General features: G+C 44.9%; 1 protein-coding gene across 1 annotated transcript; it reads right to left on the bottom strand.

Annotated features, from left to right (window-relative positions):
- Positions 1-27,047: 27,047 nt before the first annotated feature.
- LOC144510527 (cytoglobin-1-like) lies at positions 27,048-45,703 on the bottom strand. Its single transcript, XM_078240018.1, has 3 exons — positions 45,381-45,703; positions 31,951-32,182; positions 27,048-29,859 (listed from the first exon to the last, which is right to left on the bottom strand). Exons 1-3 carry the CDS (start codon positions 45,476-45,478, stop codon positions 29,677-29,679), a joined length of 513 nt encoding a protein of 170 aa, XP_078096144.1. The 5' UTR covers positions 45,479-45,703; the 3' UTR covers positions 27,048-29,676.
- Between the last annotated feature and the right edge of the window lie 26,386 nt (positions 45,704-72,089).

The raw sequence follows: 72,089 nt of genomic DNA, 5'->3' as shown, positions 1-72,089 counted from the left end.
AAGCGGATGGAATTTAATCCAGACAAATGCGAGGTGATGCATTTTGGAGGATCAAATTTAGGTGTGAATTATTCTGTAAATGGCAGAACCCTTAGAAACATTAACATACAGAGAGATCCGGGCATGCAGGTCCACAGTTCCCTAAAAGTGGCACCATAGGTGGTCAAGGTGAGTAAAAAGGCATATGGCACGCTTGCCTTCATCGACCAGGGCACTGAGTACAAGAGCTGGGAAATCATGTTGCAGCTGTATAAAACCTTGGTTAGGCCGCATTTGGAGTATTATGTGCAGTTCTGGTCTCCACACTTTCAAAAGGATGTGGAGAGAGTGCAAATAAGGTTCACCAGAATGTTGCCTGGTCTCAAGGGTGTTGGCTATGAGGAGAGATTGAATAAACTAGGATTGTTTTCACTGGAAAGACGGAGGCTGAGGGGAGACCTGATAGAGGTCTACAAAACTGTGAGAGGCATAGACAGGGTGGATAGTCAGAGGCTTTTTTGCAGGGCGAGAGTGTCAATTACAAGGGGGCACAGGTTCAAAGTGAATGGGGGGCAAGTTTAAGGGAGATGTGCAGGGGACGTTTTTCACTCAGAGAGTCGTGGGTGCCTGGAACGCCCTGCCAGAGGAGGTGGTGGAAGCAGGCACATTAGCAACATTTAAGAGGCATCCTTGATTTGATTTATTATTGTCACATGTATTAGTATACAGTGAAAAATATTGTTTCTCGAGCGCTATATGGACAAAGCATAGAGTAGGAGAGAGTGCAGAATGTAGTGTTACAGTCATAGTTAGGGTGTAGAGAAAGATCAACTTAATGCAAGGTAGGTCCATTCAAAGGTCTGATGGCAGCAGGGAAGAAGCTGTTCCTGAGTCAGTTGATACGTGTCCTCAGGCTGTAGTATATTTTTCATGGCAGAAGAAGGTGGGGTGCATAGGGTCCTTAGTTATGCTGGCTGCTTTTCCGAGGTAGCAGGAAGTGTAGACAGAGTCAATGGGTGGGAGGTTGGTTTGAGTGATGGACTGGATTTCGTTCACAACACTTTGTAGTTTCTTGTGGTCTTGGGCAGAGCAGGAGCCATACCAAGCTGTGATACAACCAGAAAGAATGCTTTCTATGGTGCATCTGTAAACATTGGTGAGAGTCGTAGCTGACATGCCAAATTTCCTTATTCTTCTGAGAAAGTAGAGGTGTTGGTGATCTGGACATCTAAAAACTTGAAGCTTTCGACAATTTCTACTTTGTCCCCGTTGATGTAGACAGGGGCATGTTCTCCACTATGTTTCCCTAAGTCAATGACAATCTCCTTCGTTTTGTTGACATTGAGGGACAGATTATTGCTGCCGCACCAGTTCACCAGATTCTCTATCTCCTACCTGTATTCTGTCTCATCATTGTTTGAGATCCGACCCACTACAGTGGTGTCATCAGCAAACTTGAAAATTGAGTTGGAGGGGAATTTGGTCACACAGTCACAGGTGTATAAGGCGTAGAGTAAGGGGCAGAGAACACAGCTTTGTGAGGCACCAGTGTTGAGGATGAAGGTGGAGGAGGTGTTGTGGCCTATCCCTACTGATTGTGGTCAGTGGGTTAGAAAGTTCAGAATCCAGTCACAAAGGAAGGTGCCAAGGCCCAGGCCACAGATTTTGGAAGTGAGTTTTGTGGGAATAATGGTGTTGAAGGCTGAGCGGTAGTCGATAAATAGGAGTCTGACATAGGTGTCTTTGTTATCTAGGTGTTCCAGGGTTGAGTATAGGGCCAGGGAGATGGCATCTGCTGTGGACCTGTTGCGATGGTAGGTGAATGATAGTGGATCCAGGCAGTCTGGAAAGCTGGAATTTGTTCGTGCCGTGACTAACCTTTCGAAGCACTTCATAATGATGGATGTCAGAGCCACTGGCTGATAGTCATTAAGGCACGCTGCTTGGTTTTCCTTTGGTACCGGGATAATGGTTGTCTTCTTGAAGCAGATAGGGACCTCAGATTGTTGTAAAGAGAGGTTGAAGATGTCTGCGAATACCCCCGCCAGCTAATCCATGCAGGATCTGAGTGCTCGCTCGGGTACCCCATCCAGGCCAGTCACTTTCCGTGGGTTGACCTTCGAGAAGGCTGCTCTGACATCTGCAATGGTGATCTCAGATACAGGTTTGTCCAGGGCTTCCAGGATGGAGGGCATGCTCTCGCTGACCTCTTGCTCAAAACGGGCATAGAATGCATTGAGCTCATCAGGGAGGGGTGCATTAGAATCAAAAAGTCCTACAGTGCAGAAGGAGGCCATTCGGCCCATTGAGTCTGTACCAACCACAATCCCACCCAGGCCCTATCCGCACAACCCCATGCATTTACCCTAGCTCGTCCCCCTGACACTAAGGAGCAATTTAACATGGCCCATTCACCTAACCCTTTGAACTGTGGGAGGAAACTGGAGCACCCGGAGGAAACCCACACAGACACGGGGAGAATGTGTAGACTCAAGCCGGGAATTGAACCCGGGTCTCTGGCGCTGTGAGGCAGCAGTGCTAACCACTGTGCCACTGTGCCAACCACGGTGTCGGCAATTTCACATGCCTTCATCTTGTAGCTTGTTATGTCTTGCAGACCTTGCCATAGTTGGCGGAGGTCGGTGTGGCTAGCCTGGGACTCTAGCTTGGTCCAGTACTGTCTCTTGGTATCTTTGATGGATCTCCTTAGATCATATCTGGCTTTCTTGGATAGGTCAGTGTCACCTGACTTGAACGCCTCCGACCTGGACTTCAGCAAACCGTGGATATCCCTGTTCATCCATGGTTTCCGGTTGGGAAACACACGGATTTGCTTTTTTGGCACACAGTCTTCTACACACTTACTGATGAAGTCAGTTACTGCAGTGGCGTACTCGTTCAGGCTGGTCGCAGAGTTTTTAAAACTGACCAGTCCACTGACTCCAAGCAACCCCATAGGAGATCATCAGATTCCTTAGACCAACATTGCACGACTTTCTTTATCCCGCTTCAGTTTTTGCTTGTAAGCAGGAGCACAGTCTTGTGGTCTGATTTGCCAAAGTGTGGGCAGGCGATAGAGCGATAGGCATGTTTAATATTTGTGTCGATGATGTGGAGATGCCGGCGTTGGACTGGGGTATGGACTTCTTACTAATATTTGTGTAGCAGTGGTCTAGGATGTTTGGGCCTCTGGTGGAGCAGGAGACTTATTGGTGGTAACTTGGTAGTACACTCTTGAGCTTGGCCTAATTGAAGTCCCCGGCCATGATGAACAAGGCCTCAGGGTGTTTCGTCTCAATCTGGATGGGTACATGAATAGGGAGGGAATAGAGGGATACGGACCAAGTAAGGGTAGAAGGTTATTTTAATTTAGTTAGGGCATCATGATTGGCACGGGCTTGGGAGTGCCAAAGGGTCTGTTCCTGAGCTGTACTTTTCTTTGCTCTTTGTAATGACCTTACTTTGTCTCGGAGTTTCTATTTGGATGGGCTGACTGTTTTCAGCAAAATTCACCTGAAATTGAGCAATCCGGACAAAAGATGGAGAAACCTACACAGCTAGAGTTTCTGTGTATTCATTGAACCGGTCCCACCACAAGACCTAAACTGAGACTGAAGATTGAATTCATCACCATTAGGGAGTGTCCATTTGCTGACCTTCCCAGAGGGTCTTAAAACAAAACTCTTTGTTCAGGGGCAAGAAGACTAATGTTATAAATGTTTTAACATAGAAACATAGAAGATAGGAGCAGGAGGAGGCCTTTTTGCCCTTCGAGCCTGCTCTGCCATTCATAAGAACATAAGAACATAGGAACTAGGGGCAGGAGTCGGCCACCTGGCCCCTCGAGCCTGCTCCGCCATTCAATAAGGTCATGGCTGATCTTTTTGTGGACTCAGCTCCACTTACCCGCTCGCTCAACATAACCCTTAATTCCTTTACAGTTCAAAAATTTATCTATCCTTGCCTTAAAAACATTCAATGAGGTAGCCTCAACTGCTTCACTGGGCAGGGGATTCACAACTCTTTGTGTGAAGAAGTTCCTGTTCAACTCAGTCCTAAATCTGCTTCCCCTTATTTTGAGGTTATGCCCCCTAGTTCTAGTTTCACTCGCCAGTGGAAACAACGTCCCTGCTTCTATCTTATCTATTCCCTTCATAATCTTATGTGTTTCTATAAGATCTCCCCTCATTCTTCTGAATTCCAATGAGTATAGCCCCAGTCTACTCAGTCTCTCCTCATAAGCTAACCCTCTCAACTCCGGAATCAACCAAGTGAATCTCCTCTGCACCCCTTCCAGTGCCAGTATATCCTTTCTCAAGTAAGGAGACCAAAACTGTACACAGTACTCCAGGTGTGGCCTCACCAGCATCTTATGCAGCTGCAACATAATCTCGCTGTTTTTAAACTCCATCCCTCCATTCATCATGATCATGGCTGATTGTCCAACTCAATAGTCTAATCCTGCTCTCTCCCCATAACATTTGATCCCATTCGCCCCAAGTGCTATATCCAGTCACCTCTTGAATACATTCAATGTTTTGGCATCAACTACTTCCTGTGGCAATGAATTCCACAGGCTCACCACTCTTTGGGTGAAGAAATGTCTCCTCATCTCCGTCCTAAATGTTCTACCCCAAATACTCAGACTGTGGCCCCTGGTTCTGGACTCCCCCACCATCGGGAACACCCTCCCTGCATCTACCCTGTCGAGTCCTGTTAGAATTTTATAAGTCTCTATGAGATCCCCCCTCATTCATCTGAACTCCAGCGAAAACAATTCTAACCTAATCAATCTCTCCTCATACATCAGTCCCGCCATCCCTGTTTTATATTTTAAATTTACTAATAAACTGATCACTGTCCATGATTGTAACATGGTAAATGGTTCTGCATAGTCTATTCAAAACATTTTAGGTTATTAGAATCTTGCCCGAAGTCAACGGACCTTTGCATGGTCCACCTTTCCCCTGCCAGTTACGATTCCCGTGGCAGGTGGGATGGGAAAACTCCCCCCATGATTTTATGAAAGGGAAATCACATTTGTCAAGTCTGTGGAGAAAGAATAGAGCTAACGTTTCGATCTGGATGATCCGGCATCATCCAGTCTCGAAACATTAGTTCTGTTGTCTCGCCACAGATGCTGTCAGACTTGCTGAGATCTTCCAGCATTTTCTATCTTTGTTTCAGGGGAAGTGATGGCCTGGTGTATTATCGCTAGACTATTAATCCAGAAACTGAGCTAATGTTCTGGGGACGCCGGGTTCAAATCCCACCACGGCAGTTGGTGGAATTTGAATTCAATAAAAAATATCTAGAATTAAGAATTTACTGATGACCGTGAAACCATTGTCAGAAAAACCCATCTGGTTCACTAATGCCCTTTAGGGAAGGAAATGCCGTCCTTACCTGGTCTGACCTACTTGTGACTCCAGAGCCACAGCAATGTGGTTGACTCTCAGCTGTCCTCGGGCAACTAGGGATGGGCAATAAATGCTGGCCATCCAACGACGCCCGTGTCCCACAAATGAATAAAAGAGAAATCAGATTATTTTTAAAAATGATGAGTAAGATACGAATTAAAAATCTTTATTTTTTGTAACAAACTCATTTTCAGTTGCGTCAATAAATTGCGTCCTCAATTATGTTGAGGAACACTTTAATGTAATTTCTATTAAATTGTGTTCTAAAACATTTGCTGAGTACAGCCTTTCATTGTAGATTGGCAATATGCTATTGGGTTTGATTGAAATTTGAGCAAAACATTAATTGTGAAAACTAGCTCACTTGTGAGGGCAATTTGCCCCAAGATTGTTGATCGTGTCCAGATTGAGGTGTTTACAGAAGGTATGCTTCAACACAGTGATGTTGTGGGGCGGCACGGTGGCACAGCTGTTAGCATTGCTGCCTCACAGGGACCCGGGTTCAATTCCGGCCTTGGGTCACTGTGCAGAGTCTGCACATTTCATCTGGGTGCTCCGGTTTCCTCTCACACTCCAAAGTTGTGTTAAATTGTCCTTCAGTCAGGGTAAACACGTAGGGTTGCGGGGATAGGGCCTGGGTGGGATTGTTGTCGGCGCAGGCACCATGGACCTTCCTTCCGCACTGTAGGAATTCTATGTTGTTACACAATTTGATTAATCCTTAACTACCACATGTCATGGGTTGCTAATTCTCAGCTGATTACAATAAACCGACTTTCACCATTTTTGCAAAGTCATTTCTTGGACACAAGGCTGTAGTTTGATACTTCTAGGAATTAGCCATCAACAAAGCTCCCTCTCAGAATCTGAGCCGCCTATTCACCAAGTGAAAGCAAATACACTTTCCAATGTGACTGCTCTGAAACACACACTGTAGCTTGGTTTCCAAATGGTGATGTGAGCTATCACTTTTCATTATAGGGAGCTGCAAATTCATCTCAGCTTCTGCGTTGTTGTTCTTGTTTTGGAAGCAGGATAGGAATGTTTTCACCTCAGTAAAATAACCTTATCGCTCGTTATAAAAAGAGAGTTTGGAAACAATTACAAAGGACTACCTGATAAGACATTTTAGATCACAGCGACGGTGGCACAGTGGTTAGCACTGCTGCCTCACAGCGCCAGGAAGCCGGGTTCGATTCCCGGCTTGGGTCACTGCCTGTGCGGAGTCTACATATTCTCCCCGTGTCTGCGTGGGTTTCCTCCGGGTGCTCCGGTTTCCTCCCACATTATGAAAGACGTGCTGGTTAGGTGCACTGGCCATGCTAAATTCTCCCTCAGTGTACCCGAACAGGCGCCGGAGTGTGGCGACGAGGGGATTTTCACAGTAACTTCATTGCAGTGTTAATGTAAATCTACTTGTAACTAATAAATAAACTTTACTTTAACTATTGACAGCATTCTGTAAGTTCTGACATCAGAATTCAGTGAAGTTGAAACAAAATCCATGACTATTTTGTCCTTCTGAAAGGGTTTGATAAAGATTAATAAACTTGCATTCGGAAAACAGGGCATAGTTTCAGTTTGTAGATGACACAAGCCCCGGAAATATAATGAACATTGAGGAGGACTGTAGCAGATATCAGAAAGGCAAAGTGAAATGGACTGATTCTCAGTAGATCAAACTTGAAACACAGAAGTATGAAGCCCCGCATGTTGCATCATATATGCTAGTGTGCCAGGGGCCGTGAGGGAGGGCATGTAAGGAGACCCATTGGGTGGGCCCCAATGCCCTGATGCTGACGATCTGTGTCAGGGAGGAGGTGGGGAAATATGCTGTTGATGGGGTGGGGGGTGGGGGGGTGGGTGCGGCGGGATGGGGAGGTGTGGTGGGGGGGGTCGGTGGGAAGTGTCCCGATATCCTGATGGGGAGGGAGGGGGTCTCCCAGTACACTGAGAGATCAGGGCACCCTTTCAAACCGGTGAGCCTGATGGCTTTGCAGCCGGGCTCACCGATGTGTTTACACCCCACACCTCCCAGGATTGGCGTCAATGTGCCACTTTCCCAACAAAAGATGACATGTGGGACGATTGGGGTCTGGCGCGGTTTTCTCACCATGCATTTTTGGGGCAAACCGCAGGCGCGCTGTGGGAAACTGCGCAGAGTGTGAAATGGTCCAGATTCTACAGCAATAATTATCACAGCAGGAACACAGCAGAAAGAAGGCAGAAACTTCCTACCCTGTCCACAACAGGATGGTGGCAGCTGGGTGAACTTCATTTGGTGGCAGGCCAGAATCTCTTTCCTGCCAGCCAGGCGGACTGCTGGAATTTTATGCTCCTGATTTTCAAGGCAGATTAAAGATGAACAATGCTGGGAACTCCATTTGCATTAGTATCTCCTGCAGCCTCATTAAAAGGCCATCCTTTCTGAATCACACTCCCACCCCAGATTCAACTCCCCGCCAGTGGGAAATTACAACGTTCTGCTTTATGATTGTCAGTAAATCACGTGTACCTGACCAGCTACATCTCCTCCACAACTTGGAGTGCCATGGTGGCACGTGGTTAGCACTGCTGTCTCACAGCAGCTTTGAAAAAGGGTCATGTGGACTCAAAATGTCAGCTCTTTTCTCTCCTTACAAATGCTGCCAGACCTGCTGAGATTTTCCAGTGTTTTCTCTTTTGGTCCCAGAGTGGTAGGGTTTGCAGTCATATCAAATTTCCCACAAGTCTTGTTCTGTCGTTTAGAGCAGTCACCAGCATCTCTGCTCAGGAGAGAATAAGATTGGTTATGGAAGGCATACATTTTTTATTCATTTCACAGACGTGGGTGTCGCTGGCTAGATCAGCATTTATTGCCCATCCCTAATTGCCATTGAGAAGGTGGTGGTGAGCTGCCTTCTTGAACCGCTGCAGTCCATGCAGTGTGGGTACACCCACAGTGCTGTTAGGGAGTTCTGGGATATTGCCCCAGTGACAGTGGAGGAACGGCTGATATGTTTCCAAGTCAGCATGGTGAGTGGCTTGGAAAGGAACCTCTAGGTGGTGTGTTCCCGGGTATCTGCTGCCTTTGTCCTTCTAGATGGTAATGGCTGTGGGTTTGGAAGGTGCTGCCTGAAGAACCTTGGTGAGTTCCTGCAGTGCATCTTCTAGGTGGTACGTACTGCTGCCCACTGTGCATCAGTGATGGAGAGAGTGAATGTTTATGGATAGGGTGCTAGTCAAGTGGTCTGCTTTGTCCTGGAAGGTGTCACCTTTCTTGAGTATTGTTGGAGCTGCACCCATCCAAGGAAGTGGGGAGTATTCCATCACACTCCTGACTTGAGTCCTATAGATGGTGGACAGACTTTGGGGAGTCAGGAGGTGAGTTACTTGCTGCAGAATTCATAACCTCTGACCTGCTCTTGTAGTCACAGTATTTATGTAGTTAGTCCAGTTCAGTTTCTGTCAATGGTAACCCCCATGATGTTGAAAGTGGAAGATTCAGCGATGGTAAGGCCTAAATGGAAAGAGCAGTCACCAGCATCTCTGCTCAGGAGAGAACAAGATTGGTTATGGAAGGCATACATTTTTTATTCATTTTTATTTCATTACAACATGCTGCTGTGCAGAGGGACCTGGGGGTCCTTGTGCATGAGACGCAAAAACCCAGTCTGCAGGTGCAACAGGTGATCAAGAAGGCAAATGGGATGTTGGCCTATATCGCAAGGGGGATAGAATATAAAAGCAGAGATGTCTTGTTGCATCTGTACAGGGCATTGGTGAGGCCGCAGCTGGAATACTGTGTGCAGTATTGGTCCCCTTATTTGCGGAAGGATATATTGGCCTTGGAGGGAGTGCAGAGAAGGTTCACCGGGTTGATACCAGAGATGAGGGGTGTTGATTATGAGGAGAGACTGAGCAGATTGGGTTTGTATTCGTTGGAATTTAGAAGGCTGAGGGGGGATCTTATAGAGACCTATAAGATAATGAAGGGGTTGGATAGGGTAGAGATGGAGAGATTCTTTCCACTTAGAAAGGAAACTAGAACTAGAGGGCACAGCCTCAAAATAAAGGGGGGTCAGTTTAGGACAGAGTTGAGGAGGAACTTCTTCTCTCAGAGGGTGGTGAATCTCTGGAATTCTCTGCCCACTGAAGTGGTGGAGGCTACCTCGTTGAATATGTTTAAATCACGGTAGATGGATTCCTGATCGGTAAGGGAATTAGGGGTTATCGGGATCAGGCAGGTAAGTGGAACTGATCCACTTCAGATCAGCCATGATCTTATTGAATGGCGGGGCAGGCTCAAGGGTCTAGATGGCCTACTCCTGCTCCTATTTCTTATGTTCTTATGTTCTTATTAAACATCTAGGGGTGATGGTTAGATTCTCTCTTGTTGGAGATGGTCATTGTTTTACACTTGTGTGGCATGAATGTTACTTACCACTTGACAGTCCAAGAGTGGGTATTGTCCAGGTCTTGCTGTGTTTGGGCATGGACTGCTTCAATATCTGAGGAGTTGTGAATGGTGCAAGCATCAGCGAACATTCCCATTTCTGACCTTCTGATGGAAGGAAGGTCATTGATGAAGAGGGTGGCCATTTCCAAATTTCCAAAAGGAGGACATTGCTCCGGTTCAAATTGAATGACACTGGGCTGAGAGTCGTGCAGTTTTAGCGCATTCCGATTGGTCTAAGTGTTGCGATTGGCTAAGGAAGCTGTCAATCACATGGAGGGGCGTGTGTTGTTAGTAGCACGGTCTGTGATTGGTTACAATTGTGAGCATCATTTTCATTGTATTTTAAATTCAGTCGAATGGAGCTCGTGGATTGGATAAAGTAGCTGTCAGTCAGTGGGCACAGCGTATCCATTGGATAACCATGATGCATCAATTTCCGATTGGTTTTCCCAGCTGCCGGTCACAGCCTTTAGTCAGACCCAAAAAAGGAGGACAAACTAACGTCCGGCACGAGGTGGCACCGGACGGAGGACAGAGTGCTCAAAAGCTGGACTGTCCGGCCTAAAGCCGGACGTCAGGCCTCCCTATTGATGAAGCAACTGAAGGGATCTGGGCCTAGGTCACTACCCATACATCAGCTCGAAGATCTATTTGCCGCTAGGCCTTAGTGGTTTTAGAATCATGCCTATGACCAGATGTCAGATTCTCCAAACCAAAGAGCTGTGTGTTTGTTGTTCGAAACCAGAGATCTCTCAGTAACAGTTCTTTGTCCAATAGGGCACCAACACTTGCTCCCGTGTCCAATTTAAAGTTTGTGAGATGGCCATTTACTGAAATGTCTGCATTCCAACATGGGTTGATCTAACCCAAGAAGCATGGTGTGTGTCCTGTTGATGCGCAGACTCAACCTCACGAATCATCTTTGGGTCGTCTGTGCATTTAGATGTTTTGACAGTGCACAGTTTGCCAATGTATACAATTCTGTTATGATGAAAGCATTGGGCTGAAGCTGCAAGACATTAATCTTGCCTGTGGAGACGCTTTATCCACTGTGCTGGCATGTTTGCTTTACTGGTAGATTAGGTTTCTGCTTTCCCTAGCTTGGAGTGTCCCTGTTTCCATGCTGTTTGTCTAACTGGGCTGTGGAGTTTCCTTTGAACCATGGCTCTCTCTCTCTCTCTCCCCACAGCACAGTGGTTAGCACTGCTGTCTCACAGCACCAGTGTCCCAGGTTCAATTCCGGCCTTGGGTCACTGTCTGTGTGGAGTCTGCACGTTCTCCCTGTGTCTGCGTGGGTTTCCTCCGGGTACTCTGGTTTCCTCCCACGCTCCAAAGATGTGCGAATTAGGTTTATTAGCCATGTTGAATTGCCCCTTAGTGTCAGGCGGACTAGCAGGATAACTATGTGGGGTTACGGGGATAGGGCCTGGGTGGGATTGTTGTCAGTGCAGGCTGGATGGACTCAATGGCCTCCTACTGACATAGAACATAGAAACCCTACAGTGCAGAAGGAGGCCATTCGGCCCATCGAGTCTGCACCGACCACAATCCCACCCAGGCCCTACCCCCACATATTTTACCCGCTAATCCCTCTAACCTACGCATCCCAGGACTCTAAGGGACAATTTTTAACCTGGCCAATCAACCTAACCCGCACATCTTTGGACTGTGGGAGGAAACCGGAGCACCCGGAGGAAACCCACGCAGACACGAGGAGAATGTGCAAACTCCACACAGACAGTGACCCGAGCCGGGAATCGAACCCGAGACCCTGGAGCTGTGAAACAGCAGTGCTAACCACTGTGCTACCGTGCCGCCCTACTGCACAGTAGGGATTCTATGATTCAGTGGTTAAAGTAGACCTGTGCTGCCTAAGTTCAGGCTGCCTAACAGTCTGGATAACTTGCCCAAGGGTTAGATCTACCGTCACTTATGATATTTCTGGGAGTGCGCCATCCACTATTCCTACAACTGTTCTATTGCTGCTCAGTTCAGATTTTAAGTCTGAATACTTGCATCCTACACAGATCATTAACGAATTAGTTGACACGTTTTCCTGCCTGCTGGATATGTTTTTAAATTTAGCCTTTACAAGGATTTAGCGTTGCCCAGAAGCACAGTGGTTAGCACTGTTGCTTCACACACCAGTGACCCGGGTTCGATTCCCGGCTCGGCTCTATGTGGAGTTTGCACGTTCTCCCCGTGTCCGGGTGCTCTGGTTTCCTCCCATATTCGGAAAGACGTGCTGGTTAGGTGCATTGACCCAAACAGGTGCTGGACTGTGGCGATTAGGGGAAGTTCACAGTAACTTCATTGCAGTGTTAATGTAAGTCTTACTTGTGACTAATAAATAAACTTTAACTTTTATTTTGTTGCCTTTTAGGTTAAAATGAACATTGATGACTTCAGTACTTTAGCATTGATTTGTTGATTCCTTGCCTCGCAATAATGCCATCCACTATTGGGCCGACTGAATAAAGCAGCGTGTTAACTTGTTCAGTTCTGCTTTTATATACAGACCTCAGGCAATTATTTATGCAAGGAATCTTTTTCTCCCAAGACCCCAATTATGTGATTATGCGGGCCTTGGAAAATTCCGAATTGATCTGAAAGAGTGGATTTGTGCCCCATGGTTAACATTTTTTAAGATGTAGTTTCAGCTTTAAGAAGTTACAGAAATGCAGGATGATGCCGCGATTCATTTGAAGACAAAGGGTTTAGCCACGCATGGTGACTTGGGCGGGCGTCTGCTGCAGTGGGGCTTGCGTTCAGCCTTGGAAATATTGTGAACAATAGTTGTTTGGACTGATTAGCCACAGGCTTCTCCATTTCAGCGCATTGCTTTAGGTTCATGATAGGGCCAAATCTTGACTTCTGTTGCTCTTTGAAACTGGCTCTTTTCTCACAATTCTTCTGAATTAAGTATTTATTTTTTCCCTTTTCGGAGTGAGCTCGTATTCTGGCACTGAAATCCAGGTTTTCTGACAGAGCAACAGCCATACCAAGCTGTGATACAACCGGAAAGGATGCTTTCCGGTTGTATCACAGAAGTTGTAGAAGTTGGTGAACTGGTGAATTCAGAAAGTTTATTAACCATTAAAAAGGTATCAAGGCAGAAAGATAAAAAGCAAAGTGTCAATTGACAGTAAGAGGAGAAAGCCTAATTTTAACCATTGAACAGACTTCTCACCACCTTTCTCAGATCAGGACAGGAAGTGATGGTTCCAAATGGATAAAACCACGATTCTCAGGCTGTTCACGCCCCGCCACCGCTGCAAGTGAGAATGGAGAATTTGGCGCTCAGCCAAATCTCTGTTCACTGCAACGGGACTGGAGAATCCCGCTGGCGTGAATGGCTGGAGAATCCCGCCCAACATATTAAAACACCCAAAATATCTTTTTGAGGCCCTTCTTTCATACCTTAAAGATGTTGAAAGTCCATCTTAGTCAATTGTTGGAAAATAGCCAACTGGTTTATAATTTGTCAATAATGAATTAAGATTTAACCCATTGGATTTAGCTAATTACACATGTTGCCTGGACCATGGCTTCTCTTAAGCAATATCTTTTATCTTAAATTAGCATAAGTGTCAATCAATAATTGGTTAACATAACTATCAAAGAACAAAGAAAATTACAGCACAGGAACAGGCCCTTCAGCCCTCCAAGCCTGCACCGACCATGCTGCCTGACTTAACTAAAATCCCCTACGCTTCCAGGGACCATATCCCTCTAATCCCATCTCATTCATGTACTTGTCAAGACGCCCCTTAAAAGTCACTACCGCATCCGCTTCCACTACCTCCCCCGGCAATGGGTTCCAGGCACCCACTACTCTCTGTGTAAAAAACCTGCCTCGTACATCTCTTTTAAAACTTGCCCCTCGCACCTTAAACCTATGCCCCCTAGTAATTGACTCTTCCACCCTGGGAAAAAGCTTCTGACTATCCACTCTGTCCATGCCTCTCATAATCTCGTAGACTTCTATCAGGTCGCCCCTCAACCTCCGTCGGTCCAGTCAGAACAAACCAAGTTTCTCCAACCTCTCCTCATAGCTAATGCCCTCCATACCAGGCAACATCCTGGTAAATCTTTTCTGTACCCTCTCCAGAGCCTCCACATCTTTCTGGTAGTGTGGCGACCAGAATTGAACACTATATTCCAAGTGCGGCCTCACTAAGGTTCCATAAAGCGTCAACATGACTTGCCAATTTTTAAACTCAATACCCTGGCCGATGAAGGCAAGCATGGCGTATGCCTTCTTGACTACCTTCTCCACCTACATTGCCACTTTCAGTGACCTGTGTACCTATACACCCAGATCCCTTTGCCTATCCATACTCCTAAGGGTTCTGCCATTTACTGTATATTTCCTATCTGTATTAGACCTTCCAAAATACATTACCTCACATTTGTCCAGATTAAACTCCATCTGGCACCTCTCCGCCCAAGTCTCCAACTGATCTATATCCTGCTGTATCCTCTGATGGTCCTCATCGCAATCCGCAAATCCACCAACTTTTGTTATCCTTCAATTTATAATTGCGGCAGCTTGAATACTGAATGATACATTCAATCAAGCTTGACAAAAGATCGAACAAGTTAAAGAATAAGTAATTCATTAATAGATGTATCAGTAAGGCTGGTAATATAATCTGGGATACAATGAGCAGAATTTTCCTGTCCCGTCCACCACGGGAATCGTAGCAGGCGGGGGGCAGACTATGCAGGGGGCCGTAAATCTCGGGCAGAATTTTCCGGTCTTGGGGTGAGCACAGAAAATCCCGCCCAATGTGTTTTGTCATCATTCCAGTCTGCCTGGGAAGGCAGAACTTCATAATAATCAAATGTTAAGTGTTTATAATTATAAAAGATGTAATTCTTTGGGCTCCAGATTATGTTACCAGCCTTACTAATGCATCTATTAATTATTCTTTTATTGTCTCACAATTAACACTGTCTATTTAACTAATCTGCCTGGTCTCCAATAATACTGGCTTAGATTTTAAAATCCAAAGATGTGCGGGTTAGGTGGATTGGCCATGCTAAATTTCCCCTTAATGTCAGGGGAACCAGCTAGGGTAAATGCATGGGGTTATGGGGATAGGGCCTGGGTGGGATTGTGCAGACTCGATGGGCTGAATGGCCTGCCTCTGCACTGTAGGATTCTATGGTTCTATGATTCTATGAAAATGGCTTTTGTCAATTTAGCAAAAAATGCTAAACAAATAACATGTTAATTCACACAAACTATTGAACTGAAACTACCAACACGATGCCAAATTCAACAGCGCATCGGTCACATAAGCACTCACCACTTATTCTAGAAATGTGCATGAAATATCTGATGCATTCCATAACCATTATTTTTGCCTCAGTGAGGCAATCTTTACAGTGGTAGCATCTTTAGATGCTACCACTGTCTCAGTCACTGGGACAGTTGTAACAGAATGTCACCCTGCTTGGCCAGGTCCCCAAGCTAAAACATCAATCCAAATCTTCTCACCAGACACAACACTATAATTCCATCTGATTTCCAGATTTTCATTTGTCCATCTAACATAATACCTGTCATCTAACTGTTTATGAATTCAATTCAAGTAAAAATAATCTCCATTCGTGCCACTTTTGCGATCTGTTGTTCGTAATTATGATTAGAACATATAACCTTGAACAGTACAAGAGGCCTTTCGGCACACAATGCTGTGTCGAACATGATACCAAATGAAACACATTCCTTCTGCCTGCCCTTGGTCCATATCTCTCTATTCCTTGCATATTCATGTGCTTATCTAAAAGCCCCTTAAATACCTCTACCTTATCTGCCTCCACCACCATCCCTGGAAGCATGTTCAGACACCTACCACTCTGTGAAAAAATTTGCCCCTCACATCTCCCTTGAACTTTACCCCTCTCACCTTAAGTGCATGCACCTTAGATTAGTTACTGATCCCTGTTTTCCTATGTATTTTTCCTATGGGGCATAGATAGGGTGAACAGTTGGAAGCTTTTTTCCCAGGACGGAAATGACAATTACAAGGGGGCACAAGTTCAAGGTAAGGGGGGTTCAGTGGAGATGTGCGGGGAAGAATTTTACACAGAGGGAGGTGGGGCCTGGAATGCACTGGCAAGTGAGGTGGTTGAGGCAGACATGTTAGCGACATTTAAGACTTATTGGGATAGACCCGTGAACAGGTGGGGAATAGAGGGAAACCGGCGGTTGGTCTAGATAGGACAACGTGATCGGCGCAGGCTTGGTGGACGAAAGGGCCTGTTCCTGTGCTCTACTGTTCTTTGTTCTCTTTGTATTTCTTTAACCTAAACTCTTTAATTACTTGCGCATTTTCTTGGACCAAGATTACATTTTACTGACATACAATTAAAGAAATAGAAAGGTAAAGTTAAATGACAAGAAAATTTAAGAGATTAAGAAACACTTGAATTGGAAATTGCAATTGGTTCATTATTTGATTCTTCGACCATTGATTCAGCCTGGTTCAATTTAATTTTGTTATCTTTAGGATCTCGCCTTTATCCTTTAAAATGATTCCGCAGTTCCAACTATTACTACAAATGATAAATATTAATTTATTCACCTATCCCTCCCCACCTTCCCCCCCCACAACCCCTGCCCTCACTCCTGCCTTGATCGACTAACAGCTAAAATCAGAGAATGTGGAACTAGGGAAAAAGTGACTAAGTGGATTGCTCTCTGGAGCCAGGAGAGAGTGGGAGTGAAGAGAGTTATTCAGGATGACAGAGCGGGAAGTGATGTTCCACAAGGATCAGTTCAGGGATCATTGCTGCTCACAATTCACATTAATGATTTGGGCTGGAATTCTCCGACCTCGCCCACGGCTGGGATTATCCGGTCCCGCTGCAGTGAATGGAGTTTCGACTGAACGCCAAATTGTCCGTCCTCACTGATGGCAGTGTTGGGGCATACGAGATTGGAGAATTCCAGACTTGATCTTTGGAAGCAAAAACATAATTTCTAAGTTTGCGGATGACTCCAAATTGTGAGAGGTGCGTGCTAGGATAGTCAATCCTGAGGATAACTGCAATAAATTATACAACGCCATTCACAGACTTGCAGAATGGGAAATTAATTGGCAACATAAGTGTGAGGTCATGCATTTTGGAAGGCAGAATAGGGAGGTCACTAATTACTTGGAAGGTGCAAGTCGAGATTGGGTAGCATAGAGTCACAGAGTCATAGAGGTTTACAGCATGGAAACAGGCCCTTCGGCCCAACTTCTCCATGCTGCCCTTTTTTTTAAACCCCTACATTAATCCCAATTGCCCGCATTTGGCCCATATCCCTCTATACCATCTTCCCCCATCTAACTGTCTAAATGCTTTTTAAAAGACAAAATTGTACCCACCTCTACTACTACCTCTGGCAGCTTGTTCCAGACACTCACCACCCTCTGTGTGATAAAATTGCCCCTCTGGACACATTTGTATCTCTCCCCTCTCATCTTAAACCTATGCCCTCTAGTTTTAGACTCCCCTATCTTTGGGAAAAGATATTGACTATCTAGCTGATCTATGCTCCTCATTGTTTTATGGATCTCTATAAGATCACCCCTCAGCCTTCTACGCTCCAGAGAAAAAAGTCCCAGTCTATCCAGCCTCTCCTTATAACTCAAACCATCAAGTCCCGGTAGCATCCTAGTAAATCTTTTCTGCACTCTTTCTAGTTTAATAATCTCCTTTCTATAATAGGGGACCAGAGTTGCACACAGTATTCCAAGTGTGGCCTTACCAATGTCTTGTACAACTTCAACAAGACATCCCAACTCCTGTATTCAATGTTCTGACCAATGAAACTAAGCATGCTGAATGCCTTCTTAACTACTCTGTCCACCTGTGACTCCACTTTCAAGGAGCTATGAACATGTACCCCCAGATCTCTTTGTTCTGTAACTCTCCCCATTGCCCTACCATTAACTGAGTAAGTCCTGCCCTGGTTCAATCTACCAAAATGCATCACCTCGCACTTATCTAAATTAAACTCCATCTGCCATTCGTCAGCCCACTGGCCCAGCAGATCTGAAGAGTCTAAATACAATGAATCATTTAAAGTTGCACCACAGATTAGCAAGACCATAAAATGCAAGCACTAGGCTTATATTCATTGGAGTTTGGAAAAGAGTAAGGGGTGACCTGATTGAAGTCTATAAGATCCTGGATGGTCTTGACAAGGTGGATGTGGAAAGGATGTTCCCTCTTGTGGGTGAGAAGGGGCATGGTTTTAAAATTAAGGGTCACCCTTATAGGACAGAACTGAGGAGAATTATTTTCTCTCAGAGGGATGTGTGACTTTGGAACTCTCTGCCTCAAAAGGCGGTGGAGGTGGAGGGTCAGATAGATTCTTGTTTGGTAATGGAATCAAATTTTTTTGGGGGGTAGATGGGGAATGAGCAATTCAAAACACAAGCAGGTTAGCCAGGATCTTATCGAATGGCAGAGCAGGCTCAAGGGGCCGAATGGCCTACTCCTGCCACTATTTCAAATGTTCATAGACATTAGAATTCAAATAACTCTCAACCAAATGATGAACTGAAAAGGGAAATCCTCTCATTGGTCCACAAGGAAAAGGTTTAGTTAGAAAAGTTTGGTTTATTACTCACTGAGGCAGCTGGGAGGTATTTTGCAGCTGCTTTCTCACAATCTGATATGGCTTTATAATGTTAATAGACATTTGTTCTTTTAAAGAAATTTCCCCACCTCAGAAGAATTTATTCCACAGGAATGCTCATTTCAACTCCAGCTGCTACTTAAATAATCAACGTAGTTTCGACCCAGATTTTTCAGTCTCTGGATAGTTGGAGGTTGGACGTACTGCCCGAGATGTGCCCGGGGCCCTTGAATGTCCTGTCACGCTGTCTCCATGGGAATTGCCTAAGAAGTTTGACTTTCTGATTCCTCTGCTCTCTGGGACCCTCCAAGAAGGTCTCCAACTCTGAGGTTGAGTCGGAGCTGGACTTCAAGCGGCTTAATACTAAATGGCTACCCCAGGAAGTGTTAGAAAAATCCTAATATAACTCCTGGGCAAGAATACACTGACACCCCCTGACCCAACTAACCCTCATCGCCCGACTTTCTCCACTTGACTCCCCCAATTTCCACAGTTTCTGTAAAGTTGCTGGGTTGTATTGAAGTGATGACAAAGGAAGTTCTTATATGTGTGGGCCATGCTGGTGAGAACTCCTACGGGGAGGCGATGGCCCAGTGGTATTATCGTTAGACTATTAATCCAGAAATTCAGCGAATGTTCTGGGGACCTGGGTTCGAATCCTGCCATGGCAGATGGTGGAATTTGAATTCAATAAAAAAAATTCTAGAATTAAGAATCTACCGATGACCATTGTCAATTGTCCAAAAATAAACCCATCTGGTTCACTAACGTCCTTTAGGGAAGGAAATCTGCCCTCCTTACTTGGTCTGACCTACATGTGACTCCAGAGCCACAGCAATGTGGTTGACTCTCAACTGCCTCGGGCAACTAGAGATGGGCAATAAAAATGTTGGCCAGACAGTGATGCCCATGTCCCATGAATAAATAAAAAAAAGACACATCACTCCCTGTGTACATCTCATCAATATACACACAGTCAACAGTTTCCAAATCTGAGTGGAGATCATTCAACAATATAATATGGCAAATAGAAGTAAAGAGTCACTCCTTCAACTGAGATGTTGGTGCTGGGGAACCATCCAGCACAATAACTATTTTCAGACCTGTCACTAGCTCTAAGTCAGAAAATGTTTAAAATGTTTAATTCTCCAAAATTGCTTTTTACAAATAAATTCTGCCTGCATCCAAACAGTAATAATGTCAATTAGTCAAAATAAATCCACGCTGCATGCTTTAACCTAAAGATTTCACAACCAAGCACTTTTCTTGAAAACACGAAGGCTTACTTAAATCTCTTATTTCTCAGTCCCGTTTCATGATCTTAAATAACAATCAACGTAGTAGGATGCAGTGTGTTTAATAACTCTATTCACATGTTTACAACAGCTCCAGCTACTTTTGGTGATACAGAACTTGGGGGGTATTGTCAAAAAAAGGCATTTTGTCGAAGTTTTTCATCTTGCACTCATCAGGACATTGCGCCCATTTCAGCTAAACAAAATAAGTGGTGGTCATTTCCTGATGAATGCAAGACAAAAAGCTTTGACAAAATGTTTTTTTTCCACATTAATCACGTTTATCCATTCAAGCTTTTTGAATTCATCCACCTTAAAATATTAAATTTATGTAACAATCCCAGGTTATACTCACATTAGTATCAACATGGTTTATATATTTGGTGGCCAGTGATAAGTGTAATAAGTCCAGTTCACCAGTTAGATAAATAGCAACTGCAATGTCTATTTGCAGATAGCTATAATACAGAGGCTTGCAGCCTCATGCTTGCCAGTCAGCTCTCAGGAAGGTTCTGGAACCCGAGATCACCAGGGCGATACCCAATCCTGCTCCCAGATGTGACCCTTACTCTGCCGATGGGTCCTGAAAGGAACAGTCACCACGGGTAGCCAGTCCCAGGAAACCGGTGTTCATAATTTAATCACCTAGTCAAACATTCAATCTGGTATTTTCTGTTTTCAAGTCCAAAACCAGAAGAACGCACCATACTTGTAAAAAATACATAGAGAAAACAATTTACAAGTGTGGGCACATGCTGGTAGGAAAGAATGATCAAAAGTGTGTTGGTACAAATAGGACTACAAAGGGTTAAATTACTTCCAGTTCTCTGAAATGCTGCAGCATTTAACAGCAGAAAGAGGAACCATTGCAACTTCCTTCTGTTCCTGGTTCAGTTCTCACACTTTACACGTCTGTCATAGTGCTCCAGTCTTTCTGTGCTACAAAAGCCTTATTTCTCTGTTGCACTCTCAGTTTTGAGATAGTTCCTTTTTTACAAATGCTTTGCACCTCAAGTCACCACCATTTAATTGTTGCTCAGTTGTCTTACTGGTAAATATCTGAATTTCCGTCTGCACTTCTATTTCTAATATTTACAGTGTATTCTTTCTTTTGACATTATTATCATAGAACCCCTACAGCACAGAAAGAGACCACTTGGCCCATCGAGCCTGCACTGACAACAATCCCACCCAGGCCCGATTCCCGTAACCCCACATATTTACCCTGCTAATCCCCCTGACACTAAGGGACAATTTTGCATGGCCAATCAACCTGGCCCACACATCTTTGGAGTGTGGGAGAAAACTGGAGCACCCGGAGGAAACCCACGCAGACACGGGGAGAACGTGCAAACTCCGCACAGACAATGACCTGAGGCCGGAATTGAATCCAGGTCCCTGGTGTTGTGAGTTGCAGTGCTAACCACTGTGCCACCGTGCCGCCCCAGTGGTCTCTGTATGGGGAGAGGTATCAATAGGGGATATGGAGGGAAGCATTGCTACTCCTCTGGACCAGTGAGGTAAAGTTCCTCCCTGAATCTGCCCTTGCCTTCCTTCAGTGTGGAATCCTGAGAAACATATTTGTCTACTGTTTAACGTACAAAGCATTTCGACTCTCAGTAGAACATGAAAATTGCCCAGTGCCCGCTTCCTGACAGCTGGATTAATGCCCAAGCCTTGTCTCAACATAGTAAACTTGCAATTGGATACTGTGCCACACAACAAAGAAAAGTTATAGCTTGGAATAAAAGGGACAGTAACAACATGGATAGAAAATTCTCTGAGTAATAGGAGACAGAGTGTAACGGCCGATGAATATTTTTCAGGCTGGAGGATGGAGGAAGGTTGTAGTGGTGTTTTCCAGGGGTCAGTTTCGGGACCCTTGCTTTTCCTAATATATATTAATAGAGTAAGAAGTCTCACAACACCAGGTTAAAGTCCAGCAGGTTTATTTGGAATCACAAGCTTTTGGAGCGCTGCTCCTTCATTAGATAAGTGGACGTAGGTTCACAGACATGGTATATATAGACAGAGACACAATTGCAAGATAATTCCAGATTGGAATGTGAAGAATGAACAAAGAACAAAGAACAAAGAACAATACAGCACAGGAACAGGCCCTTCGGCCCTCCAAGCCCGCGCCGCTCCCTGGTCAAATTAGACCATTCTTTTGTATCCCTCCATTCCCACTCCGTTCATGTGGCTATCTAGATAAGTCTTAAACGTTCCCAGTGTGTCCGCCTCCACCACCTTGCCCAGCAGTGCATTCCAGGCCCCCACCACCCTCTGCGTAAAATACATCCTTCTGATATCCGTGTTAAACCTCCCCCCCCTCACCTTGAACCTATGACCCCTCGTGAACGTCACCACCGACCTGGGAAAAAGCTTCCCACCGTTCACCCTATCTATGCCTTTCATAATTTTATACACCTCTATTAGGTCACCCCTCATCCTCCGTCTTTTCAGTGAGAACAACCCCAGTTTACCCAATCTCTCCTCATAACTAAGCCGTTCCATACCAGGCAACATCCTGGTAAACCTCCTCTGCACTCTCTCTAAAGCCTCCATGTCCTTCTGGTAGGTTGGTGACCAGAACTGGGTGCAGTATTCCAAATGCGGCTGAACCAACGTTCTATACAACTGCAACATCAGACCCCAACTTTTATACTCTATGCCCCGTCCTATAAAGGCAAGCATGCCATATGCCTTATTCACTACCTTCTCCACCTGTGACGTCACCTTCAAGGATCTGTGGACTTGCACACCCAGGTCCCTCTGCGTATCTACACCCTTTATGGTTCTGCCATTTACGTTAGTTCTACCAAAATGCATCACTTTGCATTCATCTGGATTGAACTCCATCTGCCATTTCTTTGCCCAAATTTCCAGACTATCTATATCCTTCTGTAGCCTCTGACAATGTTCCTCACTATCTGCAAGTCCAGCCATTTTCGTGTCGTCCGCAAACTTACTGATCACCCCAGTTACACCTTCTACCAGACCGTTTATATAAATCACAAACAGCAGAGGTCCCAATACAGAGCCCTGCGGAACACCACTAGTAAGAAGTCTCACAACACCAGGTTAAAGTCCAATAGGTTTATTTGGTAGCAAATACCATAAGCTTTCGGAGCACTGCTCCTTCGTCATGCATCTCCACACCACTAGTCACAGGCATCCAGCCGGAAAAAGACCCTTCCACTATCACCCTCTGTCTTCTGCGACCAAGCCAGTTCTTCACCCATCTAGCCACCTCCCCCTTTATCCCATGAGATCCAACCTTTTGCACCAACCTACCATGAGGGACTTTGTCAAACGCTTTACTAAAGTCCATATAGACGACATCCACGACCCTTCCCTCGTCAACCATTTTAGTCACTTCTTCAAAAAACTCCACCAGGTTAGTGAGGCATGACCTCCCTCTCACAAAACCATGCTGACTATCGTTAATGAGTTTATTCCTTTCTAAATGCACATACATCCTATCTCTAAGAATCCTCTCCAACAACTTCCCTACCACAGACGGACAAGCTCACCGACCTATAATTTCCTGGGTTATCCTTCCTACCCTTCTTAAATAACGGGACCACATTAGCTATCCTCCAATCCTCTGGGTCGGAATGCGAGTCTTTACAGGTACAGACACTGCGAGTGGAGAGAGGGATAATCACAGTTTAAAGAGGTGTGAATTGTCTCAAGCCAGGACAGTTAGTAGGATTTTGCAAGCCCAGGCCAAATGGTGGGGGTTACATGTAGTGTGACATGAACCCAAGATCCCGGTTGAGGCCGTCTTCATGCGTGCGGAACTTGGCTATCAGTTTCTGCTCGGCGATTCTGCGTTGTCATGTGTCTTGGAGGCCGCATTTCCAAGATGATTATTTGAATAGAAACAATGTGCAGGGGTACAGGGAGAAGACAGGGGAATGGCATGATGTTCCTTTGGAGAGCTGGTGCAAATACGACGGGCCGAATGGCCTCCTCCCGCATTCTGTAATTCTGCGAATGACAATGGTTTCCAGGTGAGTTGGTTTGGTCGGGGTTCCGGTTCTAGAGTAGACGTGGCCCAAATGGCAAGGACCTTGGACAGAGTGTTTCAGCAATGTGATGAATCACCAGTTTATAATTTCCTCCCTCTCCCGCTTCCAGGTAAATTAATGACGTCTTTCATAGAATCATAGAATCCCTACAGTGCAGGCCATTCAGCCCATCGAGTCTGCACTGACTCTCTGAGTGTATCTTATCCAGGCCCTCTCCCCCACTCTATCCCCATAACCCCACAGATTTACTATGGCGAATCTACCTAATATACGCACCTTTGGAGTTTGGGGAGCACCCGGGGGAAAGCCACGCAGGCACCGGGGAATGCGCAAACTCCACATAGTCACCCAAGGCTGGAATTGAACCCGGGTCCCTGGCACTGTGAGGCAGCAGGGCTAACCACTGTGCCACCCTGCCACCCTAATGGTTGCAGCCATCATCCCTTTAATTTCCTGAGGTGAGGCACTGAAACCCCTTCAAAGGAGAACGAACAACCACGGTGAACAACATGGTGGCACAGTGGTTAGCACTGCTGCCTCACAGCGCCAGGGACCCGGGTTCAATTCTAGTCTCGATCACTGTCGGGTTTGCATGTTCTCCCCATGTCTGCATGGGTTTCCTCCAGGTGCTCCGATTTCCTCCCGCAGACCAAAGATGTGTGGGTTAGGCGGATTGGCCATGCTAAATTCTCCCTTAGTGTCAGGGGGATTAGCAGGGTAAATACATGGGGTTACAGGAATAGGGCCTGTGTAGGTTTGTGGTTGGTACAGACTTGATGGGCCGAATGGCCTCCTTCTGCACTGTAGTGATTATATAAACCACAGGAACGTCCAATCCCAAAGGGCAAAAAGCCGAAGCCTTCACTGAAAACCGCAAAACGTTAATAAACCCCCCCTAAAAAACCCCACAAACCTGTAGACATGAGGGGAGGATCAGGGTAATGGCCTCTTCCCTGCCTTAGTGTGGATCAGGGAGTTCATACCTGCGTCATCAGCCTGGACCAGGAGAAGGCCTTTGACAGGATATTGTACACCTACATCTTGAACGTGCTCTTCAAAATGGCATCCGGAGCAGCCCCAGCAAGAGAGCTGTGGCACAGCTGAGGCAGGTGGGGACTCACTGCTCTAAACATCATAGAGTCATAGAGTTTTACAATATTCCAAGTGTACAGTTCTGGTCACCCTGTTATAGAAAGGGTATTATTAAACTAGAAAGAGTGCAGAAAAGATTTAGTAGGATGCTACCAGGACTTGATGGTTTGAGTTATAAGGAGAGGCTGGATAGACTGGGACTTTTTTCTCTGGAGCGGAGGAGGCTGAGGGGTGATCTGATCGAGGACTATAAAATAATGAGAGGCCTTGATCAGCTAGATAGTCAATATCTTTTCCCAAATGTAGGGGAATGTCTTGTACAATTCAACAAGTTGTCCCAACTCCTGTATTCAATGTTCTGACCAATGAAACCAAGCATGCTGAATGCCTTCTTCACCACTCTGTCCACCTGTGATTCCACTTTCAAGGAGCTATGAAACCTGTACCCCGAGATCTCTTTGTTCTGTAACTCTCCCCAGTGCCCTATCATTAACTGAGTAAGTCCTGCCCTGGTTCAATCTACCAAAATGCATCACCTTGCATTTGTCTAAATTAAACTCCATCCACCATTCGTCAACCCACTGGCCCAATTGATCAAGATCCCGTTGCAATCTGAGGTAACCTTCTTCACTGTACACTATGCCACCAATCTTGGTGTCATCTGCAAACTTACTAACCATGCCTCCTATATTCTCATCCAAATCATTAATATAAATGACAAATAACAGTGGGCCCAGCACCAATCCCTGAGGCACACCGCTGGTCACAGGCCTCCAGTTTGAAAAACAACCCTCTACAACCACCCTCTGGCTGCTGTCATCAAGCCAATTTTGTATCCATTCAGATACCTCACCCTGGATCCCGTGAGATTTAACCTTATGCAACAACCTACCATGCGGTACCTTGTCAAAGGCCTTGCTAAAGTCCATGTAGACAACATCAACTGCACTGCCCTCATCTACCTTCTTGGTTACCCCTTCAAAAAACTCAATCAAATTTGTGAGACATGATTTTCCACTCACAAAGCCATGCTAACAGTGCTTAATCAGTCCTTGCGTCTCTAAATGCCCGCAGATCCTGTCTCTCAAAATACCTTCCAACAACTTACCCACCACAGATGTGAGGCTCACCGGCCTGTAGTTCCCAGGCTTTTCCCTGCAGCCCTTTTTAAACAAAGGCACAACATTTGCCACTCTCCAATCTTCAGGCACCTCACCTGTGACTATCGATGATTCAAATATCTCTGCTAGGGGACCCGCAATTTCCTCCCCAGCCTCCCACAATGTCCTGGGATACACTTCATCAGGTCCCGGGGATTTATTTACCTTGATGCGCAAGTCAACAAGTAAACAGGATCTCGAGCAGCAGGTACACAGGACTGGAGGGGAGGCCTGCATTGGTGCTGACTCAGCCACAGTTGCAGCTTTTCATGCCTGCGGCCCTATTATTGGAGAATGGAGTTTCTGGCTCCAAAGACCCTCCCACGAGTGACACAGTGGCTGCCTCCAATGAGGCAGGAATCTGCTCTACCAGTGACAAGATGCTGGCAAGGCTGCAAGTCAGCTTAATCGGTGCCGACCTCCACAGTCGGGAAATCTGATAGTCCGCACATCCCTGGGAAATGTTGCTAGCGGCAGCGTTGCACCATGGATCCATCCCCACATTCCTGTCCCCCAGACCCCGCCATTTTCCTAGCCCACTCCTATCCTACTTCGAGGAGGGTCGGCCCCGTGTGTGCTCTCTAGCTTCTATTCACACTGAGGAAGTTGTTAACTCTCTCTTCCTCAAATGCTCTGACACAAGATTGTGTGACGTTGGGAATTATCGAGTTAAAAGCTGCATCCAAGCACTCTGTAACACAGACTAAGGGCGAACAGTAAACATCTGGATACTAGCACCCTGTCCCACTGGCTCCAACTTATACCAAAGTGAAATATCGTGCGAGTATCTCAGTTTAGTTCCACAACATCTTATCGAATGTGAGTGCAGGTTTACCATCACCATCTGCTAGTTGTGAAACATTGACATATTGAGCAGATGTCCGACTTATCTTATTTACCATTGAGACAATTTTATTAGCAGGCTTTATGGCTGCCAATCTTTTAGAACACCACAAAGAATTTTAAAATGTAAATCTGATGATAAACATTATGAGCAACACATTTTATTGTACAGAAGAAGAAAATACAAGATTGCTAAAAGTTTGGTTACAGCAACTGGGGTTTTGGAACTATCATATTACAAGCTGAATTCAGCTGATGATAAAATAGTTTGATGTTGCGCTAATGCTGCTAAATGTGTATTCAAAAATATGCGATACAGATTTCAAAAGTGTTCATGTTTTTGGAATTGTGCACAGAGATATCTATTCATCATCTGTATTGTTGGATGATATGTAAGAAATAACTTGTGGATAATTTGAGAGGCTAACATGATATAAATTTGAATTAATGGTAGGAAATAGGTTTTAAAAGTAGCATACACATAAACTTGCAATTTTATACAAGGGGGGGATCTAATTGAAACTACAGAATACTAGAATCCTACAGTGCAGAAGGAGGCCATTCGGCCCATCGAGTCTGCACCGGCCACAATCCCACCCAGGCTCTATCCCCATAACCCCATGCATTTACCCGAGCTAGTCCCCCTGACACTAAGGGGCAATTTAGCATGGCTGATCCATCTAACCCGCACGTCTTTCGGACTGTGGGAGGAAACCGGAGCACCCGGAGGAAACCCATGCAGACACGAGGAGAATGTGCAAACTCCGCACAGGCAGTGGCTAAGCTGGGAATTGAACCCGGGTCTCTGGCGCTGTGAGGCAGTAGTGCTAACCACTGTGCCTCCATGCCGCCCCCTGAGAGGCCGAGATAGAGTGAATGTGGAGAGGCTGTTTCCACTAGTCGGAGAGACTAGAACGGGAGGGCACAACCTCAGAGTGAAGGGACACTCCATTAAATCTGAGACGAGGAGGAATTTCTTCAGCCAGAGGGTGGTGAATCTGTGGAACTCATTGCCAGGTCATTGACTGTCTTTAAGACAGAGATAGATAAGTTCTTGATCAATAAGAGGATCAGGGGTTATGGGGAGAAGGCAGGAGAATGGGGATGAGAATATATCAGCCATGATTGAATGGCGGAGCAGACCCGATGGGACAAATGGCCTAATTCTGCTCCTATATCATATGGTCTTATGGAATCGCACTTGCACAAGTGACTCGTTCCTCAAAACATTGGCGTGAACGTGATTTACACATGGAGCCACTATTCCAGACATCATTCCACCCTTTTCATTCTGTAATATTTTACTTTGTCATGTACAAAAGGATTCTGTAAGTAGCAACACAAGCTTTACCTTTTGATTCTTTAGTGCATCTCCCTGGAAATGGGTTTAGCTAACAGTTCAAAGATCTATCCCAAATTGCAGAACAGAAAGGAGAAATGAAAGGGGTTCCTAATGATGGCTCACAGTCTAAAAGCTTGATGTCCCAAATTACTATCCGTCCATGTGTAGACAAAGATGGGACAGAAACTGACTCTAAACAGTGCAAACAGCACTCAAAAATGTGAACCAGTGATTTTTACAGTGTGTGGTTCTGTCTGAGACCTCAACATTTTGCTAACTTCAACAATATTATCACAGCATAAAAATAAAATAGCAGCGGGGAGTAAGATAGTGGTTGTCAGCCAGACAAAGCTGGTGCTGTACATGCTGGGATGGTCTGAAACCAGGCTAACAGGGCCCAGAGCTGCTCCAGGTCACCCTGCAAGGCCGACTGTAGTCCTGTCCATTGAATCATAGAATCCAACAGTGCAGAAGGAGGCCATTTGGCCCATCAAGTCTGCACCAACCACAACCCCACCTAGGCCCTATCCCCATAACCCCATGCATTTACCCAAGCTAGTCCCCCTGACACTAAGGGTCAATTTAGCACGGCCAATCCACATAAACTGCACATCTTTGGACTGTGGAAGGAAACTGGAGCATCTGGAGGAAACCCACGCAGACACAGAGAGAACATGCAAACTCCACACAGACAGTAACCCGGGCCAGGAATTGAACCCGGGTCCCTGGCGTTGTGAGGCAGCAGTGCTGACCGCTGTGCCACCGTGCCGCCCTGGTGAAAAGCTGGTGAATGTCACCAGCTTTTCAGCAGCTATGCTGCAGCCACTGGGGCAACACCATGAGGGAGCAATAGGACAGGAAAAGGCAGGCGCTAAGAGAATGCAGAGGGGTTAAGTCAATATTTGAATGCAAAATGGCAGGCTTTGGCTTATAAATTTGTTGCTCGCCAGTGCTACAATATAGATATAAACCTTGTGAGAGGTAGGTCAAGTTAGAAGGATATTGGATTATTACTGGAGGGAGTCCCAGCAGATGGGTAACTGCATTTAATGGGATTTGGAACATGTCATGAAAAGGGGTTTTAAAAGTAATTATATGTTTAAAATGGGGCATAACTCCCCATCAGATGTGTCCAGTGACATAAAATGTACCCTGTCTTGCTACTGATTTAAATGTTTGAATAAAAGTGATGCTGAGAACTCAAATAATGCAGAACATATCTCTTACTTAATCTAATTTAACAGCACAGATGAGCAATGGATATCAGCATTTTAATTTATTTCATAGCTGCTAATTTCCATAGTCCTTTATTTCCTCATTGTCAGTTTCAAAACATTATAGTTGTCGAACAACTGTATTCAAATGCCGACCAGGTTAGTCGTTGCACTGTGGCATCGTTTGGGTGATGCTATAATGAAGCAATACATTAATCAGTTGTCGGAGCGGTAATTGTGAGCAGTGAGGCTGCATCAGCTCCAAGGTTCTTGTAGCAGCTTTCGAGATAACTGTAAATGATGTTGAAGATCTTCACCCACGATTCGCGGATCTGTGGTGTAAAGGTGCTGCCCAATGATTCTTCCAGGATCTTCACGATAATATTAAATATAATCTGCAATAACAAAAAGCAGAAAAAATTGCACTAAACTTCAGTGGTACATATTTGATTTGGCGTAATAAGTCTTCGGAGGCAGAAGTCCCTTCACCAAAATCCCTTTATTTACAACCCCAACAGCAGTACACAGAGTGCTATCAGTCAGCAGTCTTCCTTCGGGAGTGCCAGAGGAACTGACACTCCCGGTTAAATCCAAGGAAAGACTCCCTGATTGGCCCATCAATTGGCTCCTTAATGAGGGAGTTCATATTCCAATAGGCCAACCTCAATGGCCTGATTGAAGTCATTACACTTAGGAAAACAGCAACAGAAGATGGCCCCATTCGGCCCTTCGCATCTCTTCCACTACTCAATAAGATCATGGCTATTCTGGTTGTAGTCTTAACTCCACTTTGCTGTCTGCCTCCCATAACTCTTGACTTCCGTGTCTACCAAAAATCTGTCTAACTCTGCCTTGAATAAATTCAAAGACCCAGCGTCCACTGCTTTCTGAGGAAGAGAATTACACACACCAATGACCTTTTGGAAGAAGAAGTTTCTCCCCATTTCTGTCTTATTTTATATCTTCCTAGTTTTAGTCTCCCCACAAGACAAAATATCCTCTGGGTAGCCACTCTATCAAATCCCCTCTGACTTAAAGATTGAAAGACAACTAAAAATATTAGCTTATTCAATCAGAGCCAGGTTTTGGTAGTTTGTACCAAGTGGTTGGGACTCAATCATCTCCTGGACAGTATTAGTCTGCAGGTTGGAAAACTTGGAGCAGAGATCTCCTGAGGAGCCAAGGTCAGTGACAGTCTGAACATCAAACCATTGTCTCCAGCAGGGCAGTGGAGAAAGGACCAGACAATGGGCCGAACTGATAGCCAGTGAAGGCTCAATGGGATGGCTTCTTTCAGTGCTGTAAGATTCACTGTCATAGCTGTGCTGAAACAGCTTGGATGGGGAAGCAAGTGGCTCTGGCTCTTTGGTCTTCAGTAATCCAGCTGGGAAGTTGGAAGAGTCATTGCCTGTGCCACAGTTAACCACTTACTGGAGCCACATGGAGCAAACAGAAACAGCCAGACACTGACATGTGTGATGATGGAGACACTTGAAGAGGTCGGGTAAGATCATTTACTCAGCACTTTGGACAGGTGACACATGCAAATATTTCAGTTTATTGTCTTTGCAATTTTCAGGTAGTGCTCCATGTTGTATATATGGATATTGATGGAAACTACTGCTATTGATTGGCGTATGTGGAAAAGGTACAACATTTTGCTCTAATCCATTGTGCGGCTGAGCCCTCTTAATGTCATGGAATCCCTACAGCACAGAAGGAGGCCATTCAGCCCATCGAGTCTGCACCGACAACTATCCCACCCAGGCCTTATTCCTGCAACCCTACATATTTACCCTGCTAATCCCTCCGACACTAGGGTCAATTTAGCATGGCCAATCAACCTAACCCACACATCTTTGAACTGTGGGAGGAAACCAGAGCACCCGGAGGAAACCCACGCAGACACAGAGAGAACGTGCAGACTCCGCACTGACAGTGGCCCAAGCCGGGAATCGAACCCAGGTCCCTGGCGCTGTGAGGCAGGAGTGCTAACCACTGTGCCGCTGCGTCTGTCACGGTGATTTGGCATTAATTACATTTTTCAGCCACCATAAAATATTTGGACTTTGCATTCTCCATTTAGATACCAAAGTCAACTGATGCAATCATCACTAGGCATCAGTTACACTCTATTGAGTTATTAATGATATTTTTTAGTTTATCTGCAAATTGGGACTATTAATTTTTTCGAGTGCTGCCAAGTTGTGATGGAAAGTCAACATATTCAAATTACAACAATCATTTACCAAAGAAGATCTGAAAATATTTTTAGGCAGATTTATCTAAGGTTTCGAATTAAACATTGACAAGCTTTACCCTACTCTGGCTCGTAAGTGTACACTGTAATTTTCAAACATTATCGCAACTCAAAGATCAGCATTATCCAATTCAAATCCACAATGAGTCAGCTTTTTATCCTCAAATTATGTAAGATTTCACTGTGAATTCAAAGGAACAATATGGTACGTAAAGCCGAGACTTACCCGAAAGTTGTGCACATTTATTTTGTGCACATAGACATGACGTTCTGCCATGGTATTCAGAATGGCACAAGCGGCATCCCAATCGTCCAACTGCTCAAAGATGTCGTTGAGCTTGTTCATCACCTGTTTGCCGTGCCTTTTGATCTGAGCGGACTTTTGCATTTCTTCGGGGCTTGAAATGTTCTTAAAATTCTTGAAGTACTTCTTTGTTTCGGGATAATCCGTGAATAATCTGCATAAGAAGAAGATTTTTAAAAAATATTGGCAATGTTTATTTTATTTATGTTGATCTGTTTATTAGTCACAAGTACGCTCACATTGACACTGCAATGAATCCCCTAGTTGCCACACTCCGGTGCCTGTTCGGGTACACTGAGGGAGAATTCAGCATGGCCAATGCACCTAACCAGCACGTCTTTCGGACTGTGGGCGGAAACCCATGCAGACATGGGGAGAACATGCAGACTCCGCACAGTCAGTGACCCAAGCCAGGAATTGAACCTGGGTCCCTGACGCCGTGAGGTAGCAGTGCTAATCACTGTACCACCGTGCGTCCTATATATATAAAATATATGTATATATATATATATATATATATATGTATAGGACGGGATTTTCCAGCCATTCATGCTGCCACTGCCAGTGAGGATGGAGAACTTGGTGCTCAGCCAAATCTCCGCTCACTGCAGCGGGACCGGAGAATCGCGCCGGTGTGAATTCCGGCCATATTGTCTGGGAGTTTCCGGCTGTTCTTGCCAGGATCTTCGGTCCCGGTGGCGGATGTTGCACAGAACAGGGAATCCCGTTAACAGTGGCAGGCTTGGCCAATGGCAGGGTGCGTCCACCGCTATGAAACATGCCATGGGAGGCGGGGGGGGGGGGGGGTGGGGGGGGGGGGCATGGAAAATCCTGCCTATTAATCACCTAAACTTGAATGTACAGAGCACTCTTTCAAAATTTGTGGCTGACATTTGGAGGTATTGCGAATTGTGAAGAGAATTGTGACAATCCACATCGATGTTAATGTCTTGTCAATTACACTGTTAAGTTTGAGAGAAAAGGTGATGGCTACTAATGATCTTTAAGCACATATCGCTCAGGGATTGACACAGCAAGGGCTGTCACTCCTGTCATTTATTGATTATTGGTTTTATAAAAATAATATAAATAGGGCTACCCTCGCTCCCAATTTGTTCAATTTATTGATGATTTGTTTTACTTTAATTAGAGGATATGTCCCACTAGGGACTGCCACCCCTCCCCCCTTTAAAAAGCTTATTTTATTGATAACTGACTTATACCTATAAGAACAGATAAATAGGGGATTGCCTCACCAAGGGCTGTCACCCGCTTCATTTTTGTTCAATTCACTGATTTCCATTCTAATCAAATAGTGGATAGCTGGGACACTGATTTGAGTGGGAGGAGCGCTGTCAATAAACTCTCTCAATCAGGAAGAGTTCTGTGCCTTGGTTACTGCTTCACCAACCAGCTTGGATCCCGTTACCAATAAACAGGATGGTGGGATAGGTAGACACATGACAAATGAAAGGTAATGCAGACAACTGTGTGAGCGAGTCATACTGGTAGGAAGAAAATACAAAATAAAGTGTGCAATTCTTAGTGGGGTACAGGAGCCGAAGGGCCTGGGGGTGTATGTGTACAAGTCATGTATTGGGGAAAGAAAAAAGCCTAGTAGGTTAGCAAAGATTTAAGTATTTAAGACGCTAACAGAATACCAGCATTGAGTTAAATGTCTCCAAATCAGACTTACAAGCTAACAAGGAACAGTTTCCACACACCTGAATGCAATAAGAGATTTAAAACAAGTGATTATGATTTCAACGCATATTAGATTTTTCAACTGTATTTAATAAAAGTAATTATGCACTTTAGCCAAGAGCAGATTGCTGCGAGGCATGATGGTATAGGGGCATGCAGACAGAACCACATTCTTAGGGAACAATAAAACCTCAGAATGTGCAAGTTCTTATCAACAAGAATTGCGAGCAGTAAGGTTTTCAGGGCTGCTTATGAATAGAATTATTCACTATCCAGATAAGACAATGCCTTCTCAGGCAGGAGAATGCGCCTTAGTCTGATGCGGCCGATGATGTGGAGGAAAATGGTGGGAAGACCATTTTGACCAAGTGTAGTGTGTCAAAATTCGCAGATGACACTAAGATGAGTGACAGAGCAAAGTGTGCAGAGGACACTGAAAGACTGCAAAAGGATATAGGTAGTCTGAATGAGTGGGCAAGGGTCTGGCAGATGGAGTACAATGTTGGTAAATGTGAGGTCATCCATTTTGGTAGGAATAACAGCAAATTGGACTATTATTTAAATGGTAAAAAAAATTGCAGCTTGCTGCTGTGCAGAGGGACCTGGGTGTCCTTGTGCATGAATCACAAAAAGTTGATTTGCAGGTGCAGCAGGTAATTAAGAAGGCAAATGGAATTTTGTCCTTTTTTAAAAAGTTTACTTATTAGTCACAAGTAGGCTTACATTAACACTGCAATGAAGTTACTGTGAAATTCCCCTAGTCGCGACACTCCGGTGCCTGTTTGGGTCAATGCACCTAACCAGCACCTCTTTTGTACTATGGGAGGAAACCAGAGCACCTGGAGGAAACCCACGCAGACACGGGGAGAACATGCAAACTCCACACAGACAGTGACCCAAGCCAGGAATCGAGCCCGGGTCCCTGGCACTGTGAAGCAGCAGTTTTAACCATTGTGCTACTGTGCCACCTTGCCAAATGGAATTTTGTCCTTCATCGCTAGAGGGATGGAGTTTAAAAACAGGGAGGTTATGTTGCAGCTGTATAAGGTGCTGGTGAGGCCACAGGCCACAGATGCGTAGGTTAGAGGGATTAGTGGATAAATATGTAGGGATATGGGGGTACGGCTTGGGTGGGATTGTGGTTGGTGCAGACTCGATGGGCCAAATGGCCTCTTTCTGCACTGTAGGGTTTCTATGATTTCTATGATTTCTACCTGGAGTACTGTGTACAGTTTTGATCTCCTTACTTGAGAAACGATATACTGGCACTGGAGAGGGTGCAGAGAAGATTCACTAGGTTGATTCCAGAGTTGAGAGGGTTGGACTACTGAGTAAACTGGGACTATACTCATTGGAATTCAGAAGAATAAGGGAAGATCTTATAGAAACATGTAAGATTATGAATGGAATAGATAAGATAGAAACAGGGAGGTTGTTTCCACTGGCAGGTGAAACTAGAACTATGGGGCATGGCGTCAAAATAAGGAGGAGCAGATTTGGGACTGAGTTGGGGAGGACCTTCTTCACCCAAAGAGTTGTGAATCTGTGAAATTCCCTGCCCAGTGAAGCAGTTGAGGCTACCTCACTGAATGTTTTTAAGACAAGGATAGCTAAATTTTTGAACGTAAAGGAATAAAGGGTTATGGTGAGTGGGCAGTTAAGTGGAGCTGAGTCCACGAAAAGATCAGCCATGATCTTACTGAATGGCGGAGCAGGCTCGAGGGGCCAGATGGTCTACTCCTGCTCCTAGTTCTTATGTTCTTATGTTCTTATTGTCTGGGTTGCTAAGCAATAGAGAAAGTTGAGTCAGCAATAGGGGGAGGAAGCATCCAGATTCCACGGACCAATGAAATCCCATTATGTCAAAGGGTAAAATGCAGTTGGCTAAAGTATGCTACAGATGTTATTAATGATTTATGTGTATTGATTCAAAGCTAATGGAAGGCTGGAGAATTTGATAAGAGAAATGTAGAATTGATCTATCTTACTTTAGCGGCACGGTAGCACAGTGGTTAGCACTGCTGCTTCACAGCTCCAGGGTCCCGGGTTCGATTCCCGGCTCGGGTCACTGTCTGTGTGGAGTTTGCACATTCTCCTCGTGTCTGCGTGGGTTTCCTCCGGGTGCTCCGGTTTCCTCCCACAGTCCAAAGATGTGCGGGTTAGGTTGATTGGCCAGGTTTAAAAATTGCCCCTTAGAGTCCTGGGATGTGTAGGTTAGAGGGATTAGCGGGTAAAATATGTGGGGGTAGGGCCTGGGTGGGATTGTGGTCGGTGCAGACTCGATGGGCCGAATGGCCTCCTTCTGCACTGTAGGGTTTCTATGATTTCTATGATAAACATTGTACGCCAGAGTTTATTGGAGATGTCAGGTTGCTCTATGTCTGGAGGGGCCTAGGACTCTTGGGTAATCTCTCCCTGCGACTCGCTGGTCAAGTAAAACATAGGTCTTCAAACTGGGATACTGCCGTTTATGAGTCTTTGTATTGGCTGAAGTTTCGGCGATACCTGGCCACCTCGCAAACCCCGCTAACATCGTGGAAAGCAGCAGACAGATTAAGAAAGTGGTTAATTAATAGTAGAGCATAAAAACAAGAAAGTTATAATAAACTTCTGTAAAACACTGGTTCAGCCTTAACCTGAGTACTGTGTCCAATTCTGGGCAATGCATTTTCAGAAGGGTTTAAACACATTTGAGGGGTGCAGGAAAGATTCACAGATATGGCTCTGGGAACAAAGAACTTCAGTTTAGTGGAGAGGTCAGAAAAGCTGGGGTTGTTCTCCTTGTTGAAGAGAACTAAGAAGAGATTTGATCGAAATATTCAAAATCATGTAGTCTTAGCAGAGGTAAGGCAGAAGCAGAGGTAGATAGATTCTTGTTAAGGAAGGGAATCAAATGTTATCAGGGGTAGATAGGAATGAGGAACTTGAAACACAAACAGATCAACTATGATCTTATAGAATGGCAGAGCAGGCTCGAGGGGTCAAATGGCCTATTCTGTTCCTATTTTGTACATTCACATAATAGATAAGAAGAAACAATTCCTATTCATGGTAAGATTTCGAACCAGAGAACAGTGATTTATGATAACATTGTTATACAGCAAGTGATTAGGATCTGGTATGTACTGCCTGAGACTGTGGCGGGACAGATAGAATGTACTGTGTGAGAGTGTGGTGGAGACAGATTCACACAGCGAGTGGTTAGGATCTGGAATGTACTGTGTGAGAGTGTGGTGGAGACAGATTCACACAGCGAGTGGTTAGGATCTGGAATGTACTGTGTGAGAGTGTGGTGGAGACAGATTCACACAGTGAGTGGTTAGGATCTGGAATGTACTGTGTGAGAGTGTGGTGGAGACAGATTCACACAGTGAGTGATTAAGATCTGAACTGTGCCATCAGAGACTATGGTGAAGGCTTTCAAAAGGGAATTGGATAATTACTTGAAGAGCACTTCCAAGGGTGCAGAGGCGATTCACCAGGATGTTAGCTAAAAGCAAATTACTGCGGATGCTGGAATCTGAGTCACCTGGACTCGAAATGTCAGCTCTTTTCTCTCCTTACAAATGCTGCCGGACCTGCTGAGATTTTCCACCATTTTCTCTTATGCTTTCACCAGGATGCTGCCTGGGATGGAACATCTGAGCTATGAAGAGTGACTGAAGAGGCTTAAGTTGGTTTCCTTGGGAAATGCTGAAGGGGGGACATGATTGAGGTGTATCAGATTATGAGGGGTATGGAGAGGTTGGAAAGGAAGCAGCAGTTCCGTTTAGTTGAAGGTTTAATAACGAGGGGGCAAATTTTTAAGGTGAGGGGCTGGAAGTTTAGAGGAGATTTGAGGAAAGGTTTTTCACCCAGAGGGTGGTGGGAGTGTGGAATGTGCTGCCTGGGAGGGTAGTCGAGGCGGGAAACCTCACAACCTTTAAAAGTTACATGGATGAGCACTTGAAATGTCATAACATTCAAGGCTATGGGCCAAGCTTTAGTGTAGTTTTGCCAGTGCAGACTCGATGGGCTGAAGGGCCTCTTCTGTACTAATGACTCTATGAAAGGAATTGCTGGGATATGGGGAAAGGTCACGGGAGTGGGGCTAGCAGAGTTGCTGGTGCAGGGAACCTGCACAGTTACAATGGACTGACACTCCTCTGTGCACTGTAACCATTCTATGATTTTCAGTACAAAGCTTTCAGGTTTTATTTTGACTGAAATAGAATATTTTCTTACTTTAAACCCAACCTAAAAAGCAAAAATCAATAAAACGTTCAGAAATAGTTTCCAAAATCTCAATCGAATAGAATTGCAATGATAATCCATTACCAAGGACGGAAGGAGTAGCTGAAAACTCTTGCTCCATCTCCACATAAAGGAATAAGGGAAGTGGCAGATGGAGACAACCTGAAAATAGGATCAATAGGTGAGAGGTGACAGAAGGGTTAACAATGGATCCTTTGGATATCTCAGTGATGAATATGAGTCAGGTTTCCTGAGCTCTGTCTTCAGCTTTCTCTCACAGAACTGTATTAAAAGGGAAAATCTATACATGGAAAATGAAGATCTGCAAAGGGACAGTTTCCTTTGGAAAATGCCCTTGCTTAGTGAGAAAGCACACAATCGATCAAAAGTCACTGTTACAGCAAACAGCCAGTTAGTAATTTACAGATAGCATTTGTGGGCTCAAGACTTTTCATTAAGCAATTCACAATGTAACACCTCGACTCAAAATGTCCAGAAAGCCACAGATGAATAAAGTGTCAGAAATTTAGGTCAGAAATCATAACCTACAGAGCAGAAAGAGGCCATTCGGTCCAATGAGTCTATGCCAACCACAATCTCACCCAGGCCCTATTCCCGTAACCCCACACATTTACCCTGCTAATCCCACTGACACGAGGGTCAATTTAGCATGGCCAATCAACCTAACCCGCACATCTTTGGACTGTGGGAGGAAACCGGAGCACCCGGAGGAAACCCACGCAGACACGGGGAGAACGTGCAGACTCCGCACAGACAGTAGCACGAGGCTGGAACTGAATCCGGGTCCCTGGCGCTGTGAGGCAGCAGTGCTAACCACTGTGCCACCGTGCTCTATGACTCTCTAATAGTTATCCTGTGGATATAATCTGAAAAGATATAGGAAAAATGGGTGGAACTGGTGGCTTTTTATCGTGGACTTGCAGGGAGGTTAGAAGAAGCAAATACCCTGCAATCAGTTAAGAACCAATTTGTTGCTGCAATGGTGTGGCTGAATGGTTGAACTAAATTAATGGCTTTGATTGTCTATAATTGTCTGCTGATCTTTGTAAGCTCTGTACGGGGTCAATGCCTACAGAATGGTGGATAGAGAATTTTCCTAGTGTTCATTAATGATGCTTTAATTATTTATTAGCAGCTTGTGTGCACCGCCTGCTCAGAAACATTACATGGGATCAATTCCCATCCAGCCATAAGAAGTATTTAACATAGATTTAAAAGCTAAAAAAAAATGATTTTACAGCAATCTACTACATTTATTTAACTAAACCTGAATAATACAATTACAACATTTAAAAGACATTTGGACAGGTACATGGATGGGCAAGGTTTAGGGGGATATGGGCCAAACGCAGACAAATGGGACGAGTTCAGTTTAGGAAACACTGGGCGAGTTCATCTGAAGGGCCTGTTTCTGTGCTGCATATCAGTCTAAGTTTATTTATTCATGTCACAAGTAGACTGACATTAACACTGCAATGAAGTTACTGTGAAAATCCCCTAGTCGCCACACTCCAGCACCTGTTCGGGTACACTGAGGGAGAATTTAGCATGGCCAATGCACCTAACCAGCACATCTTTCGGACTGTTAAAGGAAACCGGAGCACCCGGAGGAAACCCACACAGACACGGGGAGAACGTACAGACTCCACACAGACAGTGACCCAAGCCGGGAATTGAACCTGGGTCCCTGGCGCTGTGAGGCAGCGTTGCTAAACACTGTGCCATCATGCTCTATGGCTCTATAATAGCTATCCTGTGGATATAATTTACTATTTAATTTCAAAGGGATTTTGACAAAGTTCCAATATATAAGATTTATAGAGTTCATTAAGGTTTATTGGAGATTGTGGTTGATTGAAAAGAGCTTTATCTAAGATTAGTGGGAAGACTATTCTTAATTTGCTTCTGTTTGTGATTATAGAGAAGGATAATTATAATAAGGTTCCAAATATGTGGAGGTTATAACTAGATAACAGATTGATAGCATTTGACTTAATGGATGGGCTACAAAACAGGAAGAGTGTAGATAAAGGTAGTTACACATATAGTAACAGGAAACATGTAGCATCTCTACACAATGAAGAGGTGTCAATAGCAAGGTTTGATGAAGCAATGGCAGCTAGGTGTACTGAATATCTCATCAAAGTTACTGTCTTTGTGATGGTGCAAAGTAACGTGTTGGAAACTCACTACCTCTCTCACGTTTGGGACTGATCTCCCTTCAGTGTGTTGTGAATCTTACAGTCTTATCAATGAAACCATCCAAGTCATTTGCTTTCACTTGAGAATGTTTTCATACAAGTCGAAATGAATCCTTATCATCCTGAGAATTAAATCTTTGGTGCAGTCAGATTTCTATGGTAGTTCTGGACTCACCTTGGGTGAAATATTATGGTCAAGTGGGGTAAAAGGCAGGGAGGGGCTGTTGGGTGGATGGGAGCTCCTAATATGCAGTGAGTGACCTACACACCCAGCCTGACCTGTTGCCCATTTTAAGGTGCAGGCTTGGGCAGCCCACCTGCCCTTGGGCATGGCCAATTAGTGGTGAATTAAGTGCTCATTCTGCCCCTGCCGTTATTTTACCTGCAACAGGGGAAGGCTCACACCGGGTGGGTAGCGAGCTGCTATCAAGCAAGGGAGGGGTTGATCTCCTTTGAGGGTCCATCAGAGGCAGCCCATCTCCTCCACAAGATCAAAACCCCCTCTTTAACTCTGGGCCGCTCAAAAATACCCCATCCTCTGTCCCCCTCTCATTGAGGCTCTGCCAACATCCCAGACTTACCTGAAGTACAACCTCCATTTGCTCCACTTCTCTGGAGGCTGCCTATAGTCCCAGCACTGGCCACCACTAGGGCTGTTGGGACTGCAGAGTTGCAGAGTTGCCAGCCAATAGGATTGGCCAGCTGCTCTCTAAGGAAGGACATCCTTCCCAGATGGGGCAGAATCTCGCTCGGCCTTAGACAATTAACTCTCCGTGGAAGGGTATTGGGGCTGGGGGTGGTGGGGGGGTGGGGGGGGTGGGGGGGGGGGGGGGGGTGAGGGGGGGTGGTGGGGGGTGAGGGTTAGGTGGCCGTGAGGCAACTGGGATTGGCGGGGATGAATTCCCCATTGACCCCTCGGGCAGAGGGCTGGAAACGCCACCACCTGCAAAAATTCTGCCCCCGTCTTCAAAAGTGCAAAGTTAACACTGCAGAAGTTAAGTGAGGATGAACTCAGGTGAGCTAGACTCACAGGTCTGCATTTGTTTTAATTGGTAAAAAGAAGATCGACAGGAGACATGACACAATTCTTTAAAACACGACAAAAAATAATGGCACAGACTGGCCATTTAATTTTCAGTACATCAGAGGTGAATAAAATTCAGTTCTTCACTCACTTGTGGGTATAATGGAACAGGTGAGATTACAAGAATAGTTTTATATCTTCTTAGTTCAAAGTACTATGAGAGTTGAACTTCTATCACCATTCCAACTGAGATTCCATTCTTCAACACTCTATAAGTGTGTATGAGCAATCACTTATTGAATATTGGAATGATGCAGCACTGAAGGAAGGTCATTGGGTGCATCACAGCTGTGTCAGAATATGGAATTCTAAAGAAATGAGTCTATTTCCTCTACTGTCAGACTGCAATTTTAAATGGATCCTATTATTATCCTATTTATTAGTCACAAGTAGGCTTACATTAACACTGCAATGAAGTTACTATGAAAATCCCCTAGTCGCCACACTCCGGCGCCTGTTCGGCTACACTGAAGGAGAATTTAACATGGCCAATGCACCTAACCAGCGCGTCTTTCAGACTGTGGGAGGAAACCGGAGCACCCGGAGGAAACCCACGCAGACACAGGGAGAACGTGCAGACTCTGCACAGACAGTGACCCAAGCCAGGAATCAAACCCGGGACCCTGGTACTGTGAGACAGCAGTGCTAATCACTGTGCCACTGTGCTGCCCTATCTTTAACTTAGTCAGAGCCCCCTTCCCTTCAAAAGCACCATCATCGCCCCACGTGTAAAACACAATCCTTTCCAGCCACTGCCCTTTCTTTGAACATGTTGTCATCATCCAACTCTATGGTTCCATCTCCCACAAAAATCCTTTCTAAATCTTCATAGAATCATAGAATCCATACTGTGCAGATGGAGGCCATTTGGCCCATCAAACCTGCACCGACAACAATCCCACTCTGGCCCTATCACCGTAATCCCATGTATTTACCCTACTAATCCCCCTGACACTAAGGTGCAATTTAGCATGCCAAACAACCGAACCTGCACATTTTTGGACTGTGGGAGGAAACCGGAGCACCCGGAGGGAACTCATGCTGACACGGGGTAATGTGCAAACTCTACACAGTCATCCAAGCTGGGAATTGAACCAGGGTCCCTGGCACTGTGAGGCAGCAGTGCTAACCACTGTGCCACCGTGCTGCCCCTGTTTCCAGCTTACCTAGAGCACCACGGTCACTGCAGACAGTCACTCATGGTGCCATCCACCATGATAAGAACTGCAAGAGACATGGAGCAAAGACAGGTAAACAGGTTGGAAGTATAAATTAGCCAAGTTCTAATTGAATGGCTGAATATACTCATAGGGCTGAGTTGTCCACCTGTGTAACTATATTCCTATGATGAATGTCACAGTGCAAAATTATAGCATTGAGTTGAGTGAGCAGATTAAATGAGAAAGAATGAAGTATAAAAAATAAAGCAACTACTGTTTTTGATACAGACAATACAAGACAGAACTCAACAGTTTCCTATTCCCAAGGTTAGCACTGCTGCCTCACAGCGCCAAGGACCCGGGTTCGATTCCCAGCTTGGGTCACTGTCTGTGTGGAGTCTGCATGTTCTCCCCGTGTCCGTGTGGGTTTCCTCCGGGTGCTCCGGTTTCCTCCCACAGTCCGAAAGACATGCTGGTTAGGTGCATTGGCCATGCTAAATTCTCCCTCAGTGTACCCGAACAGGGGTGTGATGACTAGGGTATTTTCACAGTAACTTAATTGCAATGTTAATGTAAGCCTACTTGTGACACTAATAAATATACTTCAAACTTTAAATCAAGAGGCATGATTTTGACCATCTCAATAACTGCACAGATGTTTATCAGTTTTGGATTCCAAAGTCTTTGGCAACCTATGAAATTAAGTCAGAACACTTTACAAATCTGTCATTCTTTATAAGAACCTTTCTGCGGGAAAGGAAGGGAGGGCACAGGTGGGCACCTTGTAAAGGCGACAGTACTGGTGTGACATTGTATCAGCTGATTTACTTGATATGCTCCTGTAACTGTGGGTTATTGGCCATAGAGAAGAACATATTGGTCATATTGTGGAGTCTGTAGAGGGTATGGTTCCTAGGGAATTAATCTGATTACAGAAGACAGAGTGGAATAGCATCGACGTAGTAAGAATAGATTAAAAAATGAGATTAGGAAAACTATAAAAGTCAAGAAGTGTGAGAAGCCAATAAGATGAATATGAAAGTTTTTTTTTAAAGTTTATTTATTATTGTCACAAGTTGGCTTACATTAAACTGCAATGAAGTTATTGTGAAAATACCCTAGTTGCCACACTCCGGCGCCTGTTCGGGTACACTGAAAGAGAATTTATCATGGCCAATGCACCTAACCAGCACGTCTTTGGACTGTGGGAGGAAACCGGAGCACCCGGAGGAAACCCACGCAGCTACGGGGTGAATGTACAGAATCCGCACAGACAGTGACCCAAACCGGGAATCGAACCTGGGACCCTGACGCTGTGATTATTAAGTGGTAAGTGGAAAGCAATGATAGGTTAATACCTACTGGGTAAGAGAGAAAGACTAAGATATTCGGAAATGAAATGTGAGGAAAATATGTGGACATCATCAGAAAAATGGAAGGAATGAACACTAACCACAGAATGATAACAGAATGTTAATTGGGATGAAGTATCTGTGGGAGGAGAATTCTCAAAACTGTTAGTAATAAATTAGTAGCAAGATTGAAATTCTTGCAGATCACTGAAGCCTCATTGCTCCCAGGCCAATATCAGGAGGTATAAGAGGGCCAAACATAAAGTTGCTGAAGTACGTCTGTTCTAACACTGCAAATATTTAGAATACATTCTTACCTGTTCAATTACCCAGCCTGACATTTGATTGCACAATTGCATTTAGTTTATTTAATCACAGATACCTTCCCAGTATTGAAGGATAAATATAGCAAAACAATTGCCTGAACACAATCAGAACCGGATTCAAAAGGTCACCTCCACATTCTTAGCTCCTGTGGCCCATAATTAACTATAATATCTGGGAGGTCTGTTAACCCAAATCGTTCAAAGCTTGCCTGATTCCAGAGAACAAATACAATGGACATTTAAGAATTTCCCTGCAAGGCAGTTGTCCTTTATGGTGGTAAGTCATTAACATTGCTTTACAGCCAGGAACGACTGAACCCTTCGTTCCCACTCTAGATGCTTTTAACAAAAAGTCAATGTTATTTAACATTACACAGAAGCACACTTGTAGCTCCAGGTATTTGTGATTTAATGAGTATTTTCAACAAAGCAATTATTTGTTTCACAGTCCGATGAGTACTACAGTGCATCTCAGATTAAATGGTTTTAGATAAGTGTAGCTACTTTATATAAGAAAAAGAGGAAATGTTTTAAGTTTATTTATTAGTGTCACGAGTAGGCTTACATTAACACTGCAATGAAGTTACTGTGAAAATCCCCTTCTGGAAATCTTAGAAATACTCAACAGGTCAGACAGCATCTGTGGAGAGCAAACTGAATTCCAATACCGACGAAAGACAGTGGGCACAATCTTACCTGTTGATCACGCTCCCGCTGCAGTGAGGTCAGAGCAATGACGGCCAGCCAAATCTCCGCTGGGAAAATCCCGCCAACGGTTAGGTTCCAGCCACAGAAACATCGAAAATAGGGGCAGGAGTAGGCCACTCAGCCCTTCCAGCCTGCCTCCCGCAATTCATTACGGTTGATCATCCAACTCAATAGCCTGATCCCACGATCCCCCCAAGAACTGGATCATGAAAACAATATTACAGCCTCAATAAAGGGCGACTCAGTCATTCAACCATTCACTCCATTGCATAGAATTGAAATTTGATCTGGCTGCTTTTCCTCTCTCCACAGACCCAGTGCCAATATGTTTTTGTTTCAGATTCCCAGCACCTGCAGTATTTTATTTGTACTCCTGTAGCTAGTTTACACCCTGACTGAGATTACAATACAAGCATCTCTTTCACACAACAGTGTCTAAAAATAGATCTTGTTAGGGGAATGTACTCTGCCGAGTCAGTGAGAGAGATGCTAAAGGAATGCTATTAATGCCCTGACAGATTAAGACAACATGCAGTGACTGAAAGCAGCTGATCCTCTCTCACCTCAGTACAACTGCTCTGCCGTTTCCCTCGGGATCCGCTGCTAGTTTCTCCCAGATGCCGCGGATATGGGCTTTGTCAGCCTCGGTCATGTCACTCATGGTGGCAGCGATCAGTGTGTGTGTGGCTGCAGGGAAACCTGTATGTGTGTGTGTGTGTGTGTGTCACTGAGTGAGTGAGTGTCTGCTGCAAGCACAGAACCGACACTCACTTTTAACTAGTTTCAGGGTTCCTGCCACATCACGTGGCGAGTGAAAGTGCCGCCCGCGGGAGTTCGCAACCGATGGTGGCAGCAATCACTCAAGATTATTCCTCTCTCCCTGTGTGAACAGGAACTTTGCAACGGTCCACATTCCACACAACCAGTGGCAATCTGCAAAACCCGCCCCAAATCCCCGGGAATCAATGTGAAACTGACACAGAGAAAGAAATTTCTAAACTCCTGCCAATCTGGCACTGTTAGATCAGTGGTCATTGCCTCTTTTATAAAGTTCAACACGTTTTGCTTTATTATACACAAACGATTGTGACAGTCCGAAAATTAATTTTTTTATTGTGTCACAAGTAGGCTTACGTTAACACTGCAATGAAGTTACTGTGAAAATCCCCTAGTCGCCACACTCCGGTGCCTGTTCAGATACACTGAGGGAGAATTTAGCATGGCCAATGCACCTAACCCGCACGTCTTTCAGACTGTGGGAGGAAACCCACGCAGACACAGGGAAAACGTGCAGACTCCACACAGAGAGTGACCCGAGCCGGGAATTGAACCCAGCACTGTGAGGAAGCAGTGCTAACCACTGCGCCACCGGTTGACAATGACAAGTCTTGTATGATATTAACTGTGTAATTGGCTCAGGTGTAAGGTGAGTGAATTTAACATTGAGATGTGTATAGCCTTATACCCCTCTCCTCCATAACAGAAGTCATCGATCTGGTGGTGCCCTTGTCATTTTCTCAGCATGAAGGACTCCTTTTCTTTCCCCTGGAGTGTAGGAGGATGAGAGGCGACCTTATAGAGGTTTATAAACTCATGAGAGGCATAGATCAGGTGAATGGCCAAGGTCTTTTCCCCCAGGGTACGGGAATCCAAAACTAGAGGCATAGGTTTAAGGTGAGAGGGGAAAGATTTAAAAGGGCCCTAAGGGGTAACTTTTTCACACAGAGGCTGGTGTGTATCTGGAATGAGCTGCCAGAGGGGGTGGTAGAGGCAGGCACAATTACAACATTTAAAATACATTTGGACAGGTACATGGATAGGAAATGTTTAGGGGGATATGGACCAAACGCAAGCAAATGAGACCAGTTCAGTTTAGGAAACCTGGTTGGCATGGAGGAGTTGGGCCGAAGGGCCTGTTTCCATGTTGGATATGTCTATGACTCTATGCAGGTAAAGTCACCTGTGGACCAGTTGGTCAGGGTGCTGCCTCGGAGTCATAAGGCTTTTAAGTTGAAGCCCCACTCTGGGACTTGTGCACTAGGCTGACACTGCAGTGCAATACTGAGGGAGTGCTGTCTTCCGGATCATTCAAGCCCCAGCTGCCTGCTTGGATTGATTGTAAAAGATCCCATGGTACTGTTTCAAAGAAAAGTAATCATCCTGGTGTCCTGTCCAATATCAATCATTCAAATCATCAGCATGAAAATCAGTTAATAAAACATTATGGGATCTTGCTGTGCATAAATTCTTCATACATCCAGGATTTGGTACCTAAGCCTTTTCAGAGTCAACTTTGAAGAAGTGCAGATGTCATGACAAACAGATATCCTTCCACCAACACCACAAAAATCAGAGTAGACAGTTTTCCAACTGTTATTGCTGAGATCTTCCTCTGTACAAGCAGTATGCTGCATTTGTTTACAGAAATAGTTGTGAAATATTTCGGGACATCTGAGCATGTGAAAGGCAAGTTGTTTCTTGGTTCACTGATATCATGGATAAAGAGAGGAGATATCACCAAGTAAATAAAAGCTACAGGCAGAGATTTCTCAGCTGTTACAGAGGGGAGAGAAAGGCAAACTGAACTGCTTCATTGTTCTAGTTGTCTGTGCGTTAGCAGAGCTGGTTTAATATTTGAAATAGGCTATTTCTCAAAGCCCTCTGTTTGTGAAATTTATTTTGAAGTGGCTCACAACAAACTATGGCTGCCACAGGTCACATGATTTGCAAGTTGGCTACAGTTCTGAAATCGTCCAACAATAATTATAGGACAAAACACTCATCCTTGTGCCTGTCAATGCGTGGATCCGTTACAATCAAGGGAGCATCAGACAGTCTGCCTCCCCAATTTGGATTTGTAACACAGAGAGAACATCAAAGTTTTGTTATACCTACATAAGCGTTGATAGCCACCATCGATCTCCTAAAGTGTACAGTGGATTTTTATCAGAGGCATGGTAACTGATCGTTATGCTGAAACCTCATACAACCTGAGCTATCTGGACTTCAAGTAGTTTTAATGTTACATTCCTGGACTCCAAAGTCAGTCTGCTGTTAAATATCCAGCCTATCAACACCAAAGCAGGACACCAGGCTGATAATAAAGACTATCTCTAGTCTAAGCTCCCTCAAGGCCTTGAAGATTGCTGTCATTTTCTCTAGAACTGTGCTAAGTCCCTATAGACCAACCGCATCTTGCTACATCATCACCAACTTTAAAGGAATTCTGAAACTCTTGCTTTCAGCTAGCTGAACTAGCCTCAACTTTAACTTGCATGTGAAGGGACACTCACTGGAGTTAAATCAGAAGTATAGTTTATTCAGATATTCAAACCTGAAGGATGGTCACAACTTCATTTGCATACAAGCACTCAAGAAGGAATTAGGAAAAAGATGAAATTTACAGCTCAGAATAACTTTTTAAAAACCCAAAATATGGATACTAATCCATGTTAATGTCAAAGTCGTGTGAGGGTCCCTTCACGTACAAGTTAAAGTTGAGGCTGGTTCGGCTAGCTGAAATGGTATAAGGATCAAACTAAAAGTAAAGTTTATTTATTAGTCACAAGTAAGGCTGGCATTAACACTGCAATGAAGTTACTGTGAAATTCCCCACACTCCGGCACCTGTTTGGGTCAATACACCTAACCAGCACGACTTTCAGACTGTGGGAGGAAACCAGAACACCCGGAGGAAACCCACACAGACACGGGGAGAATGTGCAAACTCCGCACAGACAGTGATCCAAGCCGGGAATCGAACCCGGGTCCCAGCCTCTGTGAGGCAGCAGTGCTAACCACTGTGCCAGCATACCGCCCATGGAAGCTCAAATAACACCATTTCATCACGGTAGCACAGTGGTTAGCACTGCTGCTTCACAGCTCCAGGGTCCCGGGTTCAATTCCCGGCTCGGGTCACTGTCTGTGTGGAGTTTGCACATTCTCCTCGTGTCTGCGTGGGTTTCCTCCGGGTGCTCCGGTTTCCTCCCACAGTCCAAAGATGTGCAGGTTAGGTTGATTGGCCAGGTTAAAAATTGCCCCTTAGAGTCCTGAGATGCGTAGGTTAGAGGGATTAGCGGGTAAATATGTGGGGGTAGGGCCTGGGTGGGATTGTGGTCGGTGCAGACTCGATGGGCCGAATGGCCTCCTTCTGCACTGTAGGGTTTCTATGTTTCTATCAGGCAATTTACACCTGCCAGGCTTCACACTGAGTTTACAGATCATATTACAGATCATAAACTCTGCTCCCATTTGCTGGACCCTTCTTTTGTTGCTTCTCTTGTCCAATTACCACCTCCATTTGCTTTGCACCATCATCTGTTTTGTTGTTATTCCTGCTCTCTGTCACACAGACCTTCCTTTTGTTCTTCCCCCTCCCTGGCATTTGTTCCAACTTGTTCACACTCCAGCTTTTCAGTTCTGGAGATAGGGCATCAAACTGAAATCTTGTTTCTTTCTCTACAAATGCTGCCTGGTCTGTTGATTGTTGTTTTTATTGAATGGAAATTTTCTCATTACCTTGTATCAACTTCTATCCCTTAAATTGATGCTTGGAATTAGAGAATATACAAACTGGAATGAGACCATTCAGCCCCTCCAAATCTCCATTGAACCTATACCTGCCAATGTATCAGATAGTGCGTGCCAAATTCGAACCACTCATAGAACATAGAAACCCTACAGTGCAGAAGGATGCCATTCGGCCCATCGAGTCTGCACCGACCACAATCCCACCCAGGCCCTACCCCCACATATTTACCCTCTAATCCCTCTAACAACACATCTCAGGGACAATTTTTTTTTTAACCTGGCCAATGCACCTAACCCGCACATCTTTGGACTGTGGGAGGAAACCGGAGCACCCGGAGGAAACCCACGCAGACACGAGGAGAATGTGCAAACTCCACACAGACAGTGACCCGAGCTGGGAATCGAACCCGGGACCCTGGAGCTGTGAAGCAGCAGTGCTAACCACTGTGCTACCGTGCTGCCCTCATTGTGTAAGATTGAATTTCCTCCTTTTGCAAATCACTTAGAGCTATGTCCTCTGGTTATTGGTCATAGGGGGCAATTTTTCGTTAATTATTCTATTTAAACCTCTCATGGAGTACTGTGCTCAGTTCTGGTCGCCTTATTACAGGATGTGGAAAAGATTGAAAGGGTGCAGAGGAGATTTACAAGGATGTTGCCTGGATTGAGTGGCATGCCTTATGAGGATAGGCTGAGGGAGCTCGGTCTTTTCTCCTTGGAGAGATGTAGGATGAGAGGAGACCTAATAGAGGTATACAAGATGTTGAGAGGCATAGATCGGGTGGACTCTCAGAGGCTTTTTCCCAGGGTGGAAATGTCTGCTACGAGAGGACACAGGTTTAAGGTGCTGGGGGGGTAGGTACAGGGGAAATGTGAGGGGGAAGTTTTTCACACAGAGGGTGGTGGGCAAGTGGAATCAGCTGCCGTCAGTGGTGGTGGAGGCAAACTCAATAGGGTCTTTTAAGAGACTCCTGGATGAGTACATGGGACTTAATAGGTTGGAGGGTTATAGGTAGGCCTAAAAGGTAGGGATATGTTCGGCACAACTTGTGGGGCTGAAGGGCCTGTTTTGTGCTGTAGTTTTTCTATGTTTCTGCGGTGTGAAACACTTCTATCAAATTTGCTCTTTGCCTGCTTGTTTGTAAAGCAAGCAACCAGAGCATCTTCAGCCTTTCCACATAAATTTAATGCCTCATCCCTGGAACCATTCTTGTAAATCCCTTCAATCCCCTCCGGAAAGCCTTCACATCCCTGATGTGTAATATCCAGAATTTGATGCAACACTGCAGCTCGGAGGAAACTAGTGTTTCATATATGCCTCTATTAATAAAATCCCTCAGGTGTTACTGTCTGCCCTGTGACTTCCAAAGATCTGTAGACAAACACCCCTCAGCTCCCTCTCCTCTTAAAATTGGTACATTTTGTTTGGATTGTCCATCCGTTCCTATCAAAAATTGTCGCCTCACACTCTGTTGCATTGAATTTCCACATGCCTTCCCGTTCCATGATCCTGTCCATGTCCTTTGCCACAGCTTGCTTTTAATAGCATACTCAATATTGTATCCTTGCTGCTGCTGTCTGACTCTCTTAGCCCAGTAACTTCAAATGTGCCGCAACTCTAATGTGTGGCATTTTGTGTCAAATGTCCTTTGAATGTCCACAAACACATTCAGCTAAAAGAGGTGACTTGGTCATTTATTTCATTGCTGTTTCTATGACACCTTTCAGTGCACAAATTCACTGCCACGTTTTAACAGTGGCTTTGCTTTAAGTAAGAACTTTATTGATTTTAAAGCACCATTGGATGTACTGAGGTTGTGAAATGTGCTGTAGAGGTAAATGTTTCCATGAATACTTCATTTCATTAGTATTTTATCTCCATTTGTTTTTGTTTTTAAATTGTTCAAGAGAAATTGCATAACATTTATCTGGAGCAGTACTATAACAGCTCTTGTGAGTCATTCCTACAATTAAAGAATTAAAAGATTAAAATAATGCACTGCAACCTGCTTAATAGCATCAGTAAAACGTGTCACACATAGGATTAATAAATGACTCTTAGCTCATTTAAATGTCCTCGTAGTGAATAAGATAAGTAATCAAGAATGGGTAACAAATGTTAAATAAATGAAAAGATTGAGTATGTGGACTTTAACAAAGAGGTTGTGCTGGAATCTTTGGATGGCATCAAGATAGATAAGTCGCCGGGTCCGGATGGGATGTACCCCAAGTTACTGTGGGAGGCGAGGGAAGAGATTGCAGAGCCTCTGGTGATGGTCTTTGCATCGTCGATGGAGACGGGAGAGGTGCCGGAGGATTGGAGGATTGTGGATGTGGTTCCTATTTACAAGAAGGGGAATAGGGATAGCCCAGGAAATTATCGACCGGTGAGTCTAACCTCAGTGGTTGGTAAGCTGATGGAGAAGATCCGGAGGGACGAGATTTATGAGCATTTAGAGAGGTTTAGTATGCTCAAGAATACTCAGCATGGCTTTGTCAAAGGCAGATCGTGCCTTACGAGCCTGGTGGAGTTCTTCGAAAATGTGACTAAACACATTGACGAAGGGAAAGCGGTAGATGTGGTTTATATGGATTTTAGCAAGGCGTTCGATAAGGTCCCCCATGCAAGGCTTCTAGAAAAAGTGAGAGGGCATGGGATCCAAGGGGCTGCTGCCCTGTGGATCCAGAGCTGGCTTGCCCAAAGGAGGCAGAGAGTGGGTGTAGATGGGTCTTTTTCTAAATGGAGATCGGTCACCAGTGGTGTGCCCCAGGGATCTGTTCTGGGACCCTTGCTGTTTGTCATTTTCATAAATGACCTGGATGAGGAAGTGGAGGGACGGGTTGGTCCGTTTGCAATGACACGAAGGTTGGTGGGGTTGTGGATAGTCTGGAGGGATGTCAGAAGTTACAGAGGGACATAGATAGGATGCAAGACTGGGCGGAGAAGTGGCAAATGGACTTCAACCCAGATAAATGTGTAGTGGTCCATTTTGGCAGGTCAAATGGGATGAAGGAGTACAATATAAAGGGAAAGACTCTTAGTGCTGTAGAGGATCAGAAGGACCTTGGGGTCCGGGTCCATAGGACTCTAAAATCGGCCACACAGGAGGAGGTGGTTAAGAAGGCGTATGGTGTGCTGGCCTTTATCAATCGAGGGATTGAGTTTAGGAGCCCGAGGATAATGATGCAGCTATATAAGACCCTCATCAGACCCCACTTGGAGTACTGTGTTCAGTTCTGGTCGCCTCATTACAGGAAGGATGTGGAAAAGATTGAAAGGGTGCAGAGGAGATTTACAAGGATGTTGCCTGGATTGAGTGGCATGCCTTATGAGGATAGGCTGAGGGAGCTCAGTCTTTTCTCCTTGGAGAGACGTAGGATGAGAGGTGACCTAATAGAGGTATATAAGATGTTGAGAGGCATAGATCGGGTAGACTCTCAGAGGCTTTTTCCCTGGGTGGAAATGTCTGCTACGAGAGGACACAGGTTTAAGGTGCTGGGGGGTAGGTACAGGGGAAATGTTAGGGGGAAGTTTTTCACACAGAGGGTGGTGGGCGAGTGGAATCGGCTGCCGTCAGTGGTGGTGGAGGTAAACTCAATCGGGACTTTTAAGAGACTCCTGGATGAGTACATGGGACTTAATAGGATGGAGGGTTATAGGTAGGCCTTAAAGGTAGGGATATGTTTGGCGCAACTTGTGGGGCCGAAGGGCTTGTTTTGTGCTGTAGTTTTTCTATGTTTCTATGTTGGCATAACCAGCAAAGCCCACGTTCCTTGAATAAATGTAAAAAACAATAACAACCATTAAATATCATGGACAGATAAAATAAAGTTTATTTATTAGTGTCACAAGTAAGCTTACATTAACACTGCAATTAAGTTACTGTGAAAATCCCCTAGTCACCACACTCCGGCGCCTGTTTGGGTACACTGAGGGAGAATTTAGCATGGCCAATGCACCTAACCAGCATGTCTTTGGACTGTGGGAGGAAACCAGAGCACCCGGAGGAAACCCACACAGGCACGGGGAGAATGTGCAGGTACCACACAGAGAGTTACCCACGCTGGGAATTGAACCCAGGTCCCTTGCACTGTGGGCAGCAGTGCTAACCACTGAGCTACCATGCCGCCCTGATTACACAGTCAATTACAATTAGGTAGGCCCTGAGATAAGGGCTACACAACTTACAACTCAGTTGGCTGAAACCAGGATACAGAGAACACAGAGGCCAGTGAATCGTGCGCCATTTCAGCCCACTCTTCCTCTGTAGCAAATGTGGCAGCGACTGTCATTGAATCATAGAGTGATAGAGATATCCAGCACGGAAACAGGCCCTTCGGCCCAATGCCTCCATGCCGACCAAATTTCCCAAACTGAACTAGTCCCATTTGCCTGCATTTGGTCCATACCCCTCTAAACCTTTCCTATCCGTGTACCGGTCCAAATGTATTTTAAATGTTGTAATTGTACCTCCCTCTACCACCTCCTCTGGCAACTCATCCCACATACACACCACCCTGTGTGAAAACGTTACCCCTCAGGTCCCTTTTAAATCTTTCCCCTCTCACCTTAAACCTAAGCCCACGTGTTTAGACTCCCCTACCCTGGTGGAAAAGACCTTGGGTATTCACCTTATCTGCGCCCCTCATGATTTTATAGACCTCTGTAAGGTCACCCCTCATCCTCTTATGCTCCAGGAAAAAAGTCCCAGCCTCTCCTTATAATACCATACCAGAGTAGGGCTCCTGAGCTGCACCAAGCAACGCTGAACCAGAGTTAATCACCACAACATCAACCATTGGCTTGCAAGACCGAAGGCTGCCCCAAACTCACAGTAGGGTCATAGAGGTTTACAGCATGGAAACAGGCCCTTCAGCCCAACTTGTCCGTGCAGCCCTTTTTTTTAACTACCATACTAGTCCCAATTCCCTGCATTTGGCCCATATCCCTCTATACCCATCTTATCCATGTAACTGTCTAAATGCTTTTTAAAAGACAAAATTGTACCTGCCTCTACTACTACCTCTGGCAGCTTGTTCCAGGCATTCACCACCCTCTGTGTGAAAAAATTGCCCCTCTGGACACTTTTGTATCTCTCCCCTCTCACCTTAAATCTATGCCCTCTAGTTTTAGACTCCCCTACCTTTGGGCATAGATGCTGATCTATGCCCCCCCATTATTTTATAGTCCTTTATAAGATCACCCCTAAGTCTCTTACCCTCCAGGGAAAAAAGTCCCAGTCTAACCAGCCTGTCCTTATAACTCAAATCATCAAGTCCCGGTAGCATCCTAGTAAATCTTTTCTGCACTCTTTCAGGTTTAATAATATGTTTTCTATAATAGGATGACCAGAATTGCACACAGTATTCCAAGTGTGGCCTCACCAATGTCTTGTACAACTTCAACAAGACATCCCACCTCCTGTATTCAATTGTCCTGACCAATGAAACCAAGCATGCCGAATGCCTTCTTTACCACTCTATAGGTTCTATGTAACGATCATCAGAAAAGTGCTATAACTTATGCTCAGAACTGCTGCTTTTACAGTGCCTCTTTTTCTGTCTTTCTTGGCAAGTTCCCAATAAGAAACATCTTGACTATCAGGATGGGCTAAAAGAGCTGGCTCTCTCTACTTTACAAAGTTGGGAGTGATGTGATTGATGTTTGGATGGTGATGAAAGGAAGAGATTTTTAAAGTTGATGGTTCCCAGGTGAGAGAGATTTTAAATTGTGTAAAGCCAGGTTGAGGTTAGATATTTGAATCAATAGAATGTGCAGTGGAGGCCGGTTAGCTGAATTCCTTTGAGCTGGAGCTGCATCCTGTTTTAGGTTGGGGCTGACATCATATAAAAGCACTGGAAAGAAGCACCTATAATTATCCTTGTCAGAATGACTTCCTGTCTAATATTGATCCCCGTGTTGGGAAGATGATGGAGAAGAATTCTTCAGATCTTCTTCACAAACAGGCCTGGTTTCAATATTTTATTTTATCTTTCCCCCCCAGGAAAAGTGTGATGGCTGGAATTCTCCGATCCCGTCCCTTCCTGCCCTGCTGTCAGTGAGGAATGGAGATTTGGCACTCAGCCAAAACTCCATTTCCTGCAGCGACACCTGAGAATCCCAGCAGTGGGTGAGGTCGGAAGTTTTTAGCGATGGTTTTTGGATGGATGTATTACCAGTGTGTGGGATAGGCTAGATTTTCCTCGCTGGTTCATATCGTTTCAGTAAAACCAAAATTGTTGCATCGCAAAATCAAAGCCGCAAAATTGTAAGGGTTGTCATTACTAATTTAACCGTTTATTGAGGGGAATTCATTCTGACCTTGAGCAGAAAAAGCAGAAACTGGAATGCGCTTCACATGCACCTCCTTCAATCTGGTCTATTGCATTCGCTGCTCCCAATGTGGTCTACTCTACATTGGAGAGACCAAACTCAGACTGGGTGATCGCTTTGCTGAACACCTTCGGTCCGTCCGCAAGCAGGACCCAGGCCTTCCTGTCGCTTGCCACTTCAACACACCACCCTGCCCTCCTGCCCACATGTCCTTCCTTGGCCTTTTGCAATGTTCCAGTGAAGCTCAACGCAAACTGGAGGAACCGCACTTATCTTCTGATTGGGCGCTTGACAGCCTTCCGGACTCAACATTGAGTTCAACAACTTCAGAGCGTGAACTCTCTCCTCCACCCCAAAAAACCCCCCCAGCTCTGACGAAGGATCATCTAGACTCGAAACGTTGGATCTATTCTCTCTCTACAGATGCTGTCAGACCTGCTGAGATTTTCCAGCATTTTTCTGTTTTTGTTTCAGATTCCAGCATCCACATTATAGAAACTGGAATTAAACACTTTGAAAAACAAAATTTATCCAGACAATTGATACAACTTGTGGAATGGGTTCAGAATGTGACTTGGCCAGACTGATATCCTAAAATGGCAAAGCGTATGTGCTGAAGTCTTTCTTCCGAAAGACTTGTGTTCAGGTTACTTCTCCTCCCAATAGCATTGTCAGATGTGATTCTCTTTGTAACTCTTGTAACTGAGTCAAAGGTTTGAGGGCTGAACTCTAGACTGGCAAATCACAATGGATGAAATTTTCCAACCGTTCTCACTGCCGAGATCTTCCAGTTCTGCCAACAGCGAATCCCCTCCGCAGGTTTCCCAGAGGCAGGGGATCCATAAAATGGGAATCGCGTTGACGATGCCAGCCAGTAGCGGGCTGCCTCTGCTGCCATGAAACACGTGTGGGGGAATGGCGTGGAAAATCCTGTCCAACAAGAGGGTGCTGCATTGTCAGAGGTGCCATCTTTCAGGTAAGATGTTAAACTGAAACCTTAGGCAGAGTTTAATGGAGGAGACACACATCCCGCCGGAGGGCCAAAAGATCAGCAGTGGCCCCAAGTGGGTTGAAATGGGCTGGCTAACCACAATCACGTGGCGGCTGGTCAGTTAGTGGAAGTGGCGCACGGGGTCCATCCAATAATGTGGCATGGGCAGGAACCACCAAGACAATTCCAGCATCAGCTGACAGGAGATCAGGAGACCGGTACCATTTTGAAATGTCTGCCAACCCATTCTTCAGACTCTTAAAGGTCCAGTGTTTGCCTGTGTTATATATTGATAGTGATTTCTTACCAGCAGCATTGAAGCTGAGCAGGTCACTTTAAGATAATGCATACGGTGTCATTGGAGGTAATATCATTGACCATTTGCGCGGGTACCTTTGCAGAGCAGGTTTGCAGCCTGTACCGAACACATCCCCTTCATAAAGCTCCTTAGTTTGTCAAACCTCTGTGGCTCGATGGGCCGAATGGCCTCCTTTAGCATTGTAGGGATTCTATGGCCCCCTGGCATCAATCCTGTGGACAGCACACTGGGGATGAGGGACTCGAACAATGCTTGCGGCCACCGGGAGGAAACAAAATTGTTGAAAAATCCAGAGAAAAGAACTTTGAAAAGAAATTCTCCATGTGCTCCAGCACGGTTGGTAGACACAGCAACGACTGCACACACACTGTAGCTTCCAGTAGCGTGCCACAACCACAAGGGAAGCTGGTACCTGGTTGCAGTCTCATCAACAACAAAATGCATGGGTGAGTGTACCACTAAACCTGCTTCCCACCACAGGACTGCTCTTCCTGTGGGCAGTGGCACGGTGGCACTGGGGTTAGCACTGCTGCCTCACAGCACCAGGGACCTGGGTTCGATTCCCGGCTTGGGTCATTGTCTGTGTGGAGTTTGCACATTCTCCCCGTGTCTGCATGGGTTTCCTCCAGGTGCTCCGGTTACCTCCCACACTCCAAAAATGTGGTTAGGTAGATTGGCCATGCTAAATTCACCCTTAATGTCCCAAGCTGTATAGGTTAAGGAGGAAAATACGTGGGGTTGCGGGGATAGAGCCTGGTTGGCATTGTGATCTGTGCAGGCGCGTTTGGACCAGACAAAAGTCCGTTAAGCTCAGGTAAGATTTTCTGGTGAGCACAGTCATAAAATCCCACCCTTAATTTCCCCTCATGTTCACGCCCCTCTGCCATCCTATAGAAGGAAGGAATCGATAGGTTCCCCAAGCATTTGGACGCTCTTGTTGAATTTAGCTCTCTCCAATATATTGTTGGATCACCCGTTGGACTTTGGGAGGAAACCGGACACCCAGACGAAACCCACGCAGACACGGGGAGAACGTGCAGACTCCGCACAGTCAGTGACCCGAGCCCGGAATGGAACCTGGGTCCCTGGCACTGTGAGGCAGTAGTGCTAACCACTGTGTCACCGTGCTGCCCTTTTGAGCCCCAGTGAAGTTGGAAGTGAGGAACTGTGCTAAATGTCGAAGATTTTTAAAATGTGGGTCGAACTTTAAGAGCTTCCAAGACAGCCTCTCCGTTCACTGTAGAACAATGGGTTTCCTGTGCTTGCCGGCTGTGGTGGGCTTTGCAAAATGAAGGTATCTCACTTCTGGAGAATAAAGATGTTTAACAATAGTTGTGTGGGTTGGCTATCTGCTGCCTCGATCTATTCAGTGATGTACTATTGTGAGCAGCAAGGCAATTCAGTTAAGCACAGGCTTGGCTGTTTAAGGATTTGGATGGTTGCGAGTTTGCAGAGAGTTCAGCAAGTTAATTTTTTTTTCCCCCAACTCAGGCCACGTTTTAAGCCCAAAATTGGGGATTGGGATTAGTGACAGGTTTCATTCAAACGGTGCTTCAGTTTTCCTGGGCCTTGCAGGCCTCAGGCTCCTGGGGGATGCCCAGCGTGGTCATCAAAGGCCACAAAGAGCACAGAGATCAGCCTCCTGCTAATTCCAGGAAGACACCTCATAGCAGCACAAGGAAATGATTCAAAAATGGCAGCTATATTCACCAGAGTAACATTGATGTTCATATCATCCTGCATTAAACTGTTTTTCATGTGAAATGAAGAAAAGTCAGTGCCTTCAATATTGTGTTCACGATTCATTGATGGCTTATAATAAGAGGCTTAAAAAAGGCTTGGATCACTTTGATCTTGTTTGAGGCCTTGTGTTGGATGTCCCTTTCTGTCTGGAGAAGCAGAGGAAGACCTATGCGATCTCATAACTGGAAGGACGTGTGAGATCTGCAGCCAGATATAGAGCCTGGACATGGGCTGACCAACATGAGAGAGAAGGTTGCTGAAAGCATAGTCTAAGGATCAAAGTGAAAGTAAAAGTTTATTTATTAGTCACGAGTAAGGCTTGCATTAACACTGCAATTAAGTTACTGTGAAATTCCCCTAGTCGTCACACTCTGGCGCCTGTTCGGGTCAATGCACCTAACCAGCATGTCTTTCAGCCTGTGGGAGGAAACCGGAGCACCCAGAGGAAACCCACACAGACCATGGGGAGAACGTGCAAACTCCACACAGACAGTGACCCAAGCCGGGAATCGAACCCAGGTCCCTGGCGCTGTGAGGCAGCAGTGCTAACCACTGTGCCACTATGCCACCCAATTTTCTCTGGCTCTCCCTGACATCTGTTTCCATCCCTGTGACCTTGGCAGCACGTATGTGTTGATGATCCCCTTCCTGCTCAACCTCTTCCACCCCCTCATTCCTGTCCATTGAGGTTTGTCCTCTGGGTTCATGCAGCATGTAACACACAGCGAGGATATGTGAGATCCCCATCGGGTTCAATTGGGTGTATCTAACACCCACAATTACAAATATAGATGATTTTAACCACTTCTATTTCCTAACAGGCAATTCTCCCCAAACTCCGTGCTGATATTTATCCCTCAATCAACATCACAAAGAACAGCTCATCACAGCCACATTGTTGTTAGTGGACATCTGCAGTGTGTAAGATTAACCGTTAGATTTCCCTTCAGTCTATCAGTGGCTACATGTCATTGATTGTAAAGTGCTTTGGGGGATCCTGAGGTTTTGAAAGTTCTACAGAAATGCAAGAACTTGTTTCTATCACAGTTGTTGTTTTAGAACAAAGAAAGAACAGAACAGTTCAGCACAGGAACAGGCCCTTTGGCCCTCCAAGCCTGCGCCAATCATGATGCCAGTTCTAAACTAAAACGCATGCACTTACGGAGTCCATATCATTTTTATTTTACAAAATCATTCATTTTATACGGTTTTGAGGTGAAATAGGCCTCCCCTTTCTTTTGTTGCAATGCCCAAACTAAAGTTTTAAATTTTTTTAAACTTAATTTATTACTGTCACAAGTAGGCTTACATTAACACAGCAATGAAGTTACTGTGCAAATCCCCTAGTCGTCACACTCCAATGTCCATTTAGGTACACTGGGGGAGAATTTAGCATGGCCAATGCACCTAACCAACACGTCTCTCAGACTGTGGGAGGAAACTGGAGCACCCGGAGGAAACCCACACAGACACGAGGAGAATGTGCAGACTCCACACAGACAGTGACCCAAGCCGGGAATTGAACCCGGGTCCCTGGAGCTGTGAGGCAGCAGTGCTAACCACTGTGACCTTTAGACCGTGTCTGTTTTCTGTTTTAATTTCGAGCAAAGAACTGTGGTTTGCTGCTACAGTGAATCTTTTTCTGTTTTCAGTCTTTCTTTGCAGCAGTCAACAACTTGTTATTTGTGGTTAACTTATAGGCTGGGTTTTTGTGAGGTATCAAAAGTTCATAACATTTAAATCACCCAAAATAACATTGTACCTTACAGGGTCAATCACAGAGTGGAAGGAGAAACATTCTTCATGTGTTCCCTATTGAGTCTTATATTTCTCCCACAGAAACTCTGACCTTCTATTTGTACCTTGCTATCCCATATATAAGCAGACAAATGATTGGTTAGAGCTTTCTCACCTCTTTCTGTTTAATCCGCTCATGTGGAGCTAACTGGCGCCACTGTCTCACTCTAACCTGGAAATCTAATATAGCTTGCTTGCAGATGTCACTTGTTAAAGTCCCTTTTCGACAATGGGATTAGATTCCAATTATCCAATTATCATCCTCCAGCTGCAGCCTCGGCAAGTTCTCTGACCACTTGACGGAAGGCCCCAGTAAGCAAATTCACCTCATTGGAGGACCAGTTAACCTATCTAGCGGATAAATCCTCATTACCTTCTGTAGCACAGTGGTTCGCACTGCGGGTCCCAGTCCCAGGGACCCAGGTTCAATTCCAGGCTTGGGTCACTGTCTGTGTGGAGTTTGCACATTCTCCCTGTGTCTGCGTGGATTGCCTCCGGGTGCTCCGGTTTCCTCCCACACTCCAAAGATATGCTAGTTAGGTGGATCGCCCATGCTCAATTGCCCCGGGATGAATAAGTTAGGGGGATTAGCAGTGTAAATGTGTGGGGTTATGGGGATAGGGCCTGGGTGGGATTGTTGTCAGTGCAGACTCGATGCGCCAAATGGCCTCCTTCTGCACTGTATGGCTTCTATGATTCTATGCTGATAAAAATTTACAGTCCAGATTACTTCAATAACTTGATCAGACCTTGAGCACTATATTCTATTCTGTAAGGTAGACTCATGCTGTTGGAAAGTGGAGTCTGATTGGTGCAGGTGTTGCCAAGAGTCCACTTGCCAACCAATTAATACTCTCTTCTCATGAAGTATAAATTGTTGTTCCCTTTATAATTGGTATTCTTGCGAACTGGCCTGATGAGTGCAAGATGAAAAACTTCAACAAAATGTGTCATTTTTCAGCAACACTACGTTTTTCAGATTTAGAACACTCAGGATGGCACAGTGGTTAGCACTGCTGCCTCACAGCATCAGGGATCCTGGTTCAATTCCCAGCTTGGATCACTGTCTGTGCGGAGTTTGCACGTTCTCCCCGTGTCTGCGTGGGTTTTCTCCGGGTGCTCCAATTTCCTCTCACATTCTGAAAGACATGCTGGTTAGGTGCATTGACCCGAACAGGCGCCCGACTGTGGCGACTCGGGGAATTTCACAGTAATTTCATTGCAGTGTTAATGCAAGCCTTACTTGTGACTAATAAATAAACTTTAAACCTTTTTGTAATACCAAGCAACTAAATTTGATTCTGTTCAATCAAGGCATTCAGGAAGGAATTAGATGATTATTTGAAATGAAACAATGTGCAGGGTTAAGCGGGGGAATGGAACCAGGTGAAATACTGATTCAGAGAGCAGGCGCAGACACGATGGGCCAAATGGCCTCCTTCTGTGCTGGAACAATTCTGGTAACCTCAGCGATATAAAGGACAGAACACAATTTAATGAATCAGCTTCAATTTAGCTATTTCTATGCCTTCAAATGTAGCACAATTGACAATATGCTCATCACAGAGAAAAACATCAAGTTTTAAAATAGTGCAGCTATTAACTGGGAACAATTTAATATTGAGTAGCAGCAAAATATCGTACAGTGCACGATATTGAATGCTCGCTGTTGAACTTGAGACCACACTGTGGGTCTACAACACATGATTGCTGCATTTCAGATGCTGATTTTAGAAGCAGCATTCATAGCAGATGTTTTCCCTGGTCTTGGCCACCTGACCGTCCTCTAAAGCAGATTACAAAAAGTCCGGTACTCCGGATGCTTGAAATCTGAAATAAAAGCAGCAAATGCTTTAAATCCTCAGCAGGTCTGGCAGCATCTGCAGAGAGAAAAACAGAGTTAACGGGCAGCATGGTGGCACGGTGGTTAGCACTGCTGCCTCACAGTACCAGGGACCCGGGTCCACTGTCTGTGTGGAGTCTGCACGTTCTCCCCGTGCCTGCGTGGCTTTCCTCCGGGTGCTCCGGTTTCCTCCCACTGTCCAAAGATGTGCGAGTTAGGTTGATTGGCCATGCTAAATTCTCCCTATTCTCAGAGGGATTAGCGGGGTAACTAGGTGGGGGTTTATGGGGATAGGGCCTTGGTGGGATTGTTGTCGGTGCAGACTTGATTGGCCGAATGGCCTCCTTCTGCACTGCAGGGATTCTATGATTCTATGAACCTTGCAGTTGTGTTGACAGTTCGGAGGGTTGGGCCAGCTCAATAGATATTCAGAGTCGAGTGGCCCGGCCAATCATCTGGTAGGAGCGGGCAGGACGCTGATGACTCTGCCGATGACGCACAGGGTCAGAGGTCTGGCACCATATTTAAAGGCACACAGACAGATATCCACTCCCTGCAGCAACATTCATTGTTAGTGGGCAGTTTAAAAGTTCAACTATTGCCGCAAACCATTTTTGAGCAATGTTTCAGTGCAGAGAACAGGTGGCCTCATAGTTTTGTGATGTCTCCCTACAGGTTCTGCTCTAGGCTATCTCCGTAGGATCTCTACAGTGCAGAAGAAGGCCATTCAGCCCATCGAGTCTGCACCGACTCTCTGAAAGAACATCTTACCCAGGCTCATCCTTCCTTCCGTATCCTCTTAACCCAGTGCATTTATCATGGCTAATCCCCCTAATCTACACATTTTTGGACACTATGGGTCAATTTAGCACGGCTAATCCACCCAGCCCGCACATCTTTGGAGTGTGGGAGGAAACCGGAGCACCTGGAGGAAACCCACACAGACACAGGGAGAGTGTGCAAATTCCACACAGACAGTGACCCAAGGCCGGAATTGAACCCAGAAGTGCTAACCACTGTGCCACCATGCCACAAAAGAGTGCGTAACACTGGGGGATGATGGTAGTGTCCCTGACATCCACATACTGAGCTCTGCAGAGAAGGAGATGGTCAGCCTAGCCAGGGATCCTGTCCAGGGGAGTTATGCTGAACTATTGTAACCCTCCGGTTAGGCCCTAACTTGAGTATATCCTGTTCTGGTCACCATAGTTGAAGGATGTGAGGGCCCTTGAGAGGGTGAAGAGGGAGATTTAGCAGATTGAGAGGGGTTTAGTTATAAGGTTAGGGTTGGCGAGGCTGGAGTTGTTCTCCTTAGGACAAAGGAGATCGAGGGGAGATTTGAATGTGGCATGAAAGATTGGCAGGTTTGGACAAAGTACACAAAGGAAAATATGTATTGTTAGCTGATAGTGCAACAACTAGGGAGCACAGGTTCTGTTTTTGACATTCATATTCCACCAACATTTACAAATCTAATAATGACAAGATAATTTCTTCATGTGATATTGATTGAGGGATAGATATTGGCCAGTGCACAGGGGTAACTCCCCTGCTATTCCTTGAAATAGTGCAATGGGATCTTCTATATTCACCTGAGCAGGCAGATGGGATCTCAGTTTAGTATCTCGGCTGAAAGACAGCACGTCTGACAGCACAGTGCTACATGGAACAAAGAAAAGAACAAAGAACAGCATAGGAACAGGCCCTTTGGCCCTCCAAGCCTGCACCGACCATGCTGCCCATCTGAACTAAAACCCCCTACCCTTCTGGGGACCATATCCCTCTATTCCCATCCTATTCATGTACTTGTCAAGACGCCCCTTAAAAGTCACTATCGTATCTGCTTCCACTACCTCCCCCGGCAACGAGTTCCAGGCACCTACCACCCCGTGTAAAATACTTGCCTCATACATCTCCTTCAAACCTTGCCCCTCGCATCTTAAACCTGTGCCGCCTAGTAATTGACTCTTCCACCCTGAGAAAAAGCTTCTGACTATCCACTCTGTCCATGCCCCTCATAATCTTGTAGATTTCTATCAGGTCGGCCCTCAACCTCTGTCAGCCTTGATTGCGCTGCTCAGGCCCTGCTGTAGGACGTGTACCCAGAACCTGATTCTTGCCAGAGTCATACGAACATATGAAATAGGAGCAGGAGTAGGCCATTCAGCCCCTCAAGCCTACTCTGCCATTTGATAAGATCATGGCTGATTTGTTTGTGTTTAGAGTTCCTCATTTCCATCTGTCTCTGAAACCTCTGATTCCCTTCCTTAGCAAGGATCTATCTATCTTAAAAAGTGACCCCACCTCCACTGCCTAGTGAGGCAGAGAGTTCCAGAATCTCACAAGAGATGCAGAGGTTATATGAGGAGGAACTTTTTAATGCGGAAGGTGGTAATGCCCTGGAACTCAGTCCGTATGAGGGTGGTGAAAGCAGACACAATCAAACGGAAATTGGGATGAATCTACAGAGCCATGGGAATTGAGTAGGAAGTGGGATTGGCTGGATTGCTCTGTGGAGAGCAAGCATGGATTCAATGGGCTGAATGGCCTCCTTCTGTGCTGTAAATGACTGGATGACTGTAAGTACAGGACAATAGCTCCACTTTACACACCACTAATTGCCACTTTTGGGATGACTAGATCCAGGCCAATAAGTCATTCTATCTAAACAGCAATCCACAAATAATTACAGTTCATTTTTCACTCCTCCATTAATTAGTGGTCATTTGTCTAGCTTGTCCTTTAAGACATACAGAATTGTAATCTTAGACTGATTTACTGCACAATTCCTTTGATTTGCCTTTGCTGAAAATGGATCGGGAGAAACACAATGGAAGCATGTCCATATATGGTTAAATCTGGCTACAGTGCTGCGGTGGATGGATCATTTTATGATCTTGTGGGATGCTGCATGAAGTGTGGATATATAAAGAACTGCCTTAAGAAAGAGGACAGAACAGAGCAGGAGCACAGAACAAAGGATCAAACCGCTTGAACAGATGCATTCTGCTCTCCAAGGGATTGAGGCAATATTCAGCTTTTGCACTTAATGCTTTCTTGCAATCTCTAACTAGCTGTAGAGCCTATAACTAACTTAAATCTATAACTAACTGTTACTGTCAATAACTAGCTGCTAGTCTATAACTGGCTGTTACAGTCTATAACTATCTGGTACAGCAGGTAACTAACTGTGACAGTCTATGATTAACTGCTTCAGGCTATATATAACTAACTTTTATAGTCAATAGCTTATTGTTACAATAAATAATTAATAGTTAAAGTCTAGAACTAGCTGTTATAATCTATAACTAGATGTCATAATTTTAACTTGCTGTTACAGTTGAGAGCTAGATGTTACAGTCTATTACTAACTGTGACAGTCTATTTAAAAAACTGCTAGTCTATAATTAGCTTTTATAGTCTATAACTAACTGTTACATTTTATAACTTACTCTTACAGTCTATAACTAGCTATCTATAAATAACTGGAGGGGTGATGACGTAGTGGTATTGTCACTAGACTAGTAATCCAGAGACCCAAGGAAATGGTATGGGACCCGGCTTCAAATCCCACCACGGCAGATGATGAAATTTGAATTCAATAAAAATCTGGAATTAAGAATCTACAGATGAAACCATTTTGTTGTAAAAGCCCATCTAATTCACTAATGCCCTTTAGGGAAGGAAACCTGCTGTGTTTACCTGGTCTGGCCTACATGTGACTCCAGAGCCACAGCAATGGTGTTAATCCTTAAATGCCCCCTGGAAAGTCTGGGCAAACCACTCAGTTCAGGGGCAAGTAGGGATGGGCAATAGATTCTGACCAGCCAGCGATGCCCAGTTCCACTGAATTATTATTTTTAAAACTGTTACATTTAGTTAACACTGTTAACTAACACTTACAGACTGTAAAATCTACAACTAGCTAATACAATCTAAAACCAGATGTTAAAATCTATAACCAGATGTTAAAATCTATAAGTAGATGTTAAAAAGTCTATTACTAACTGTTAGTCTGTAACTAACTGTTACAGTCTATAACTATCTGTGACAGTCTATAACTATCTGTGACAGTCTATAACTAAGTGTTACACTCTATAACTAACTGTGACAGTCTATAACTAGCTGTGACAGTCTATAACTAGCTGTGACAGTCTATAACTATCTGTGACTGTCTGGAACTATCTGTGACAGTCTATAACTATCTGTGACAGTCTATAACTAAGTGTTACACTCTATAACTAACTGTGACAGTCTATAACTAGCTGTGACAGTCTATAACTAGCTGTGACAGTCTATAACTAGCTGTGACAGTCTATAACTATCTGTGACTGTCTATAACTAACTGTGACAGTCTATAACTATCTGTGACAGTCTATAACTAAGTGTTCCAATCTATAACTAACTGCGACAGTCTATAACTATCTGTGACAGTCTATAACTAACTGTGACAGTCTATAACCATCTGTGACAGTCTATACCTAACTGTGACAATCTATAACTAAATGTTGCAATCTATAACTATCTGTGAATAGTCTAGAACTAACTGTGACAATCTATAACTAACTGCGAACAGTCTATAACTAACTGTGACAGTCTATAACTAACTGTGACAGTCTATAACTATTACTGAGCGAGGCAAGGGAGGAAATTGCTGGGGCCTTGATTCAAATCTTTGTGTCCTCACAGCTACTGGGGAGGTCCCAGAAGATTGAAGAATAACCAATGTTGTTCTCACTAACTTGATCGAGTTTTTCGAGGAAGTGACAAAGATGATTGATGAGGGTAGGGCAGTGGATGTTGTCTACATGAACTTCAGTAAGGCCTTTGCAAGAACCCTGGTACAGAAGGTGAAATCACTTGGGATCAGAGATGAACTGGCAACATGGATACAGAAGTGGCTTGGTCATAGAAGACAGAGGGTAGCAGTGGAAGGGTGCATTTCTGAATGGAGGGCTGTGACAAGTGGTGTTCACACAGTAAGAAGTCTCACAACACCAGGTTAAAGTCCAACAGGTTTATTTGGTAGCAAATACCATAAGCTTTCAGAGCACTGCTCCTTCGTCAGATGGAGTGGAAATGTGCTCTCAAACAGTGCACAGACACACTTTAACCTGGTGTTGTGAGACTTCTTACTGTGTCTGTACACTGTTTGAGAGCACATTTCCACTCCATCTGACGAAGGAGCAGTGCTCCGAAAGCTTATGGTATTTGCTACCAAATAAACCTGTTGGACTTTAACCTGGTGTTGTGAGACTTCTTACTGTGTTTACCCCAGTCCAACGCCGGCATCTCCACATCATGACAAGTGGTGTTCCTCAGGGATCAGTGCTGGGACCTTTGCTGTTTGTAATATATATAAATGTTTTGGAGGACAATATAACTGGTTTGATTAGTAAGTTTGTGGATGACACAAAGGTTGGTGGATTTGCGGATAACGATGAGGACCATCAGAGGATATAGCAGGATATAGATGGGTTGGAGACCTGGGCGGAGAGATGGAAAATGGAGTTTAATCTGGACAAATGTGAGGTAATGCATTTTGGAAGATGGGAAATATACAGTAAATGGCAGAAATCTTAACAATATTGATAGGTAGAGGGACCTGGGTGTTATGCAGGTCACTGAAAGTGGCAACGCAGGTGGAGAAGGTAGTCAAGAAGGCATACGGCATGCTTGCCTTCATCAACTGGGGCATTGAGTTTAAAAATTGGCAAGTAATGTTGCAGCTTTATAGAACCTTAGCTAAGCCGCACTTGGAATATAGTGTTCAACTCTGGTCGCCACACTACCAGAATGATATGGAAGCTTTGGAGAGGGTACAGAAAAGATTTACCAGGATGTTGCCTGGTATGGAGGGCATTAGCTATGAGGAGAGGTTGGAGAAACTTGGTTTGTTCTCACTGGAACGACAGAGGTTGAGGGGCAGCCTGATAGATGTCTACAAGATTATGAAGGGCATGGACAGAGTGGATAGTCAGAAACGTTTTCCCAGGATGGAAGAGTCAGTTACTCGGGGGCATAGGTTTAAGGTGCGAGGGACAACATTTAAAGGAGATGTACGAGGCAAGCTTTTTACACAGAGGGTGGTGGGTGCCTGGAACTCGCTGCCGGGGGAGGTAGTGGAAGCAGATACAATAGTGACTTTTAAGGGGTGTCTTGACAAATACATGAATAGGATGGGAATGGAGGGATATGGCCCCGGAAGGGTAGGGGGTTTTAGTTCAATCAAGCAGCAAGCTCAGTGCAAGCTTGGAGGACCGAAGGGCCTGTTCCTGTGCTGTAATTTTCTTTGTTCTTTGTATAACTATCTGTGACAGTCTATAACTAATTGTGACAGTCTATAACTAATTGTGACAGTCTATAACTAATTGTGACAGTCTATAACTAAATGTTACGATCCATAACTATCCGTGACAGTCTATAACTAACTGGGACTGTATATAACTAACTGTTACAATTTATAACTATCTGTGACAGTCTATGTACAACTGTTACATACTATAACTAGTGTTTACAGTCTATAGCCCATTGTTACAGTACATGACTAATTGTTACAGTCAATAACCACTGGTTGCAATCTATATCTAGATGTCACAGACTTTACCTAACTGCTACAGTCCATAACTAGATATTACTGTCTCTAACTAACAGCTCCAGCTATAACTCGCAGTTACCAAAAATAACTAATTGTTGCAGCCTATAACTAGCTCCTACAATCTATAACTAGGTTTTACAGTCTATAACGGACTGTAAAATCTATAATTAGCTGTTACAGTCTAGTACTAGCTGTTAGAGTATATAACTAGCCTGTGCAGTCTATAACTAGATATTACAATCTATGACTAGATGTTGAAGTCTATAACTAATTGTGACAGTCTATAACTGGTTGTAACAGTCTATTACTATGTGTTACAGTCTATTACTACGTGTTACAGTCTATATCTAATTGTGACAATCTATAACTAGCTGTTACAGTCTATAATTAGATATTACAGTTTATTCCTATCTATTACAGTCTATACCTATCTGTGACAGTCTACAACTAGCTGTTACAGTCTATAACCAACTGTGGTAGGCTATAACTAACTATTATAATCTATAACTAAGTGTGACAGTCTAAGATTAACTCTTATAACTAGCTATAACAGTTTATAAATAGCTGTTAGAATCTATGACTAGATGTTAGACCAAATGCAGTCAGCGGCTACAACGGCTTTCATGCAATGGGAGTTTTGAAAGGGGATGACGCAGGTGGATAAAGGGTTATGATCAGTCCTTGCACAGAGAGAAAGACTAAATGAGCTACATAAAAATCTCTGGCTTAGACAGGAATTCACATTAGAAGGAAATTGAGGATCTATAACAAACATCAGAAATGTAAACTGTTGTGAGAAAGAAAGATACATTTGTGAGCATTGGAAAAGGTGGGAAAGATTCTGCCCCTTTGATACTCTTACAATCTAAAGCATTGCTTTGCTGGTGGCTGCCCTTCATTTCAAGGATGTTGTCTATTTGAATTTGATTTATTATTGTCACATGCACTGCTACACAGTGAAAAGTATTGTTTCTTGCGCTCTATACAGACAAAGCATACAGTTCAAAGAGAAGGAAACAAGAGAGTGCAGAATGTAGTAGAATCATAGAACCCCTACAATGCAGAAGGAGGCCATTTGGCCCATCGAGTCTGCACCGACCACAATCCCACCCGGGTCCTATTCCCGTAACCCCACATATTTATCCTGCTAATCCCCCTGACTCTCGGGTCAATTTAGCATGGCCAATCCACCTAACCTGCACATCTTTGGACTGTGGGAGGAAACCGGAGCACCCAGAGGAAACCCACGCAGACACGGGGAGAATGTGCAGACTCCACACAGACAGTGACCCGAGGCCAGAATTGATCCCGGGTCCCTGGCACTGTGAAGCAGCAGTGCTAACCACTGCGCCACCGTGCCGCCGTTACAGTCATAGCTAGGGTGTAGAGAAAGATCAACTTAATGTGGGGTAGGTCCATTCAAAAGTATAATGGCAACAGGGAAAAGCTGTTTTTGAGTCAGTTGGCATGTGACGTCAGACTTTTGTATCTTTTTCCTGATGGAAGAAGGTGGAACAGAGTATGTCCGGGATGTGTGGGGTCCTTGATTTTGCTGGTTGCTTTTCCGAGGCAGCGGGAAGTGTAGACAGTGTCAATGGATGGGAGGCTGGTTTGAGTGATGGACTGGGCCATCACTCCCTACAAACTCCCTTTGTAGTTTCTTGCGGTCTTGGACAGAACAGGAGCCATACCAAGCTGTGATACAATCAGAAAGAATGCTTTCTATGGTGCATCTACTCAGGGTCACAGGTCTCCCTGCGGATCATCATGTGAGTGAACAGATTGATTCTCAATGCCCAGATCTTTGGGCTCACAGGGTAGGATATCCCACAATGTAGTGGGATCCAGAGAACAGAATTTGCTTTCTTTTCTTTCCTTCTGTATCCATGGATTCTGAGGGATGTGAGAGTGGAAATTGCGGAGCCACTGGACCTAGGTTTCCCAGCCTTCCTTTACCTCCAGGGTGGTGCCGGAGGACTGGAGAATTGTGGACAAGACATCCCTGTTCAGAAAGGGGTGTAAAGATAAGCTTTGCGATCGTGGGCCAGTCAGTTTAACCACAGCGGTGGACAGGCATCTGGAAGTAATAACGATACTAATCATCACTTGGGCAAATGCTGGTTCATTAAAGAAAATCAGCGTGGGCTTGTTAAGGGCAAATCATTTTCAACTAATTTACCGGAGGTTTTTGAAGAGGTAAGAGAGAGGGTTGGTGAAGTTCATGCCCAATGATGTGGTGTATTTTTGACAAAGGATTGGCCAAATGGCTTCCTTCTGTGCTGTGACCATTTTGTGATTCCCTGCGACCACTCTGCCTCATCATTCAGATGTGATTCAGTGCATGTTGTTGCCATTTTGAATGTTTGGTAGCAAGCTCCTCCCAGTCACTCACGTCAGTGCTGCCGTGCTTTAGCGAGAGGTTCAGAGTGCCTTTGAAGGGTTTTCTTTGCCCTCACGTGGAACACTGGCCATTGGTTTTGTTCCCCGGTTGGAAAGACAGTGTCCAGTCCATTGCAGGAGTTTTGTCTGATTGCTTGTGGAGCTGCTTTCAGGAAGGACACTAGCCTTTGTTTGACTGTCCTCCAATTGAATCTGGAGGATGTGGCGGAGACATTGCTGTTGGAGTTTCTCTAGCGCTGTTGTGTTCCTGATACACAGTCCAGGTCTCACTGTAATGCAGCAGTGTGGTGACAACAGCTGCTCTGTACACTAGGATGTTGTCGACTTGTGGAGGTCTTTGTTGTCAAACACTCACTGCTGTAGAGCTGGTACAGCTTATACAGTGTTGGATTTGCTCGTTAATGGTGACTTTTTGAGAGAGGTGACGGCCAAGGTATGGAAAATGCTCATTATAGAACCATACAATTCCTACAGTGCAGAGGAGGCCATTCAGCCCATCGAGTATGCATCGACTCTCTGACAGAGTACTGTCACCTTATCTTTATGTCTATCATGGTGAGTCCACCTAACCTGCACATCTTTAGATGGAGCACATAGAAGAAAACCCATGCAGACACATGCAAACTCCACACAGTCACCCAAGGCCAGAATTGAACTCAGGTCCTAAGCACTGTGAGGCAGCAGTGCTAACCACTGTACCACCCATATTCCAGCGTCT

Source organism: Mustelus asterias, chromosome 23 (assembly GCF_964213995.1).
Source record: "Mustelus asterias chromosome 23, sMusAst1.hap1.1, whole genome shotgun sequence".
NCBI classification, from domain to species: Eukaryota; Metazoa; Chordata; class Chondrichthyes; order Carcharhiniformes; family Triakidae; genus Mustelus; species Mustelus asterias.
Note: the sequence above shows the minus strand (reverse complement) of the source record. Positions and strands in the feature narration are given on the sequence as shown.

Bases quoted from the DNA above. Each gene is read 5' to 3' on its own strand.
- LOC144510527 (XM_078240018.1), bottom strand. From the start codon at position 45,478: ATGAGTGACATGACCGAGGCTGACAAAGCCCATATCCGCGGCATCTGG. The intron at 32,183-45,380 runs GTGAGAGAGGAT...CTTCTTATGCAG, and splicing joins GGCAGAGCAGTTGTACTGAG to ATTATTCACGGATTATCCCG. The intron at 29,860-31,950 runs GTAAGTCTCGGC...TTGTTATTGCAG, and splicing joins TAAATGTGCACAACTTTCGG to ATTATATTTAATATTATCGT.